Consider the following 71,922-nt stretch of genomic DNA (forward strand, 5'->3'; position numbering starts at 1 on the left):
ACTGATTGAAATATTCTGGAAGGTGTCAGTGTAGCATCTAGTTGGCTATGGGGTTCAAATATCTGAAAGTCTAGTTTTGAATTTTAACTTATTGCTTCATTTTCTTCATAGTGGATTCAGATTCTCTCTCTATGCATGCTGTGCATAAACACAGGGTACATCATTTGCGTTTGCGGTCTACCAACCTAGAATCCTTAGTTATAAACCATTTTACCATATGAACTATGAATTTTGTTTCTAGATGTGATTGATTAGGACTAATAAATTATCATAGTCAGGTCAAGAGCCCTATAGCTCAACTAGTTGGCACCTCCTAGCTTTGAAGCATAGACACTTCATTTTTGTGTTCCATATCCATGTCAAACACAGGACACACCTAGGGCAGTTCTGCATGTGTGTCCTAGGTGTGTCCCAACCATGTCCTTTAAAAAAAAAAAAAAAAAAAAAAATTTGTGGGACATGGCTAGGACACAGGAGGGACATGGGAACAAGAGGAATCAAATACCCTTTCAAAAAACAAGGATATTCATGCTCTAATAGTAACAGTGCATATGTTAATAAAAATAATAGTAACAGGGCATTTGAAGATTAATAAATATTCTTATTCTTGGTTTGTATTCTAATTTCTAAACATCCTTTAATAGTCATGAAATCACTTTATTATCCATTATTGCTCTTAAATTGATATATAATTAACATTATATGAAAATTAACAATATGTAGAAAATATAAATAAAAATATATTAAATAATTATTTAATAAGTGTGTCTTGCTGTACCCGTGTCCTAGTTTTTCAAAAAATGTTGTGTCGCCATGTTGTACCTGTACCCATATCCATATCCATGCTTGTGTCCAATGTCCGTGCTTCTTAGCCTCTTGGGTTTCTAATGGAGACATCTAGGGTTCAAATCACCCCTCTCTCATTGTAATTATTGAATTATGGGAAAAGTTATTGGATGCCCTAAGGGAATTGGTTTAGGAAATATTTTTAGAAGAATTTTATGGGAAAAGAAAAAAGTAACTGATTTTTTTTTTTTTACAACTTTTTATATTTTTCATAAAAGTGGTATTAAAATTTTCTTAAATGGTACATTAACAAATGCCCTAAAGGCATCTGTGAACCGCAGCCTTGAATTATTAATAAGTTATTATAGTTAGAGTACTCTTAGTTTTATCTATTTTTGGGTACTTTGTGAATTCTGACTCATGCTCACTTGACTTGTTTTTTGTAGCATATGTTATTTCTCTTCTTCCCTTCTAGTCATGGTTGGCGAAAACTTGAATTGTGGCCCTGATTTGTAGATTTTCTCAAACATCTGTTGCTTTTTAATTTTTTATTTATTTATTTTTATTGGTAAGTTTCACATGCATCCATTGGGATTTTGAACCCATGACCTACTCTTCATCCTGCTTAAGTATTAATCCATATATTTCTGCAACTGCTCTGCTTTATTTATTCAAACCAGCTAACTATAGGGCATGTGAATTAAAAGTCATCTTGCCTGTACTTTTTTTTATACCTGTGTTATCTATAATTGGGCAGTGGCTCATAATTTTCCTATGATATTTCCAGGAAGTTCATGACTACTTGAAGACTCTTTGTCCTGACTTGCATATTACTAGAGGTGAATACGATGAAGAGATGCGCTATCCAGAGACCAAGACACTGACTATTGGGCAGTTTAAGCTGGGACTATGTCATGGTCATCAGGTTTGGTTCCCCTTGTCCTTCAGTGTTTTAAAAATTTTATTTGTATTTCTTAATTTTCTCAAAGAATGTTTAGTTAATTGACATGAATTCATTTATTTACGGTAATCTTTCTTGACCTTAAAGCATTATTGATTTCTTTTTAATGAGCTTCTTGTTAAATTGAAACCAAATCACAAGAATGTTTACACTGAAGGGGGTATAATTGGCAGAAGTTTAGTGACTGGCACCCACTTTCTTATGAGGAGAAAAGGGGGAAAAAAAATTTGGGGGGTAGATCTTTCATCAGTGACCTCTTTGCAGCACCACAACAATTGTTTCTATATCTGGCTGATCTTGGTTGTGGTGAATGGATTAAACATGCTGATATCTACAATGAAGAAATCAAATGCCCTTCCATGATGTTTAGATTCCTAACATTTATCTACCAGATCTCCCTAAAACCATACGTGCATTCCCTGCATATGGCTCACACCATTCGAGGTGGCCCAGCCCAGTATTCAGTTGCAAATCCTATAGCGAAATTCAGACTACTCTCTCTCTCTCTATATATATATGTGTGTGTGTGTGTGTGTGTGTGTGTGTATGTATGTATGTTATAGGGATGGTTTCAACTTTCAAGTCACACCACTTGGTACTTTTCTATTTGATATGTTTTCTTAGCAAATCCACCATTGGATTATATTGTCACCCTTCTTGCTTGCAAATTATTGAGATGATCAAAGATCAAAAACTATCCCATCTATAAAATGTTTATATATTTTGTGTACTTTAAAATAATACTATTTAGAGATAATGGATTGGATTACAATACCATCTGATTAACACAAAATTTAGCATGCCTGTTAAGATCAAACAAAGCATATAGTCAAATTGGGGGATTTTTAAAATATTAATCCAATAAAAAGTAATTAAGTGGTGTAATATTGACAGAGTTACAACAAGTATAACTTGATTTTGTGTATGTATGCCTCTTTTTGTATTAAGTTGACCAGCATATGTTCCAAAGGCTGAAATTTAAAATCTGTTGTGGAGGATAAGTTGAGAATTAGTTGAATGCATTTGGAAATGTCCTCAAATTTCAGCTGGTAGTGATCACTTTATAATTTGATTTGATTTATCTGAAGGTTATTCCTTGGGGTGACCTAGACTCACTGGCCATGCTCCAGAGGCAGTTGGATGTAGACATTCTTGTAACAGGTCACACTCATCAGTTTACGGCTTATAAGCATGAAGGAGGTGTTGTCATAAACCCAGGGTCTGCAACTGGTGCCTACAGCAGCATCACCTATGATGTTAACCCTAGCTTTGTCCTCATGGACATCGATGGCCTACGAGTTGTGGTCTATGTTTATGAACTCATTGATGGAGAGGTTAAGGTTGACAAGATTGATTTTAAGAAGACAACCACTGCAAGTCATTGAAAACAATTTATGTTTTAGTTATTTAGACCTTTTCTTTCAGCTTCCTCTTCCCTTTTTTTTTTTTTTTAATTTTCTTTTTTGCCACAAAACTTTCTTGGGATTTCTGAAAATCCAATCTGTTTGTGATATATGGTGATCACATTATTTGTTTCTGTATGATAGTGGAAATATTTACCTTTTTATTAGTATTGCCCATTTTGCATAAGCTGCTATACTCTTTGATTTTTGTGATCCGTTCATGAACAAATTGTGAGGCTTCTTTTGGTTTTATATCTATAGGCCACAGAAAGTGAAGCTGAACATTTTGTGACTGGGTATTTGCTCCAACCTTATACCATTTTTCATGTTCTCCTTGAAAAAAATTGTACAGACATAATCATGAAGGCTTTATTGTGATTCCTCCTTTCAAAAGTAAAAGTTTTATATTCAACCTGTCATGTGTTTTATGTTGGTATGTTTTGAGACATGGTTACTATAAATAATCCATATTTGCAAAGTTCATGCTTTCTCTTTTTAAAAATTAGGGTAAAACTTAAGTAGGAATACCTTAGATGCAGTATATTAAGTTTTCCTATTAATTCAAAACCGAGTTATATTGACCAATAAAGAGTGGGTTAGTGCAATAATTACAATGAGATATGAGTTTAAATAAGGAGTTAAAACACAAGGAGCAAGGAGGAAATGACATTGGAAAGGGGTTTCAAGAGATAGAGGAAAATGTGACACATGACCCACCACGACTGTTAATAACCATCTAAACCTCAAAAATAAATTAGACTCAAATTTAAAGACAGAGACATTTAACACATATTTTGTAAATTTATTTTTGTAATTTCTCCTCTATATCTATATAATATCTAAAAATTGAAGTATAACATTTATTAGTGCTACGCTCCTGTTGAGTCATATTACTGTAGCATTTTGGTCTATTTTGGCCCACTTTAGTCCGGTTCGGTCCACTTTGGTCTATTCGGTCTAGTTTAGTCCATCTGGTCCACTTTAGTCCATTTCGATCCACTTTAGTCCATCTAGTCCATCACATTGAGTTCAAGTTACACTTGGTGTAATTTTAAGCAATGTTTACATCACTCGGTAATTCTTTATTGGATGCAAATTTTAATATATCCACTATTAGTTAAGATTCTCTTCTTATACTCTACATACAAAATTTCATGATAATTAGAGATCGATAACAATGTCATCTATCATGTGTTTAAATATTAAGTTTTTGTATTTAAAATTGTGCATAAAAAATGAGTTTCTAGATTAAGTAGTAAATGACATCCGATTGATACAAGTAGGGGCAGGGAGAAGGGGGTGTCGAGGGAGGGAGGGAGGGAAGGAGGGGGGTGAGGGGGGGGGGAAGTACCCCCGAACTCTTAAAATTTTCTCTAATAATACTAGTATATTGAACTGAAATGTCTTTTTTTTCCCCCCTACACAAAGGGCAAAGAACTTTTCTATTTACTGTATACTAGCTTGTCTGACTTTTTTTCAATTATCACAACAGCTTTTCTTACCCCTAATGCTAATAGAGTTACACACCTATTACAACTCTTATATAAAAATAATGGGTCCCACCTAGTAATGATTAAAAAAAAAAAAAACCCACTACTTTGCAGAATAGGAGTTAGAAGCATAATAGAATTCTAAAAAAAAAAGAAAAAGAAAAAAAAAGTATATATATAATTTAAACAAACTACTTTTAAGCTAGGTGTGAAAAAATAAATTAAACTTTACATTTTACGTTAGATTATATATGACAATTACATTAGGATATAGTTGTTTATTTATTTTGTTATTAATATTGATTAATTTTTTACTTTTAATCTTGCCCTTCGACCCAAATTCCTAGCTTCGCCACTGGACACAAGACTTGGTATGCATAATCCAACGATGTGAGTTTTTCAATTATTATTATAATAAAAAATTTTTAGGTAATGTAACATTACTTATAATTACACTAGGTATAACTTGAACTCAACTATATATATATATATATATATATATATATATATTAATTAGATGTGAATTTTGATAAATCCACCGTTGGATTATATTATCATCGTATATTCTCTATACTTACAAAATTTAAAGATAATCAAAGATCAATAGCCATGTCATCAATCAATTATTTAAATTCAAGTTTTTGTAATTTAAAATAATGCATAAAAGATGAGTTTATAGATCGAATGGTAAATTACATCTGATTGACATGAAAATTGGCATGTATGTTAAGAACATATAGAACATGTAATTCAATGGTTGGATTTTCAAAATATGAATTCAATAACAAGTTATTAGATAATGTAACATTGCTTCACACCGAGTGTAACTTGAACCCAAAGTAAATTCTAACATATACATTATACAAATTATGATAAAAATGTTTTCTTGAATATTTTAAACAATTTAGCATCTTAACATAGTCAACTAACAAAAATCAAGTAATAGGAAACAGAATCCCAAGAAAGGAACTCGTAATCCTGGTTAGAATCAAAGATCTGATTAAAAAGAAAGAGTAGCCGCAAGGACATCAAAATCTATTAGCAGTTATATAACGGTCACAAACCGACTCAAAGTCTATATCTTCAAAGCAGCTCCTACTCCAAATAGAACTGAAATTCTTTATCTTCAAAACTACTCCTACTCATACACACACACAAAAAGAAAAAAACCTCTCTCAGACTTTTAAGAGTCTCTATTAGCCTCTGGTCATCTTTAATATCTCTTGCACTCTCTTGCTCTCTGGTTTTTTCTTCTCCTTTCTTCAAGATGTCTAGCACCACAATTTTCCACCATAGATGCGAGGCATGGCAACCCGAAAACTACATTGAACCCGAAAGTTGTTCACCATACCCTGAGTTCTTAATTGAATTGTACGCCAATTTTGAATCAATTGATGTACAAGGCCAGATTGCCACAAGCCCCACCAAATACAAATCATTCACTATGCAACGTGACCTATTGATAATGAACCAAAACTCATGGTTCATCTTGTCCAATAAGCTTTCTCAGATGGACGTGCCCTTCAATATTCAGCCATCAACGATACAAAAGATTTCAACTGTTGCTCGTGAACTTGCTTGTGAGGCTGACAACATGCACCGCAAGACTATTCCAATGATGGTGGTTCTTACTGTTATACAAGGCTTTGATCAAGAACTTGAACTTTCTGAGGCTTTATGGGAATCCATGGGTACCTGGGTGAATACAAGCTCGGTTTGTGGAAGAAAATCATTGGTTGAGAAATTGGAGAAGGTTAAAGTTGAAGATTTTGAAACACAATGCGTTATATGTATGGAAGATATTTTGATGGGGTTTGAAGCTACTCGTTTGCCTTGCTCTCATGTCTACCATGAAGATTGTATTGTGAGTTGGCTTAAGCAGAGTAACCTCTGTCCATTATGTCGGTTTCACATGCCAGTTGAATGTGTCTAATTAGCAAGAAATTTGTTTCTTTTTCCATCCTTTTGAATGTAGAATCCTCATACTTTTCAAGAAAAGAAAGAGTTTGAATCTGTAAAAAGTAGAAAATTTTTCTGCCAGTTCAAGCTAAATGTAGTTGCCAAGTTTTTTTTTTTGGTTTGTTATAATTAATAAGTTTTCTATTAATTCTTTATATTTTACCTTTCTCCCATACTGTTTTGGAGGAAAATTATTATTCCATGGTTTTGGTGTTTCTGTTTGAAAAGCTAATAATGTAGGGGCTTAAATTGGTCCACAAGCAACTTTAGCTTTCGTTAGGTGCCAGGGCATTCACATCACTACTCACCACCACTTATTATATGATATAATCATATAATATACTTGAACAGAATTAGTTGTACCAGTTAATTTGGTGTCACAATTAGACTGGTGAGTGGTGATAGAATCAATTTGGGTAACGGTTGATGCAAGACAAGTTATAATTCGTTTCTATTTTAATTATTGTACCTTTTTTGTCATCAAGTTCCCTAACCTAGAAATATTGCCAATCAAGGGAACAATCATTGATTCAACTAATCTAACTGTTGAGAAATTGTTAAAGAGATAATTTATATTCATTTTTCATAAAATTAATGTATTTCCTATGGCTTTGGCTCAAATATCCCCTCAGAAGAGAGAGACAATTGAGTGTGAAACTAAGAGAAAAAGATTTTTGCTGGGGAGTTAGTGCAAAAAGAAAGATGACAAATTTTGGTTTTTTTTTTTGGTGTACAAATCAAGGATGAATTTGTTCTTTATCTTCTTATTGGCCTGAGATATTGACATTATTAATCAAAATATTTGTTGGGATTTGATTATATTTTTTGTTGAATTTTGTAATTCACATAAGACACATGATTAAATTGGTGAGTCCCGGTGGAGTTTTTTGAGAGAAAATTATGTTTGGTAAAAGTTTACCATTATTTTGATATAAGCACGCAAGAATGGCTTTAGCTATGGAAATTATGATTATCTTGTTCATGGAAAATTTTCTTTGATTAAGACTTGCAAATTCCTCTTGGTGAAGAAGGAAGGCTAGTCTTTAGTGTGGGACAGAATAGAATGAAAATCTACCTTTGTAATGAAATAATTTGTACTCCTTGTTAAAGTAGTAATGTATTTATTGTCCACCAAAGAATAGAAATTGAAGTAATAGAAGTGCATAACAAGATATTGGCATGACTGAATCATTGATTTACTTTCTGATTGGGTTGAGATATTGGCATGATAATATTAGTCAAAACTTTTTGGTATTGTATTAAATTTTTTTGTTGAAGTACTCAAATCATGTAATACTAGATTGTGACCCAACACTAACATCCACAGAACCTGTGGATCCTTGTGATCTTTAGTTGTTTTTAGCCACCAACCACTAGAGCGTTCTAAATAATTAATGATTATACAAAGTTGTTTGATAGCTCAACCTACCGGAAGAAAACAAAACAGAGCCATGTTCAGATGGCTTCTTGAGTAAGCAAGAACATCAAATCCACATGATTAATTAAAAAAAAATGGTATGAGATGAGAATTGAACAAAATTAGACTCGGTTTCAATAGTGCATGTTGCACAATTATGCAGAGTTCATTCATGAATTAAACAAGACTAATTCTTAAGGACATCCACAATAAGAATATATGTCAAAATATCTGCACAATTTTTGTTATGGAAAACATCACAAAAAATGAAGAACCTGAGCAAAACATTCAAAAAAATTTCCCTTGAATGTTTAGAAGTTCTAGTGAGCTGTGAACCGATAGACCATAATATGCTTATAGGTCTCTCCGGGGTTGACAATCTGTGAAGGGAAGTTAGGGTGATTCACAGAGTCAGGGAACCCTTGTGTCTCCAAGCAAAGTGCAGCATGCTCCTTATAAATGTAACCACCTTTACCCTTCACATCATGCACCAAGTTACCAGTGTAAAGCTGCACTCCGGGTGCACTAGTCCACAGCTGCAGTCTTCTTCCAGATACACTATCATACACCTCTGCAGCCCTCCTAAAGTGCGCAGTACTGTTACCATCTAAGGCATAGTTAATGTCATATCCTTTAGGTAGCTCATTTATCCTGTCACCAATCTTATGGAGTTCGAGGAAATCAAATGGTGTTCCTTTGACGGGGGTCAATTCACCAGTGGGGATGAGTTCTTCATCAACTGGTGTTATATGGGATCCGAAAATCTGGAGTTCGTGTGAGAGGATATCACCACTATTGTGGCCGCCGAGATTCCAGTAAGCATGCTGGGCTAAATTCACTGGTGTGGCCTTGTTGTGAGCCTTGGCTTCAAATTTCACACCTAATTTGTTTGTTTCAATGAGCATGTATGTCACTGCGACAGAAAGGGCACCAGGAAAGCCTGCAAAAATTCAACGCAAATCCCAGCAGTGGTGAGTTAAGAATGTAACAGTCAGGCCTTTTTCATGCTTCATTTTACAGTTTGGACAGAATTTTCTGATGAATTTTCCTCAAACCCATTACATGACAACTCAAAAGACTATTCATGTGTATTTTTAGTCACATCACTCACATGGCCTACTATAAAGTCATATGGCTTATCTATATGTTTTAATAAATTTTACTTTCATTTAATACAATTGACGGTCTTATAAGTGATAAGTTAGAGAGCTGTTTGAAAAAAAAGTTTATCCAATATAGTTTTGATAGTAACAATTTAATCCATAAAGCTTTAGTAAATATCAAAAATATAGAGGATAAAAAAATAATAATAATAATAAAGAATAAGAAAAAGAGAGAAGATATATAGATATATTACCCTCTTCACCATCAGAACTTTCATAGGTGAATGTAATGTGACTATCCGGTTTGTAAGTCAATACAGACCATATAACATCACCATATCCTTTAGGACCACCTGATATAAAACATAAGTATTTCAAATATCAGAAACTTATTACATCCCAGATAGGATTTATAGACTAGAGATTAAATACAAGGATATGATGAATATACCATGGAGTATGTTCTTTCCTTCATTGGCAACTAAATTATAAGTGGTGCCATTCAAAGTAAATTTAGCTCCTCCAATTCTGTTAGCAACTCGTCCAACAACGGCTCCAAAGTAGGTTGTATCGTTCTGCAGATATCATTAGAAACTTTTATCATTAGAGGCTTTTTTTTTTTTGGTGGATAGTTCAATAATTGGGGGAGGAGATGTGTCCGTTGAAAACATTTGGATAGTGTCAATTGAATTACAAGGTTTTTGACGGGCTAGCATTCTAATTTTTGATAATTCTTAGCCACAAAAAGTTTAGATTATCATTATTTTAGATTGTATGATCCTCTCTAGGGGGCCCATCTCCCAATATTAAGAATTTCAAACAGATTAAATCAAGAATCTTCCTATGATTCTAGTTTACTAGTTTCACATAAAGTATGATATTTTTCACTCTCTTTTTAACCAAATACCTATATATATTTAGATAACTTTGGTATTAAAATAATAAAATCTATCATCTTAAGCAAAAGTTTCATTCTATTGCTGTTTTCAACTAATACATTGATGGCAGAGGGAAATAAAGGAAGTTGGATAAGTCCCCACCTTGTAGCCATCAACTGAATCGAATCCAAGAACAACATCATCTAGTTTCCCTGATAAAATAAATCAAAATAACATTGATTTAGATAACAGAGTTAAAAAATAATAGTGCATAACAAAACAAAATCATAAAGGTTATAAAGCCAAAAGAGAGAGAGAGGAAAGAACAATTACACACCATTTCTATCAGGGAGAATAACAGAGTTAATAACTGCACCATAGTTGGTAAGCTTCACAGAGAAATCTCCCCTCTTCAATTCATAAAATCCGACTTCAACACCATTAACATTAGCCAATAAAAAGGCCAACACAACAAAGACACAAGAAAAAGTTACCGTACCCATTGTTGGTAAATAAATGTAAAAAAAATTGTTAAAACAATTGGTATAACAATTTTTGACAACACAAGCTGAGAAGTGAGGATTTATATAGCAAAGAGAAGAGGAAGAAGATATTGAATTCTGGTACAAAACTACAAATGGTTATAATAATAGGCCTCTAGATAAGGATTTATCCTAAGAGAGTTAATTAGTTACCAGAATTCTAGGATACTTGCAGCCTAGCACTACTCATTGACTATTTTTTTCCTTCTCTTTTTCTTTTTTCTTCATTTCCTATTTTTACAAGATAATGTTGATGGATTAGGAAAGAGTAAACTTGCAAGGCTGTAGTAGAAAAATAGAGAGAGAGATTAAAATTATTACAACCTATAAAATTTAGAGAAGTGCTACGTCTACAATATTTTTACAATAAGTCATAGGTGGTTAATTGTTATTAGTTTAAATTTGAACCTAACACTAAGATTTCTTTTTTGTCCCAATAATAACAATCATTAACAACCTGTCACTTAGGATTTGTTGTAAAAATATTGTGAAAATATTATGGACATATCATTTATCTAAAACTTATGTTTATCCGTGAGAGTTGGAAATTGTGAAGTACATGAACAAATTTTGTGGTGGCACGTGGAATTATTATTTATCAATATTTATTCATCATTAATTTAATATACATCATGATACTAATTTTTCTTTTATAGGATAGGATATTAGGATAATATTCGGTTTTTAATGTATGCATGTGTAGAAAGTCACCCACACATCTTTGTGGTGTATTTTTAGTATTTTAATCCATATCATAACATTTTTTAGATTTTGGTGTAAGCGTGATTTAAATCACAGATCTTTTTATTGATATAAATAATTAAATAACAAATTAAATAGTACTAGTATATTTTGGATAAAAAAAAAAAAGAAACAAAGAAGTATATTTTGGTTAAATTGAGGTGTCGTGTGATAGTTTGACTTTATCAATTTGGTTAAAGTAGGTAGTTCCTACTTCCAAGTTTGATTTGGTCAGACAAGGAATCCGCTAAATATAGGGACCCTATAATCTTCATAAATTACAGCCATTGTGAATAAAGGAAAACGTGGAGTTGCAGCTTTGAAGATATAACTCATTGGTTTACCAAAAAAAAAGGAAGATATAACTCATTTAATAAAATAAAATAAATAAAAAAACTCTTTTAAATTTTTTTTTTTTTTTTAAGGGCCATTCCTCTCTTAATCAATAACCTCCTCTAAGAAAAAAAATTATATATATAAAGGAAGGGAAATATTAACAGATATCCTTGGGACATTAGTTAACAATTTATTTAAAGAAAGTTTTTATGGGAAAAAAAAAAAACAATTAATGTTTTGACAGCTTTTTTCATTTTCCATAAAAGCCGTGTTAAAACTTTCCTAACATTGATTGTTAACCATTACCCTAAAGGCACTTGTTAGTATCACTCATAAAGGAAATATAGAAGATATAACTCATTTTTAGTTGGATTTGAGATTATGTTAATGCATCTCATTCATTCCCCTATTAAACTCTTCATTGTCTTCAATTAATTTAACACAACAAAAACCACATTATTTTATTTATTTTTTCTTTAAATGCCAAACTCACTGCATAACATTTGTTGAAGACCTTCCTATTAAAAAAAAAAAAAATTGTTGATGACCTTATGGCTTATACAACATTATTTTTATTTTGTTACCCTTGCTTTTTGTTTAGTATTATCATCGACATATCACACACACACATAACTTTATATTAGATAATAGACTAAAATGCAAATTGTACCATCTAAATTTAGGTGAAATTCATTCCAGTTCTCTAACTTTATTTTCATTCAATTAAGTTTTCTAAGTTTCAAATTTATTCAATTTAGGCCTTCTATCCAATTTTGTTAAAAAATTTCCATTAAAAAAATTATTTTCACATGAAAAAAAATTTATAAAATTAACAAAAATATATTATAGATTTTTATGTGAAATTTTTTTTCAAAAAACCTTTTTTCATTAGTTAAGTTCATATTTAATGGCAATTTTTCTAACGAAATTGGACAAAAGGCCTAAATTGATAACTTTGAAATTTAGAAAATTTAATTGAATGAAAGTCAAGTTTGAGAATTAAGATAAATTTCAGTCAAACTTAGAGAGTATACTTTGCATTTTAGCCTAGATAATATCATCACATATATAAGACAACTATTATATTACACTAGTTGCAGATCAACGCGATACATGAAAATAAATAATTATTTTGAGATACGGTATAATGTATAATTTATTTACTCAATTTTATTGTAGCATAATTAGTTCTCCTTAAAAATAAAACAATTTCTAAAAGTAATTTCTATCTCTTTATTTTTACAAATATATAATTTTATTGTTTTTGGTATTTTGATATATATATATATATATATATAGAGAGAGAGAGAGAGAGAGAGAGAGAGAGAGAGAGAGAGAGAGAGAGAGGTTCAAGTTACACTTGTGGAGTTACACCATTTTTAAGCTGTAGATTCCTAAAAGATTGAATGGTTAAAAATAAAAAATTGTTATCCATTAGTATATCATTACATATTTACCAAATTAATAGCATTCGCATTATTTCTCTCCTTATTAAATGCTTCTTGTGTCTCTTTTTCTCTCTCCTTATTAAGTTTTTCAATTTTCATTGTAATTCCTTTTTCTATGCAATTCCTTGTACATTTCCGCCATCTCCATCTTTCTATACTTTTCTTATTTTGGTTAGTTTTTTTCTTCCCTAAATAAAACCTATCACTTTCCTCATCCTTTTTAACAAAATGTTCAAGCAAAAATATTCATAGCAGTAGCCACAAATAGCATCAAACAACTACAACAAGACCACAAATTTCTTGAAAAGAACTTCTAATTATTTTTAGTTTAGGTACTTTGTATCTCGTGTTCCAATTTTACTTGATTTTTTTAATCTTTCTTAAATGTTCATTGATTTGCAAACAACCTCATCACCTAAGATACAACTTGATTATCTTATCACTAAGGATAAACTTCTACTGACTTGGGACTTTTATTTGGTTTGGTTGCTGGATATGTTTTTATCTCTATCTCTTGTATTTGAACTCAAACTAGTATGATGATTAGTATCAGTAGAATCCTTAATAGGGCTCAAGTAATCACAGCATAGACAATTATGTTTTTTATTTTGAAACTTTTCTTTGAAGAGTTGAGTTGTTATTCCATAAGATCAAAACAATGTAATTTGATATTTCTTAATTATCAAAACCATGGAAATGGTTGGTGGAGCTATTGGATTTGTATGTGTTAACGTGTATAGTGTTGTGGGCTTTAGGCCCAACTAGATTACTTGTATAATACACATTCTTGTACTACACTCTTACTTGTATTGCACTCATATTCCTCCTATATAAAGACACTCATATATATTCTTTTATTTGAGAAATACAATACAATTATTCAGTATTTCTAACATGGTATTAGAGCCATTGCTCTAATCCTTTGGTGTGCCGCTCTTAATCAATCTTGTCTTCTTGGGTGTCATCCACTACAGCCGTTGTTGTGAGCAGCACCACTGCCTCCACCGCAACTCCAGTACATCAAAGACCACTACCTTGCCGCCACCACCACTTCCGCTTCTCCGATCAGACCACAGATTGCACCATCAAAAAGTAATCTCTTCGATCTGCCTTTCTATGAAAATATCGTCTTCATTGGACCTTTCACGCACCTCCACGTGCCGCTACAATTCTCGGCGTTAATATCACACGCCACCACATGTCGCCAATCCTCTTCACGCGCCGCCACATGCTTCCACGCATCTACACACGCCAAAACTCAATCCGCTGACATCATCAAGCCACATCATCACTGCTTGCATCAACAAGACGTCATCTTGCTTATGTCAGCACTCAGTCAGTGATTATGTCATCACCGTTGACTGTCGCCTTTGACCGTTGACTTTTTTGTTAGGTTGACTTTTTGCAATCCAGGTGCTCTTTACCTAGTTTTTCGTTTAGATTTCATTTTTGCAGTTCGTTTTTGCAGATTTTGCTTCTAAATGAAGAATAAGGACAAGTCTTCTTCTTTTTGCAATAATCGTCGTCGACAATCTAGCAAACGTTTTTGCAATTTTTGCAAATGTTTTGGCCACAATATTGAGACTTGCTATCATCGCAATAGATCAATTGTTTCAATTTCTGCTACTGCTGTTGCTAACACTAAGAGTGTCCAACCAATGGCTCCCGTCTCTGCACAGTCTAACTCTTCAAGACGCACTTTCACCATGCCCACAGATGACCTTAAAAACATCATCGCCAATGTCATTCATATGGTTGGTAATGCATCTTATTCCTCTTCTCTCTCAGCTTTATCTGGTATGTTTCCTTCCTCTTGGCTTATGGATTCCACTTGTTGCAATCATATGACACCTCACTCGTCCTTATTTTCTAAACTTAAACTTGCACCACACCCTCTTAATATTCGCACAGCAAATGCTTCCACAATGTCTGATCATAATATAGGTTCTGTTTTGACCTCCAACCTCTTGGTTCCTAGGGTCTTTAATGTTCCTGACCTTTCTTACAATTTATTTTTTGTGGGACAATTAGCTGAGTTGGGTTATCGCATTATATTTGATTATTCTGGGTGTATTATGCAGGATCTAAGGACGGGATAAGAGCTTGGGACTAGTCCCAGAGTTGGGCGTATGTTTCCCGTGGACAACCTTTGTCTTCCAATTGTTGCTCCTGTTTCTGTTGTTGCAGCTACTACAGTTTCTTCAATTCCTTCTCTTGTACTTTGGCATGCTCGACTTGGTCATGCAACTTCCTCTCGGGTACAACAATTGGCTTCTAGAGGTTTGCTAGGTCCAATGTCTACAGAAAATTTTGATTGTGTTTCATGTCAGTTAGGAAAACAACCAGTTTTTCCTTTCAATACTTGTGAATCAATATCCACTGATATCTTTGACCTTATTCATTCTGATGTTTGGGGGCCTTCCTCTGTCTCTAGTATTGGTGGATCTTGATATTTTGTTGTCTTTGTTGATGATTACTCTCACTATAAATGGATTTTTAATATGAAACATCGTTCTGAATTATTGCAAGTATATTCTAATTTTAAAAAAATGGTAAAAACTCAGTTTTCCAAACGCATCAAAATTTTTCGATCTGATAATGCTCTTGAGTACACTTAATATGTTTTCCAAGCTGTTTTGCATTCCTATGGCACTATTCATCAACTAACTTGTCCAGGTACCTCTCAGCAAAATGGTAGAGCCAAACGAAAACTTCGTCATAGTCTTGACACTGTTCGTGCTCTCCTTCTCTCTACCAAAGTTCCTGCTCCTTTTTGGGGCGAAACTGATCTTCATGTTGTTCATGCTATTAATTGCATTCCAAGTCCTGTTATCCAAAATCAAACTCCATATGAGCACCTTTTTAGGTCACCTCTAGACTATCACCACCTTCACTCCTTCGATTTCACTTGTTTCGTTCTTCTTTAGCCATATGAGCATAACAAACTTGAGCCTCGGTCAAGAGTTTGTTGTTTTCTTTTACTATGGCAAAACTCAAAAGGGGTATCGGTGTTATGATCCTATCTAACATCGTCTTCGTATCTCCCACAATGTTGGCTTTTGGGAACATCACCTCTTTGTCGAGCTCTCTCACTTCCGTGCCTTCCTATTTTCCCCCTTTGTCTTAGATCTTTTTCTAGATGAGGTACATATTCCTTCTGTAGCTACTCCTAATCCTCCTATAGTTGCTCCTGATTCTCTTGTAAACTTCTCTATCCAACTACCAGATATCATTGATCCCTTTCCTAGTTCACCCTTTAATGAACAGGTGGAAGATGAATAGGTCGAAGACGAGCTACCTAACCCCAACCCTGAGCTTGGGTCCCCTGCTCCTGTTCTGCCTGAAGATCTTGCACAAGACATTCCAACTTCGTCACTCAACTCAAGTAAGATCCATTCTTGCACATTTACTTGACTATCATTGTTACACTGCCTTTGTTACACTACACGAGCCTCACACCTATCGTAAGGCTTCCATTGACCCTTTATGGCAAATTGTAATGAAAGAGAAACTTGATGCATTATCTAAAAACCATACTTGGGATTTGGTGACACTCCCCCCTAGGAAATCTATGGTTGGTTGTAAGTGAATCTACAAGATTAAGACTCGCTCTAATGGGTCCATTGAGTGCTACAAAACTCGTCTCGTTGCAAAAACTTTTACACAGGAGTATGAGATTAATTATGAAGAGACCTTTACTCCGGTTGCTTGTATCTCATCTATTCGTGCTCTCTTAACTGTTGTTGCTGCTGCTAGTAAATGGGACATTTTTCAGATGGATGTTAAAAATGCATTCCTTAATGGTGATTTAAGTGAAGAAGTTTATATGCAACCTCCTCCTGGTCTCTTTGTTGACTTCAACAAGGTTTGTCACCTTTAACGTGTACTTTATAGCCTTAAACAAGCTCTAGGAGTTTGGTTTGCCAAATTCAGCTCTACCATCTCTCGCTTGGGTTACATGGCCAGTCATTATGATTCTACCTTATTTCTTCATCGCACTGGCAAATGCACTATTTTACTTCTCCTGTATGTGGATGATATGATCATAACTGGTGATGATCTCAGTGGCATTCAAGAACTCAATGATTTTCTTAGTCAGCAGTTTGAGATGAAAGATCTTAAACATCTCAGCTATTTCTTGGGTTTTGAAATCACTCATTCTACAGATGGACTTTATATTACTCAAACCAAGTATGCTTCTGAACTTTTGTCTCGAGCTGGACTCACTGATAGCAAGACTGTTGACACTCCGGTTGAGCTTAATGCGCATCTGACTCCCTCAGGGGGGAACCATTGTCTAATCCCTCTCTTTACAGACGCTTGGTTGGCAACCTAGTTTATCTCACTATCACTCATCCAGACATTTCCTGTATTGTTCACCAGGTGAGCCAGTATCTATCTGCTCCATGATCGACTCACTATGCTACTGTTCTGCACATTCTTCGATACCTAAAGGGCACTCTCTTCCATGGTCTTTTCTACTCTGCTCAGTCTCCTATTATTCTCCATGTATTTTCTGATGCTAATTGGGTAGGAGATCCCACTGATCGCAGGTCTACCACTGGTTATTGCTTTCTTCTTGGTTCTTCTCTAATTTCTTGGCGAAGTAAGAAACAAATTCATGTGGCCTGCTCCAGTACTGAAGCAGAATATCATGCCTTTGCTAATACCACATCTGAGCTCCTTTGGCTATGATGGCTTCTCAAAGACTTAGGTGTGTCTACATCCTCTGCTACTCCTCTTTATTGTGACAATTAGAGTGTCATTCATATTGCTCACAATGATGTCTTTCATGAATGGACTAAACACATCGAGATCAATTGTCATTTTATCCGTTATCATCTTGTCCATGGTGCTCTCAAACTGATCTCAGTCTCCTCTAAAGATCAACTTGTAGATATCTTCACCAAATCACATCCTAAAGGACGCCTTCGTACTTTGGTTAACAACCTCAAGTTGGTCTCACATCCACCTTGAGTTTGAGGGGGGTTGTTAACGTGTATAGTGTTGTGGGCTTTAGGTCCAACTAGATTATTTGTATAGCACACATTCTTATACTACACTCTTACTTGTACTGCACTCATATGCCTCCTATATAAAGGCACTCATGTATATTCTTTCATTTGAGAAATACAATACAATACAATTATTTAGTATTTCTAACAGTATGTATCAGGGTTTTTTTTTTTTTTTTTTTTGGTGGGTTTAAAGGGTGGTTCATTAATTCTTTAAACTTTATTTTTACCCTATAGAATTATCCTGAAGATCACATGTTTTGTTTTTAACTTTTAAGTTATTCTTAGATTTCATTGCAATGGCACTTGGTCAATTAGATACGACTAATCTCCACACAAAGAGAGAGAGCCAGACTAATTTCCAATTTCTTGATTCTCAAAAAAAAAAAAAAAAAAAACCTTTTCATTCTATCATGCCTGAAAATTTTGTAAAAAATGGTTGAGGTTCTATTTAGGGGAGAAAAAAATTAACTGAAGTAAGGAAATAGTAGAAAGTTGAGAGAGTAGACTTGTGATAAGGAACTCAAAAAACACAACACTAAAATGTATCAATCCAAAGTAGAGATATTAAAAGAAATAAAAATTAATTAATCGAAACTAAAAGTAGAGTTGCAATAAATAATGAGAGAGAGAGAGAGAGCATAATGACATTTAAGAGAAATTGAGAGAGAATAACAAATTTATAGAATAAAAGATGATGATAAGAAAATTTAAAATAAAACGTATAGTTGTAATCACCAAATTATCCAAACCATGTTATGTAAACATTATATCATTATATACTATATATTAATAATAAAATAGGATTACATCTAACTATCAAAGAAAAAAAGATAATTTTTTCCTCAAAAAAGAAAAAGAAAAAAAAGATAACAACTTAAAAACACAACCAAATTATTTCAACTTAATATATAGTTCAACACAAAAATTTCATTAACTTAAAGTAGAGATGCAAGATTTAAAAAAAAAAAAAAAAAAATACACACGCACAGAGTAATCACCTTTTTGTGTGAGTAAAGATTTCAAAACAAAAATTCATTAAACTAAAGTAGAGATGCAATAAAGAATTATAAATCCACCAAAAATGGAGAGAGAGAGAGAGAGAGTAATCACCTTCTTGTGTGGGAAAAATATGGAGTGAATTAAGAATTTATATAAACTAGGCATTCCACCTTTGATAGACTCACCAATCAACTTGTACAAATTGTTGAAAGTTTTCCATCCCTTCTATGAGAGACCAGGATTTTTGGGTGCTCTCAACCAAAAGAGATAGGTATTGGCGCCCCTCTTTTGGGATTATGTGGAGTTGCCACTTATTTTAAAAGAAAAATAGGAAAACTATACAAAAGAGTACAAAATATCTGAATAATAAAAATTCTCATTAATTAGAATCAATACAATTTGATAAAAAGAACTATACATAGCTTTGTTTCCTAGTGTACATTCTAATAAAAAAAATTATAAAGCTTTGTTTCCTAGTTACAATCTATCAAAAGAAAAGATAAAGCACTATTCTGCGAACCAAAATCTATGGTTTGGGGGCTAGGTTATAAAATGGGAAAGTGTTAGGCATCTATTCTGCTTGGACAGAGTCCAGTCTTCTAAACTTTAAATAATCATCAAGTACCCATATGCAAAATGTTAATGAGATGAGACAAATACCATGTCAAATTCTTGATCTATGGTTAAAATACCATTTAAGAATCCTAGATCTGCATTCCTATTTTGTATGAAAAAGGTTTGATGAGATTGCTTGATTAAAATTTTAGATTTGAGTTTCCATGGTGAGAAAGAATGAGTTTTTAATAAAAATTTAGATATGGTTTTATTTTTATAAATATAAGAGAAAACATATTTTTTATGAAAATGCAAATTTTTGTTGAAAAATACAAATTTGGTTTTGTTTTGAAAATATAGATAAGATTTTTATAAAAAATACAAATTTGGTAAGATTTTTATGAAAGATACGGATCTGGTTTTGTTTTGAAAATACAGATCAGATTTTATGAAAAATACAGATCTGGTTTTTATGAAGTAGAAAAGAATGAAATTTTTGTGATAGATTTTTTTGCAAATCTAAGATCTTGAGAGAAATTTAACCCTAGATCTATGCATGTTAATCAATCAACAAATTAAAATCTAAATTGATCATGTGGATTTTTTTGAAAGGAAAAGCATGCAATAAACATACTAAGAAAACAATTATGTAAACAATGAAAAAAAAAACACATGTTAATGAAAGGTAGAGCAAAAACAAAAGCATGTTTGTGAGAAACGAGATAAAAACATCCCTGCTTGAATGTATTCTACAAGAGGGGATTATTTTAGAAATCAAAGAGAATGAATCTCTTTGAGATCTAAAATAGGGTCACTTAACAGAAAAGAAATTCCTAAAGCAAAGTTTCCAGAATTTTTTTAGCGTACGAGGAGAGAGGGGTGCTGAATTTTGGGGTTTCTCCTCTATTTATAGAGGTTTATTTGCTTAAAAAATAAGCTAGGGTTGCTTAAAAAATCAGCTGACACAAATTAGGTCAGGTTTTATCCCTAAAAAATCGAATCTGATTGGTCTTGACTTGAACCAAACATATCTGGGCCCGATTTTTATTTTGTGCCAATCGGCACCGTGGAAGTGCCGATTGGCACTCTGTGTGCTTCATTCAATTTCGCCTTTTTGTATGTTTTGGACTCTTTTTTATGCATTTTTTTGAGTCGGGAATTGTACATGGACGTATGTTGAACTTGTATTCCTAATAAAATCCATTTTAACTTGATAATTAAATCCTTAACAATAATTATCTTAGAGATAATTACCTTTAAAACTTAATTATCAATCCAATTTCAACATTATAAGACTATCCATTTTATTCCCCTGCAACCAAAATTATTTAATCAAAATCAACAACCAATCATAGAAATATATTTAATTAATTTTAATTGTCAATCAATCAAAATTAATGTCAATTAATCATGTGTGATCAGTTCCACCCAAATGAATGCATGTAGACCGTGATGATTTGATTTCATGATATCTTTCAATTCGATGGTCCGATTTACAAACCGGACATATTGTTATGATCGTTAGAATTTCAAGATCATTTTTATAATATGTGATGAATGATTTAATGCATGAAATGCAATTATGATTTTTGGGTACTTAGAATGATTATCTTAGTCATCTTCCAAGATTAAATCATGGGTGCAAAATTGAGTGTCTACACCTTCAACACCACCAAAGCACCTTTAGTACCTTTCATAATTCCTCCCCTATAAGAACATCCATAATGGAAGCTATGATACCAATTGTTGTGCAACAACAAAAGTTCTAACATCAATTTTTATTGTGATTTGAAGCCAGTAGAGGCGCATTCACATGATTAATAAAACAAAATATTTCACACAAGACAACAATATTTAATATGGTTCGACCAACTCCATGTTTACGTCCCCCCCCCCCCCCCCCAACCAAAATATCCACTATCAATAATATGGATTATAATGATATTAATCAACACTCAACAAACCTCACCAACATAAACTCACAAAATCAAAGTCCAATACACCCAATAACTCTCTCATACTCACAAAACAAACAAACTTTTAACACACAACCATTGGTAATATTTCAACCCCAAATAATCTACCAACTCTTCTTCAAAGAAACTCACCATGTTCATCTAGGAGTTTTTCACCTCTCTCCACATGCGAGGAACTTTAGGCAAAAGCTACCAAATTAATCCTTTGCAACAATGCCTATTTATAAGGCTTCAAACATATTTCTTAATGAACAAGGAATACCCATTACTTCTTCAATAAGGAATAGTTTCTCTTTTATGACAAGGAGAATCCTTGTCTTCCACACCAAGGAAAAACAATTCCTTCTAAGCCAAGGAAACCCAAATCAAAACTAATTAAGAATTTGAGGTAATATTCAACATAAGGAAAGAAGCCAATTGGAGAAAAAGAATAAAAAAAGGTCAAAAATTCGGAATCAGGATTTTTTTGCATACGTCTCAGTATTTTGGGCATAACTCTCAACTATGATAGTGGATTGAAACGATTCAAGTTGGACTAGAAAGCTAACTCAAAGAGCTAAATATTTGTAGCAAGCCCAAATTCTCGCTTATACTAGGACAAAATCACCCCGCAACATGGGCCTGAAAATCTGACGAATTTCTCAATCCGAATTTCATTATTCTTTGAGGGTTTACTCCATGTCCAACTTGTATTAGGAGTGTGTATGCTTATATAAGGGCTTAGATCAGTTTGAGAAAGGGGGCATTGCTAGGGCTATAACATGAAATACATAGGGGCGTAAAGAGAAGCTGCTGATGGCAGCTACCTCTGTGGCTTTCCTCCATGACAGTTTTATTTTTTTAGTTTAATGCTTAGTATTTTATTTTTATTTTTCTTTCAATTACCATGAGTAGCTAAATTTTCGATTAAGTTTGAGGATAAAATCTTGTTAAGGATTACCGGTATTATTTATGAGATTTAATTTTTCGCACCGTAGTTGTTCTTTAATGATTTAAATTATTCTTGCTTCATCTCAATTGACTAAGATAAGCTTCTTAATATAAGTTCAATCATGTTTTTCTCATGATTTTGGATTTATCTTAATTGATTGAATGTTTGGTTTATTATTTCTTTATTTTAAAGTTGGATACCTCTTTTGATTTATTTGTCAACATATACAATTGATAATTTGATTTTTAAATTTGATATCTCTTGTGATTTGTTTGTCAATAGATAATTTGATTTTATATTTTGGAAGCGAATAAGAGAATGCTTTAGATTTTTAAAACAGGGATTTTGATGAGCATATTTTCCATTATCATGCAGTAGTTGAGAAAATTAATGATCATAAATATTTGCTAATATGATTTATAAGGAGGATTTCAAAACCTTAATTCCTCTTTCTTGATTGTTTAATATCTTTATTGCTTTATATTATATTTTTTCTTAGATTAATTTCTTGTCTAGTTTATTTAATTTCAAGTAATCAAATTTTATTGAACTAGATTAAGATTAATTTAGTTGAGGTTTCATTAATTTTCCTTCATTCATACAAGTCTCCGTAGGTTCGACCTTGTGCTTACCCAACTATACTTGGGTACGGTTTGTGCACTTGTGAGCATTTATAAATTTCACAACACATCTATTCCTCCATTCCAGCCTCTTTCTAAGGCAAAGCCACCCTCTTAGCGTTTATAATATTAATATATGCCCCTCACCCTCACCTTTGTTGCATGGTCACACACCTCATGAACGCGCTTCTTTGTCACACCTCTTGACTACATTCACTTCAAGATTTTTTGGATGTGCTTGCTTTGTTCACCTTCCAACCTATAAAAGCACTAAACTTCAGCCACACTGTGTTGTTTTCTAGACCACATTTATTTTTTTTGAGAATCAATACGAGACAATTATATTAAGCTGAAACAAAATCAGAAACAACAAACTCAAAAACATCCGGAGGAACATGCTCCATCTAGACTAACAAAGGTAATGACCCTCTTGCTCTCTTAGCTAAGGCATGAGCTACACTGTTGCCCTACCGCCTTGTATGAGAAAAAGAGAAAGTTCTAAGCGAACTCACAATAGACAAAAAGTCTTTAACAAACTGACCAATAGACGGGTGGCCACCATCAGCTGCCTTCAACGCGTTGCACACCATCTCCGAGTCACCTTCAAACACAGATTGAAATATACCCACCTCCACTGCAAATAAAGCTGCCCTTCTTGCAGCCAAGGCCTCCAAGACCTCCACAGAATCCGGGTAGGGAATTTTTTCAGACAGCGCTGCTACCACCTCGCCATTTGAATTCCGAATCACAACTCCAATTCCCGCCTCTCTAGACTCAGCAAAGACAGCCCCATCAAAGTTTGTCTTGTACATCTCCCCCATCGGAGGTCTCCATATGGTTCTTCCAGGTATGGTTTTCAGCTTGATCATCGGAAATTTCCTCTGATACTCAGTGAGATAGTTGCTGGCTGTGTCGAAGACCTTCACAGTAGGCAAACACTCTTCCTTTAATCTAATCTTGTTCCTACGGTGCCATATAAACCAAGCCACAGTAGCAAATACTTCCAAATTGAACACATAATTGAACAAAAGAAATACAAAATGTTACCTTCAACCTACTTTGCTTGTTTGACCCCCTTTAACCTACTCTCATTGAGGTTTGCTAATGATCTGTCAGTCCAGCCCAAGCTCAAAAGAAGAATATGGTGAAAACTAATAATCAACCAATTAGACTTGAACTTGAAGCACAATTGTTATTGCAAAACAAAACACACACGGCGATTGTGAACAAATTAAACAATAGGAGGTCCAGATAGGTCTTAAATCTTTAAAATGAGATAGAGGCACTTACTAAAATCCAACTCAGACTCCATGCTTTCACAAAAACCAATAATAGTTTCTTGTGTTTGATCATGTCACAATTTAGTCCACAAAATTTCATGTTGCATTTATACTACTAAGGTTTGGACTAAAATGAAACTTTTAGGGTTTCATCCAATTCTAAATGAACAGATTTTATATTTTGTGGACAAATTTACCCTAAATGAAACAAGTTTAGCGGTCTGATTTGCTCAATGACTCATGAATGCAATTATAAAAAGCACGTCAAGTCAGTACACTGATATTAGCTTTCTATTTGTTGGAGCCATGGTGCAATCGAAAGAAATAGGACCAAAATGGAAAACCTCACCCCAAAACTAAAAAAAAAAAAAAAAAAAAAAACCTGGTCCACAAATTTTGATCTCCTTACATCTTATATATATATATATATATATATATATATATATATATATATATTTTTTTTTTTTTTTTTTTCTGGCTCTCAACCAGGTACAACACACTAGTGTATTAGGAGAAGGTGTTGAAGAGAAACTCCAAGGAAACTGCCTAGTCATTGGTATGAAATTTCTTAGTTTCTGACCTTTCTTAAGTTGACTAAGAAGTTTTTTCCTTTACTCTTTGAATATAATTTTGTATAAATGTTGTGAGCAAGACTTCTACATTCACAAGCTTGCAAAATCTGATGCAAGTTTGTTATGCTTCACATTTTAAAGCTGCAACTCGCTCTCTCTCTGGGTTCTTCACAGGTACATTCTCTTTACCACCCTCAATTTTGAGTTACTATATGTGTCTGCGCATGTACAAACTCTTGGCCAGTCCAAAATATCCTTAACGATAAATGGTATTAGAGGATCAATTTCCTTTATGGATTATTTGTAATATAACTATGAATGCGTCTAAAGCAGGATTAAGATCATTCTATTTTAAGATTTCTGTTCTTATTGATTTGCTTCTGCTTAATTAAAAATTTTCTTAATTGGATCTATGTTCATATTTATAACCTCTTTTAATCTTGAGGGATTTTTTTTTTTTTTTAATTATTTTCAGTAAAATAACCACTCTAGGATGTTTGGCTCTTGATATGGTTTCATTTTTTTAATTTATCGGAACCAAGCCCTCAGATTTATATGGGTTCAATAGACTAAGAAATTTGATGGACAAGCATTCTCTGTATCCATCGAAAATTTGTCATGGTTTTATAGAATATTTCTTGCCAGAACAATTACCCATGATGAGCTAAATTGATCTAAGCTCTCGTATGCGATGTTCATTTTTTTCAATAAAAAAATGGCATAGCCTACTCTTCCTTTATTAGGAGAATCAGGATACAAATCTCCTCTACCCATCTTACTATCAAATTATAAGAAATTAAAAAAAAAAAAAAAAAAAAAAAATCGTAATAATAACTCTTTTGGCCAAGAACCTAGCAACATAGTGGCATAGCCTGCTCTCCCTTTATTAGGAGAATTAGGGTACAAATCTCGTCTACTATCGAATTATCAAAAAAAAAAAAAAAAACATAACAATAATAACTTTTTGATTTCTTGGCGTGTGCTTAGGTAGGTGATATGTTTCAAAATCGTGCAATTCATGACTTACATGGTAGCAGTGTAGTGAGTACTACTGGTTTAATACTCTATATTGTGCATGAGCATGACCATTTTGATCTCTAAGCAAATATTGATCAATGGCCTCCAAGTATATTCATTTAATGATATATTATAGCCTCTTCATGTCTAAACTTATTATATATGCGTATTAATATTCTATCTATAATCTAAGGGTTTGGTGGACAAGATGATTTCATGTTTGAAAAAGAAAAGGAAAGCAAAAGAGGAGACACCATTTATGAAGAATGGAAGGCTATTATTAGAGGAGCTAATTGCCTTTTGCAATGGAAAAAGCAATCCTATCCGTGTCTTCTCTGCTAAAGAGCTCAGAAAAGCAACAAACAACTATGACCAACGTCAATGTATTATGTGGGATAGTGATTTCAAATTATACAAGGGTTCTCTGGAAGACCGCTTACTTTCAGTTAAAAAATACCACACAGAAGAAGAAAGATTTTCTGTTCTGGAAGACGTTACGCTTGGCATTATTAAGGACATTGTGGTGGGATCGCAAATGAGTGTCTGCCAAAATGTTCTAAAACTCTTAGGATGCTGCTTAGAGACCAAATATCCAACTCCAGTGTATGAATTTGTGGGGGATAAGGTTCTCTCCAATTTTATCATTCCAACTGGGATAGTCCACTTTGAGCCCTTAACATGGAAATGCAGGTTAAGGATCGCAATGGGCATAGCTAATGCGGTTGCATATCTCCATACTGCATTCTCCAGGCCTGTTGTCCATAGAGATGTTAGGTCAGCCATCATTATATTAGATGAGAATAATGTTGCCAAACTGATTGATTTCTCTCTCTCAATATCTATTCCTGAAGGTGAACAATATGTAGAAGATGCAGTACGTGGCAGACTGGGGAATCTTGCACCTGAATATGTACTTACAGGCTATATAACTGAGAAGGTAGATGTGTATACTTATGGTGTGCTTCTACTTGGGCTTTTGGCTGGATGGATGTTGAAAACTCCAGAATGCATAAGTACGGAGGCCAGTTTACCAATGTTTGTGAAGTCATATCATGACCAAAATCGGTTGATTGAAATCGTAGATCCGATGTTACTAAAAGAAGGAATTAATCATGAACAATTTCTAGCTTTTGCACAGATTGCCTTGAGTTGCATCTCTGATACAGCAGAAGATAGGCCAACAATGATTGATGCGGCAAAACAACTCAGGAAAATTTATGAGTCTGTCTCGCCTCCTTAGCTTATCTTAGCTCTATGCCGAATGATTGACATTCAAGAAATTCTATGCTCTATATAGCATTTGAAAGCACAAACTTGCCATCAAAGGTGGAGTCATTGATTCAAATTCCATATCATAATTTTTAATCAACGTTATCGACCCAGTGAATTTCTAACATTCCGATTGAGTTTTTTATTTTTATTTTTATTTATTTATTTATTTTTAAATTCAAGCAGCTTTTTGTGATCTAACTACCAACAAATAGCAGAATGTTTACTTATCCTTTTTGTTGATTTTATATTGAAATTATCATGTTTTTATGTCTCTAAATTACATTAACTAGACGTAGAACCATACGATACGTGAGAATATATAATTGTTTTGTAATGTGATATAATGTATGATTTATTCTTTAAATTTTACTGAAGATAATTTGTTCCTCCGAAAAATTAAACTATTTCTAAAAGTATTTTTCATCTCTCTATCTCTATTCTCTACAAATATATCATTCTATTATTTCTGATTTTTTTTGGAAAAATTTGGGTGTGTTTGATTGATATTATTCTTTTTTTTTTCTTTAAGTGATCTATATTCTTCAAACTTTTGTTATGTGTGTTATGTTTTTTCCCCCTACAGCTGAACTAACCTTTTTTTAAGTTTCAAATTAATTATTTAAATTTCTCATTATCTTAAGGAGAATATCTTGATAATCAAACCCCCATCATAAATTTACAATTGATAGGCACATTCAAATACATAGTCATGTTGATTTTATTTTTATATAAACTCAAATTTCCACTTCCAAAATATTTAAGAATTAACTCAAGTCAAAACTATAAGAGGGAGAGAAGGTACACGTAATGGGGAACTCAAAAAACACACCATCAAAATGTATCAACCCAAAGTAGGGACACAAAAAAATACAAAAATTCATTAATTTAAAGTAGAGTTGTAAGAAAGAATAAATATAGAGAGAGAGAATAATCACTTTTTTTTTTTTTGGAGAGAATGTGAGAGAAAAATAACAAATTATCTAAGTCATGCTATGTAATAGAATACTATTATATCAGAATATAATGTCACAGGATAACATCTAACAATAAAAGAAAATAAAATAAAAATACAACCAAATTGCATCAACCAAAGTAGAGTTCAACACAAAAATTCATCAACCTAAATTAGATGTGCAATAAAGAATTAAAAATCCACCAAAAGAAAGAATATATATATATATATATAGAGAGAGAGAGAGAGAGAGAGAGAGAGAGAGAGTATTCACCTTTTTGGGTGGTCAAAATATGGATTGAATGGAATAGAGAATATCAAATTTTTATAGTAAATGAAATAAGGAGAAGAAGAGCCAAAATCAAAGGAAGATAGGAAAATGAAGGGATGAGGGAATTGTAAGGTTAAGGTATAGAGAAGTGGGGAGATAAAAAGATAAAAGTGGGGGGAAATGTTGGAGGAATTGTAATTGTAAGGTGAGAAATTAATAAGAGAAAAAATAATTAAAAAGGGAAGAAAAAATATTAAAAATAGGTGAATAATGTGACTGCATAACAACAATGACTTTTTTTTTTTTTTTTTTTTTGTTTGAGAAGACATAACAACAATGACTTAAATTGTCAAAAGTTGATAACTTGACGTTAGCCAAGAAGCCATCAAATGTTCGCATGCCCAAGTCAGAAAGTGTGGCTTGATATTCAACCAAACCAAAGATGGGCAATCCAACAAATAGTATGCGCTTGCATTAAATGTTGTAGATTTGTTGCCTGGATTCTTGGCCGAAGTTGTTGACTTCCTTGTCAATAGAAGTCTTGCCATTATTGTGATGCAAGGGAATATAAATATGATGTAATGAGATATAATATAATATATATATATATATATATATATATATATATAGACACACACATATAAAAGTAATAATTACTACAAGTATTAACTATTTAAAAAAGAAGAAGATTTCTACAAGTAAATTTTTTTTTTATCTTTTTATCTTTACAAATATATATATATATATATATATTTTATGTTTGATTTTTTTTAAGGTGAATCACATTCTTCTAACTTTTATTGTAGTGTATTATATTTGCTTAATATACAACTAACTTTATAAGTTTCAAATTTATCTATATATATATATATATATATAACCGAAGCCTCTGCTGGCACCACAATTTTCCACGTCAGCACAATATTTAAAAATTAAAAAATAAAAATAAAAACATTATAACACCTCAAAACTCTAACAACCTTACCCATCTCTCAAGTTAAGATCTATATATATATATATATATATATATAAAACCGAAACCTCTACTGGCACCACAATTTTTCACGTTAGCACAATATTTAAAAAATAAAAACATTATAACACCTCAAAACCCTAACAACCTTACCCATCTCTCAAGTTAAGATCTATATATATATAAATATATATATAAAACCGAAGCCTCTGCTGGCACCACAATTTTTCACATTAGCACAATATTTAAAAAATAAAAACATTATAACACCTCAAAACCCTAACAACCTTACCCCTCTCTCAAGTTAAGAAATATAAAGCCACAGTTTCTGCAAACTCTCTCTCTCCAAACGTAAATATCAAATTCAACCCCTTTAATTTATCTTTATATTTTTTAGGCTTCTATAGAGTTATAGTGAGTTATGCTGATTTTGTTTTGTGTGTGTGTGTGTGTATAAATGGTCCTAATACTCCAGTATTCCAAGAGAAGTTTGTATTTTCGTTAATTGAAGGCCTTAGAGAGATAAGTGTTGCAGTTTGGAACAACAATACAAAAGACGATTTCATTGGCAGCGGAAAGTAATTACTTTGTCTCATATTTTTGTTTTTTGAATTGACTTTGTGTGCTTTTTAGACCCTTTTGGATCAATTTTGTTAATTGGGTGTTTTTTTTTTTTCTTTTTGATAGGGTCCAATTGGGGAAGGTTCTTTCAAAAGGTTACGACGACCGCACTTGGTGTCTGTATACTAATAGTGGGGGGTAAGTGCTATAAATTACTAACCCTTTTAAGTGTATAATCTGTTTCTAAAATTATCTATAATATTTTGTCCTCTGAAAATTTTATCTCTTTAATTTTAGTATATTGTGTTTCTTAAGTTATAGACAGATTTTCTTTGTTTCTTATTTTCAATAATAAATCATTTTATTGCAATACCGATAATTGTTTAAGAAATTCAATATGTTCATATCTCTATAGAATAGAGAATAGTAGAAGCCAATTTTATTACAACTACTTAAATTGAGTTGACCTAATTCCGTACAATTACAAAGTATAGCATGAAAGATAATAGAATTAATTGTTGTAATTTTTATTTTCTTTCCATGTTTTGAATTTCCATGTTTTGTTAAGGCTTAGTTGCACAATATGTGTAAATTCTTCAAAAGGCTACTTTAAATAGTAAGTCAATGTGTCTCTTACATTTGGGTATTAGTTAGAATTATTTTCAAATGATTGTACCAATAAAAGTGAATATGTATAAATTTTGTTTAACTATCCCGTGCATCGCACGGGTTAGCGACTAGTTATTCAAATTTCTCATCTCTTAAGGAATAAGGAAATTATCATAATAATTAAAACTCATTACAAAATTACAATATTATCTTAGCCAAATTTAAAATGAAACTAAAGGAATAAATAATAGGCTTTATAAGAATTTATTACTCAAACAATTAGTAGGCATATTCAAATTCCTATTTCCAAAAAAACTAAGTATTAACCCAAACTAAAATTCGGCCAAAGCTATAAAAGGGAAAGAGAAGACTTTCTGATGGGATAAAAAAAACATCAACCTTAATTAGAGTTATAAGAAAGAACAAAAATTCACCAAAAGAAAGTAAAGAGAGAGAGAGAGTGAGTACTCACAGTTTTGTGTGGGAAATATATAAATTGAATGGAAAAACGAGATCAAATTTATACAAAATAAAATGGTTAGAAGAAGAGTCAAAATATAAAAAAGAGGAAGGAAGTATAATAGTAAAGTAGTGGAGAGATAAAGAGGCAAAAAGGAAAGGGAAAGGTTGGAAGAAGGTGTAACAGTAGGTATATGAACTAATAGGGAAAAAGGAGTTTTTTTTTTTTTTTTTCTTTTTGAAAATAAGGAGTAGAAAGTTTAAATAGATAAAATAAAATATAAAAAATAAATGAATGATGTGGCTGTTGATGTGGCTCAACAGGAGTATAGCAACAATAAATGTTATGCTTCATCTTTTAGTAATATATAGATTCGCTAGAAGTGATAAATAGAGGTGGAGCAGACAAGAGCTCCTATGTGAGATAGCAAAGAGAATTAGCTTCTTCTCTGTGTGTGCACCATAGATAGGAAGCTAGAGTGTCCTACAACTTTTGTCTAAATACAATAGGGTTTTCTCTATATATTTGTGAGAGAACCAAGGATGTATTTGAGGTTTGGGTTTGTGTGAGAGTATCTTCAAGCTATTGTTGTAATCTCCCAAACTATAGTGAAACTTTATTCTATCGCCTCCCATGGACGTAGGTTTATTGCGAAACTACGTAAATTTCCTTGTGTCCTATTTTCTCTTCTTTATTCTTTAGTCTTGCGTAAATAGATTATTTCACAATGTTCACAACTTACCCTTATTGATGAAAAGATGAAGGAGAGTCACTTTATATGGTCAGCTAATGTTTAGAGGAAAGCGATTAATGCAAAAGTGAGAAAGAGTGAGTTGGTTCAAGTTCATGGAACAAGAGAAAAAAAAATGTAAAGGAAGAGCAAAACAGTTAGTAGAAATAGTAAAAAATTACATATTGAAATAATAGGTCAAGAGCTTTATAGCTCAATTGTTGGTACCTCTTAATATCTTCCAACCATCAAGGGTTCAAATATCCCTTCCAATGTTGAATATACAAGTGTGAGTAGAAGTTTCATATGGAGGAATTTGAGAAATTAATTAAGATAAAATAATTGAATCCAAATTTATAAACGTAAACTTTTGAGTTAAGTGAGACCTCCCCAATAAGTGGATGCAATGATTCACACGTGAAGTGGCGTCCCAATTTAACAAATTGAGACCTCACTTAATTTAATATCTTCCCTTGCTTTGAACTCAAACAAATTTTCATGCATGCTATTTTACTCAATTCACACCTTTCCCTCTTGTTTTCTTTCTATCCTCTATCTTTGTTGGCATGTTCTAACTCTTCTTCCGCGGATCACTTTTCTTTGTTTTCTTTGTCCAATAGATCTTGAAGAATTCAGTGAAGAACTTCTACTGCATTGACAATGTTAAAATCATTGATTACTTGAGAGACTGATGGATGAGAAAAGAAATTATGTTAAATTTTTTTTTTTTCTGTACACTGTTGCATTATATCCTGGTGTACTGAAACTCATACTGGCCATATTTGATGTCCCACAGACCACAGAACCAAAGCTTTTGTTTTACAGGGCATTTTGAACTGCTGAAAGCTGATCTTGATTTTTCTATTCATGGCTTTGAAGTGCCACCTTGATTGCATGAAGAACCCTTAGCAAAGAAGTGACAACAAATATAATTATATCAAAAAGAAAAAAGAGAAAAAAAGAAGGGTGAACTGCGGAGAAAATGCTTAATTACCATACAATGACTACATTTAAACCACAAGGGATAGTAATTGTTTGAAAATAAGATTGGTATTGCAGGAATCATTGAACATATTGAACAATCATGTCAAAGAGTTGGATTGATGGGCCTCACGTGAAACCTTGATAAAAACATTCTCCATATTTGTGTCAGCCAAACCCCAAGCAAAAACAGTGAACTTGCTCTTTGCAGTCTCAACTGCTTGGAATACATCTGCAATTCTGACCTCACTTTTTGGTATCTCAAACTTCTGGGTTCCGGATAATTGGTATACCTTGTTGGCACTTGGTGAAAGATGTTGCACCATGTTCTCCACTTCTTCTTCATGATCCGAAGATGTTGTAATTGTAAACACATAAGACCCTCCATATCTAGACTTCAGCTGTCAAAAACAGTATAAATCCCAATTATAAAGTGTTATGAAGAATCTACTTATTTATTTGCAATTTTATTAGGGATAAAATAAAAAGAAAAACTGTTAAACAGTTGTAGGCTTGTGGGATTTCAGAACCCTTGAACTGGGACAAAGATGGTTCAAACCATAGCAAGATACTCAAAGTCAAGATGACACAGGGAAGAGCATTGCATTGGTGGTCCAAAAAGTCTCAAGAATGAATTTGAATGGGGAAAATGATGGCTGTCAACTAGCCTAACTAGTTAAGTCCTTTGACATTTAAGAATAGATTAGGAGCCCAGAAAAGAGGGGTTTAAGAGATAAGAGATGGCTACCTCCCATGGATATGGCTGACTGCTGAGCGCCCATTGGGAGGTAAATACAGCATGTTTGGTGTTATAAAAAACCATCAATCTTTGAAACAGGAATTTTGTAGCTTATACTAATTTGAGTGTTGGTGCTGATTGTGACAATTGTTATTGAGTACTTCAATACAAATCAGATTAATTCAGGATTTTTAGTCAGCAGTGCACATCCAGTTAGCTTGCTTGCTTTTCAATGCTTCTCAGATACTAAAACTATCATGCATTATTAAGTTTTTATCATATGCATCTTTCCATCTAGAGAGAAGTTAGATAAGTAAAGATCAACAACAGGAAAATCCATTAAGCACCACTAGCTCTGTTTGTGCATAACTTCACCCAAAAATAAAACTCTATGAATACAAGTTATGTTATTATGGTACCTCTTTTGGGTTTCCTATGCACCGCAAGCTGCCATCAACAAAAAATCCTAATCGGTCACATAGGAACTCTGCCTCTTCCATTGAATGAGCTGAAACCATGTATACAAGTTTCATTAGTGACAGTACCAAGGAAAAAAATAAAGCCTTTATGCTGTTGTCTAGCAAGACAAGTTTAGATGTGATGGAACCATATAGTAGGGCAAGGAGGCCAACAGTTTTTTTTTTTTAATTAATCATTTACAAGCCTATAAAACTGCAGTTCCAAGTGTCTAAATAATACAACATCAGCAATAATTGGTTTCTTTTATTTTATTTTTGGGTTGAGAGAGAGAGAAAGAGAGAGAGAGAGAGAACTTGTTAGAATAATAGCTCGATCTTGCTTTGCTTTCTTCACAACACTCCATAAGTTGTTCCTTGAAGCTGGGTCTAATCCAGTACTTGGTTCATCCATGTAGACAACCTTGCAGAGTTCCCAAGGATTACATCATAAACAACATAAGATAAATACCAAAATGGAATAAGCAGCAAAGGAAAGCGAAATAAAAATTAAGACATACTTTGGGATCCCCAATTAATGAAATGGCTACACTTAGCCTCCTTTTCATACCACCACTATATTTTCCAGCTTGTTTGTCAGAAACTCCTCCATGAAATAGGTTGAGACTCTTAAGAGATTCTTCTACTGCCTGAAGACAGAGCAAAGGAATGGACAACAGAATTCAAAACATGTCATGTTGAAGATGACCAGCAAAATAATGCATTGTAGTAGCTTTACCACAATACGCTATTCTTGCTTTCTCTCCCTCTTTCACACACACACACACACAGAGAAACTAAGCTATCCATATACAGGACAGCCAGAGTCCACAAAATTACCTTCATTTTATGTCATAGTTAGCAAGACACCAACAAATTGATACTTAGCATAGCACCCATGAGATACCCCCGTCCCCCCCCCCCCCCCCTCTCTTTCCTTTCCACTTTTCAGAAAATTGTAAAATTCACATTTCAAATTATAGCTTAACTAGTGCAATTTTCATATTTCAAGTCACTTTTCCTACCTTGAGCATTTGTAAGTAATAACAGGAAGTCAAAACATATGGGGCCTCACTCAAATTCCAATCACAATGCCAGAATGCCCTCCCTCACAGATCTATGGCTCTCAAATACAAATGAACCTTCATTTAACAAACTAAGAGTGAAAGTAACATTGACTTACTTGTGTTAATGCAGAACCTCTAAGGTTCTTAAGTCTTCCATAAAATAGTAAATGCTCCCTCCCTGTTAGTGTTTCCCAAAGAAGGCTGTTATCCAAGGAGCAAAAAAATACATATGTATAAGAAAATTTACGTACTTACAAATTCAAAGCAAAGGAACCAAACTAGAAGTTTAAACTAAAAAAGAAAACAAAAAATTTCCTTGACACAACAGGAGAATGATCTAGCTTACTCATCCTGCGGGCATACACCCATGCTGGTGTATATTTGATCCATATGAGTCCGTATATCAAGGCCTTGAACAAATGCAGTGCCAAAGGTTGGCTTTATAAGTCCAATCATCTATCAACAGATATGTGTTAACTCCTAAATATTGCTACAAAAGATGATATAACTTCCCAAACAAAAGTGATTAAAACCCATAATATTATCCCATGAAGCAAGACATCTTGGAATCAAATCCAACAGAATATCAAGTAGAAGCAAGTATAAAGTAAATGCCAAAGAGTGTCCAATTACAGTTATATAAATTTATTGCTACTTCCTGGTTTTTCAAGGTAAACTTTGTATCTTTAATCTATCCTTGACATTAAATAGTTCCTGGTTAGGATTCAAGAAGGTAAATGATTCAAAAGAAGCCCCTTTGAAAGTATTTTCTGTTTTCTTCCACCAACAGGAAAACATGTATGCAAATTCCAAAATATTTATGTGACAGAATTTTGTATACTGACCATACTGATAAAAGAGGTTTTGCCTGCACCATTGGGACCAAGAATACCAAAGCATTCCCCTTGAGGCACAGCAAGATATAGTCCTTGCACTGCAAGTTTTTCAGGGTTTCCATCTCTTCCTGGGTATATCTTTTGGAGGTTGTCACAAACAATGGCATGGCTTGTGCTTGATTCATGGAGCAATTGGTCAACCTTCTCCCTCTAGAAATGGATAAATTTGAATTTATCATTAATATGTATAACTGAGTTATGTCACTTCATTGATTAAGACGGATTTCACAACAATTTCAGTGACTGTATAAGATACTCTTCCCATAATTTCTATTCAATTAGCAAAATTTATTGCAACAATCATCTCTATCACATGGTATGAACCTAGGGAAGGGGTGAGGATGGAAAAAAAATGAAGAGAACAAATTTCTGACAGGCATATAAAAAAAAAAAAAATAATATATATATATATATATATATATAAAATGTCATCATGAGATTGAATTGACAAACAATCTGGAACTTTTTAATTTTTCAACCTTGTAAGATTCATCACCAACATTGGGTAGTAGTTTACCTTAAAACAATTTGCATATGTTCTTTGCATTTGGTGGGTTGTCTTTCACATTCAAATTGTGAAAGAAAACTAGCACACGGAGATGGAGTTCCAAAGGAAGAAAAGTTGACTCTTCTTGCTTTGAATTCAAAATTTGCAACTTTAGCATAGCTTTATTTTCCTTCCTAGGTGATAGGATATAAATTCCTTGTCTCCTTTGTTGTCTATGAAGTGAAGTATAGGTAGTCTTGAATGTATTCTATACATAGTCATTCCCACATAATATATCAAGCAATCCCACAAGTGTGGCAAGAAAGCAAATGAAAGTGTAGGGAATAGAAAGCAATGAGTGAAATAGTGAATCGTGGTATATGTGTAATATTATAAGTATAAATAAAACTTCTTTTAATTGATAACTCTTCTATGTATTCTACTTTGAGTGTGGTGAGATTTATGCAAAGTATTTGATACTTTCTTCTTGAGTGTTAAATTTATTATTCTAACAAAACTTATATAGCAACAAATCTCAAGAAACCTATCTCCATGAGATCTAAGGCAATGCCTACCACACCTTGCAGATAAAACACAGGATCAAAAAATGATTATATTTTATATATACAGGTTTTATGACTATTTACTAAGTGCTAACAAAGCTTCTTCAAAACTCTATACTGTCGGTGGTGAGAAATTTAGTATATAAATTAGAAAAAAAAGAGAAAGTTACCTCTTGGATAACATCAGCATTATCCATCTGAACATGAAGTCTAGAGTCCTTATGTTGTAAATTAGGCTTCCAAAAAAATGAGAGAGGATTCATTCGAGAATTTTGAGATTGCCTTCTTCCAACCCCACTTCCTAGTGACACAACTACATCCATACCATATGCAGCAAAAAGCACCACCAACCACTCCAGGGACATGATAATCAAGACCTCTTTCATCCCATTTTCACTATCATTTAAATCTTCCCACCGCATCCCACCTTCCAAGATAATATATTGTGCAAACTCATATATCCCACGATATAGAGAAAAGCCTGGATATATCTCCATTACCATAACCCACATTTCTGCAACCAAAAATTAGCCTCAGAATGATTAGAGTTGGTGGAAAAGATTCTTGCAAAGGGTTGAAACAATGTAGACAACACTAAAAGAAAAATATCTAAGCTACCAAATAATTCAGCATGATTCAAAACCAACACACGATTCTACATGTTTTCTAAAGAAACTAAACCTAGTATATTACTCGAGTCAAACGAACAAATTCAACCTGAGCAGATGTCCACATTCCTCCACTCTCCTGAACATGGATGTTCAAACATTTACAGCTAATGCTAGTATTATGCAAAGGTTCCACCTTGCCTCCACTATTGGCAGGAAATCCACATAGATGAGACTAAACTAGAGGGTCAAATATTTACATTTTTGCTATAGGTTTCAATTCTTAAAAGTAAAATAACTTTACTGAACTAGTTTAATGTGTAAGCCACTCCACTTCAATTCTATTTTCAAGAAAAAGAAAGTAGCATTGTTCTTGCCCCGATTAAGTATTGCCTAGCATAGGGATTTGATCATCCATTGGAACTCTGCCCCAACCATACAATTCATTTACAAAAGTTTTCAATACTTCTATGTTTTAATGGGTCTTCAAAAGGTACTAATGCATGATTTTTTAAAGAACCCACGCAAATCAGAAAATTTTCAGTTTAAAAGTTTTCATCAGTTCAATCTAACAGAAAGAGAAGCCTAGGGTTCTCATTGTCCATGCACTTTTATAACCTATATAAATATCTATTCACAAGCAACCCAAACGAAAAACAATTCTTTTAGACATTTTTATTGTCTCTGACAACAAAGGCTGCCTCTAATGTACAAAAGAGTGACAATCTGCAAGAAAATTCCTAGATATCAAGCTTTTGCTGTATAAGATTAATTATCTCCTCTAAAGGGCCATCAATTGAAAGATGAGCTTTCGCTAAAGAAAACATCGTGTTGAAGCCATAAAAATCAAAGGTATATTTATGAAGCCCTATGAATGAGATAATAGGTCTTCTTTCTCACAATTTCTGCCACTTACTCGGAAATGAGTTACTTTCAACAAAAGACTGGAAAAGAAATCTTGCTAAGAACCCTGTTCCAAAGACACATATGTATGCTACCACTGCAAGCATCAAATTTCAAACATGACCCTGTGTTAGTTAGTTAATCTTTTAATTGGATATAGAGATTTTACCCACCAATATAGTAAATCTCAAACCTGTAGCAGTCTTAACATTTGAAAACAATGTAGCTCCTAGAAAGGCGAACGAAATTTGTAAGTTTATATATATGAAATAAAAGACAAACTGAATGCCGAAGTCGTTCAATTGAAAAAATTGTAACCCTGCAATAGATATAACCTACATTTTAGCAACATTATAACAAATTAAAGGGGGAAAAAAGCAAGTTTGTAATTGGCTTGCACTCTTACCTAGAAGTGCACCAGATGCTACAAAAATCAACATGTAAATTGAAGATACAAAAAGAAAGTAAAGGTAGGAAATCATCCAATAAGGCCAATCACCAAGCCCATGCATTTTCATCATGATTCTTAGTTTCCGTTGTTTCTCATAAACCAATGATTTCAAAGCAACCTACATTATTAAGAAAAATGTTAAAAATATCTGTAATCATGGAGGGCGAAATCTATAGCCAAAAAGTTTAAAAAAAAAAAAATGAAAAAGAAAACAGATGTTAGATTCAATCATTAACCACACCTCTCAAGAAAGAAACATAAGATATTGTAACAAGGACCTCCAACAAAAGGTTAATACATACCACTCAATGCCTGATCCTAGGATTGCAAGGAAATGTCACTGTAACACAGATAAACATAGATCTAGAGTTTGAATGATTTAGAATAGAAGAATTATTCTGGAAATTATGCTTCTCTTCTCCTCTCACATATCATTATTGTTTTCACTACTTGACTTCACCATGTACAGTAGCTTTGTATAAAGGCCTTCCTCCTCATATGCAAAATTATGTGCACTGAAAATGATCAATTTGTCAACATGACCTCAGATATATCCAACTTGTAAAACAATTCTGAATCCATTTTTTTGCACTTTGAACCTTCCACACATACATCTTTCTTTTTATCGGTGCACATTCAGCTTTCCAGACTTGGAGTGGCATCAACATCAATATCATGTATTGTTGGTCATTTCCAAAACTAGAATATTACAGTATAAGTAGTCTACTAAAGTCTAAAAAGTGCATCACCAAGTCCATCTTTAGAATTCCTAAGCATGAAACTTATCAAGTGAATTACGACTAATTAAGAAAAAAAAAAAAAAGATCTAGCTGTTTATAGCATCTGCACATACAGGGGGGGAAAATCAAATTATGATCAACTAATGATCGGGCAGACAGGGCCTTTTTCCCGACTATAATTGGTAATGGGGTTTAATAGGTGCAAACTCTAACAACATTTGTAAGAAAAAGAAAACCTTATGGACAAGTCAAACAGTTATAATGCAAGCAACAAAAGGTCACAAACTTACAGGGAATAACTGTAGAACAACCCATGTGAAGAAGAGAGGACCTAAATAAGAAGCAAAATCCACGTGGGCAACCTGGTTTGTTTCTGGGTGCATGCCTTTGACAAACTCAAATAGCATTTGTGTTCCAGGCCCTCGCTGAGAACGAAGGTAGGCATTGGATGCCTGTCAACAAGCATTACGACATTTCAGCAACTAGGATAGTTTGTCATTTGATGCAAACATTAGAATATATATTGACACAAAAAAATGTTCATGTACCTTCGTTAGGACTCTTAGTTGTTGGCTAATTCCATGACAAATTGCAATGTAAATTTTTATTCGTAACTCTATGTGTATTCATGTAACCCTGTGGGGTTTTATTTGTATTGGGTTTATGAGGTGAAGTGCTGCAAAATTTCACTTGTATGAAGTTGGTAGTGTCAGGCAAAAAGAGATACAAAAACAGAATTTGAAAATCAGTTGAACCTGAGAGTTTGGCTCTCTCTTGTACGTGCAGAGTTTTACAAACCAAAGACAATTTTGTTATTTTTTTCTCTGCTATTCTAATCCTTACCCTCACTATTTAAGATAACATTTCCTATGAATTTCTACACCCAATTCCCATCTGAAGAGCTAGAGAGAACCCATAAACCCTAGAGCTTAAACCCTTATCAATCTCTCTACCTTCTCCCTCTCTAATTGTCCAATTTCATGAGAGGAGATTAAAACCATCACACCCATTACAACCTTTAGAGTTTTGGTGTTGATTAGAGCTTGGGAATCATTGGAGCAAGCCCAGATTTGCCAAGAAGACTTGGAGATTGCAATTGGAGGCTCAACTGTGAATCCAAAGTCTAGTGAGAAGAAAGGATTCAAGGAATGGGTTGCTAGCAGGAGTCGGAGGCTTGAGTACATAGTTACAACTCAGCTTGGAGGGTTTTGTAAGTAATATGTACTGCAACTGTTCTCATTAATGGACTGTTTGGTGTTGTGACGGCCTAGAGAGGTTTTTCTACCCAATTCTCTGGTTTTCATCTTCGTAAACACTTCAATGTTCTTGTGGGTGATTGATTTTCTGTGTTTGGGTTTGTTTTTGTGTTTTTCCATGCATGCTTACGTTAGTTGGTTAATCGATTAAACATTTGGGCTTAATTCCAATAGTTAGCTTAAATTTGACTAAGCTGTAAAATTCGGATCTAAATTGTTGGAACTGGATTAGTGCAATAAACGATCTTAATTCTTAAGGAAACCTTGTTTCTAATAGGAGTGCCATATTAGTCATGAAAAGTATAATTCCAAAACTAAGAAATAGTACAATCATGTTATAAAAAGATAATAGCATTTTATATCATTTTGTAGCCAAATCAGGGGGTATGATGTCCCTAATATGACATGACCAAGTAAACCACTAAAAGAAGCTCATTAAGTCAATTAAATGGTGCAGTGAAAATTGTAATTGTGCATTTTTCACAAATATGTATAGGACATGCTTCTCCTTGATGTAAACAAGAAGATAGTAGATACTATTTAGTGATGTAATTTTTTTGGTAGCCACCCCCACTGGAATGTGCTAAATACATGAGGTGGTAACAGTTAGATTTGGAGCAAGGTAGGGTTTATAAACCAATTCTATCAAATATTAGTCACATCTTAGTTGAACTGTACATGAAGGAATTTTAGAATTATGAAACCAACAAGGGGATTGTAATTTTTTTGCCTTTGGAATCAATGCCACTACAACACTGAAAGAAGCTCATAAGTCAATTAAATGGTTCAGTGAAAATTGTAATTGTGCATTTTTCACAAATATGTATAGGACATGCCTCTCCTTTAGATAGTAGATACTATTTAGTGATGTAATTTTTTTGGTAGCCACCCCCACTGGAATGTGCTAAATGCACGAGGTGGTAACAGTTAGATTTGGAGCAAGGTGGGTTTATAAACCAATTCTATCAAATATTAGTCACATGTTAGTTGAACTGTACATGAAGGAATTTTGGAATTATGAAACCAACAAGGGGATTGTTATTTTTTTTGCCTTTGGAATCGATGCCACTACATGGTTCAACTTGGCAGTATTGGTCCTGCTTTTTCCCCCCCTATCATTCTTCAGATGTAGAAGATTCTCACACCATAAATTCTGTGGGTGGCAGTGTGATGTTTGCTTGATAAACTAGATTGGGACAATGTCTAAAAAGTAGTAGAGGTCATTTTTGTAGCAAGAAAGAGTTCATTTTTGGAATTCAAAAAGGGAAAAGCAATGTGCATTGCTTTTCCTTATATAGAATTTTAGGATTTGAAACCAAATGAATTACAACAATGGCTATACACTAATACTAGGCCAAGCCTTACATGTTTTGAAATCTAGTATGTATGATACTAAATGGTAGTATGATTATTAAGCTTTGTTTATAGGAGAGGAAAGGGAGAGGATTGAGAAGGGAAGAAGGAGATAATAGAGGGTGGATGATTCCAAAATTTGCTTGGTATGGAGAAAGAGAGAGAGGAGGAGGAGGTTTTCACCATGTTTCATATTTCTTCATAATCTAATAACAATCTTAATCACATGCAAACATTCAATACAAAATGGAACTAGGCAGAGCCCAAAACACAAAAGGATTTGGATCCTCTCCATTTCCAAGTGAAATGGAATGAGTTAGCACAATCTAGACCCTACATTTACTCCACTTTAAATCATAGCCATTAAATGGACACTAACAAATACTAGCATGACAAAAGAAATTAACAAATAATCAAGTTACATATACTTACCAGATTCACTGAGCGTGGAATACGAAGCAATACATCACCATCATTGAGCGTTGAATTGTACCAGATGCTCACTTCAAAATTTTCCTCGTTCGAGTTTAGAAAATCATAGGCTGTGAAAATATCAAACCTTAAGTATTTCCTACTTATTTTCATTTGATTTTTGATAATTGAACTGTAAGCCCACCCAAGGGAGTTATAAAAGTCAAGAGAAACGATTAATCCAAGAAAGATCAACAAGACTAACCTGCACTTATCTCATTAATCTTTCCATCTGGATTCCCTTCATAATAACCCTTATATAATTCATCATTCACCACAGTATAATCATTGCGCCATAAAACCAAACCTTTAACACATTGCCCTGGATTCAAGACAAGGAAAATTAACAAAGAATTAGTATGTTTTGTGCAAACAACTCTGTCTCCGTGATTTGCGGGTGTGTGTGAGTTAGAGAGAGAGAGAGAGAGAATCTGACAACATTGTACTAAGTTGTTAACTTAGGCCTAGCATAGTTCACCCAGATTTAGATAAGTCCCACTTCTAACAAAACAAACAAGCCATTCTCACACACCATTAGACAATTTCAGTTAAAAACAAGCGTGTGTATACGGTGTGTGTAATAACTATTACATGAGCATATCATATAACATAATCGTGGCCTACGGGTTTTAGTACTCCTATTTTTGCTTGCATTAGGAGACTAAAAGTCAAGAGTCATGTCTTAAGAAAAAGAAGGTAGTGCAAAGTTTGCAAACCGTGATTCTTCTTTTATTCAAGACACACACAGATTAACTGGGGTTTTCTCTAGCTAGGCAGGTTCTTTGAGTAATCATAGAGAATTGAAGTCTTCAGAGTGCAAATCTTACTGTGTTCTTGGTTTCAATAGGTTCTAATTTTTTGTATTTGTGTGTGTGGTGAGTTTGTATTTTTTCTTAGAGAGGTTCTGTATTGTATTTTTCCAACTCAAGTTTTGGGATTTTGAATCCTAGATGTCATGGACATAGCAGAAGGTATGAAGTGTCAACTAGTTGAGTTGCAAGACTTTTAAATATAAAGTTAAGTATTATAATATCTATTTGATTATAGTGGATTGGTCGGATATTTTTTCCTGTGATTGTTTTCCTCTATACTACAAGTTTTTCCACATAAATTTGGGGTGCTCTCATGCAATTGATTTTCTCGGTGCTTACATGCATTTTTTTTCTCTGTTACTTAGGGTTCATAATTCACACACACATGATAATTTGGCCAAACAAAATAGTGTGAAAGCTTCCGTTGTCCCAATTAGCACGACTGTCGTTAAAAGAAAGCCAATAAATTTTACCAAAATAAACCAATGATCAACAAATCAAGGGGAGAAAAAAAAATTAAAAAAATAAAAATTTGAGAGCACTTTTGAAAAATCAATGAAATTTGAATTGCCTCATTTTTTTTATTACAATTTTATCATTTTTACATGGATAGCAGCCTGGTAATAAAAACCTCAATTGTTGACTTTTCATGATATATTTAAATACATGTTACCAAGAAATATATTTGATAAGTTAAACTTTTTCAAAGGTTTCATTTGACATAATGGATCATAGTCATAGCTTCTAAATTCTTTACTACCAATTCATGCATACTATTATCATATATATTAAAAAAATAAAAAATAAAAAAAATAAAAAAATAAAAACCAATGCATGCATACTTAATGTTCAAATGAATATGGGAGCACAAATTCAACCTTAATCAATCCCTACCCAAATAAGAAGATGTGTGTATCTGTATATTGAGAGAGAGAGAGAGAGAGAGAGAGGACCTGGAACGTTAAGTTCTTTCTGAGCAAAGCATTGGCCTGAGTCCAGAAGTTTGCAGGACCATGTGATGGACCAGCCATTTCAAAGCACCCAAAAGTCAATATGAGCGTCAAATCCTTTTGAAGCTTTTCTCTATTCTTCTATCAATCCAAAACAAAAAAGCTCAGCTTCTTCCTTCCATGAGTTATGGTTTATACTTATATGGGTTGTGTCTGTTTGCTCTTCCTATTTGGCTATATGGGTTATCTCTCGTTTCTCAAAAAAAAAATATGGGTTATCTCCCTCGCTTGATATATGGGTTGACGTTTTAGTGTTTAATATTGTTTTGTCTTACGTATCTAATGCACCTATGTTTGCGTTGAGTGATACCACAACTTTTAGTAAATAGAGCTTAAAAACTAATGTGAGGACAAATATTTTAGGACAAAACTTGGGTACAGTGTCTTAAGTACTATTCTTTAGATTTCCTTCTTAAAATTTTAGTCATGTGGTTACTTGACTAAAAAATACATTTTCATCCTATAAGAAAAAAAAAATCACATTACAGAATCTTAAAATGGGAATCTAAGGAACAACACCTAAGTACTGTACCAAAGTCTTACTCAATATTTTATAGGATACTACAAATTTTTCTTTCTCTTATCATTTTAGGTGGTAACTGGTGAGAAATTTAAACGGAAAATGCTAAAAGTAATATAATTTTAGGTGGTAACTAGTGAGAAATTTAAACAAAAAATGCTAAAGTAATATAAATTTTACTATGGTATATAAATTTATGATGATTGGTGGCTCGTTAGTTTACAAGTTCTATATAATAAAATTTGTGATATCATTTAGTATCATTTTTATATTTTATTTTACTTTTTATAAATAAATAAAAACCTTTATTAAAGGGAATGGGCAATTACCATATATAATGTCCCTATGCAAGGCCGATTGGATTCTTCAAAGCACCCAAAAGTGATATATAATTACTCACTCCATATATAATTGATGCCTCTATGCAACATCCAAAACCTAGTTTGGATTGGAAGAAAGCGAATTGTTGAAACTTGAATAAAGCACCCAAAAGCCATCCATGGCTTTGCAGAGTGGCTTACCTCTTCTTCAAAGACATTAATAATTATACCTAACCATCTTTAAGTACTTTGTAAAGGCACGTGTAAAAAAAAAAAAAAAAATCTGCGATGCATATTTTCCAATAAGAATTTATAATATATTTATTTACACGCATAAATTCATTATAATTAATTATGTGTTTTACATGTCAAGAGTTTTGTATTTTTTTTTTTTTTTTTGTTGAGAGAGTTTCAACTTATGACGTCCACTCCTAATGATAGCTCTTTATCATCAGACTAAGACACCAATCAATTTTTGGTGTAGGCGGGGATTGAACCCCAGATCTCTTATACAATCGTTAAATACTTTACCAGTTGAGCTAACTGGAACCCACAAGAGTTTTATATTTCAACTAGTACTTTTGAATGTGAAAAAAAAATGATATTCTTCGTTTGTTTTGAATTGGAGAGAGTCTAATTTATAGTAAAGATTTAGTAGTTTACAAATTTTAGAGTAAATATAATAACATGTCATTCAAAAATAATTATTATCCTTTTTTTTTTACGTAATAAAATTTTGAATAACATGACATTATTTACCTCTTTGAATTCATGAAAGTTAAATTTCAATAAGCTTTCTTCATTTTGAAAGAAACTGATAGGATCTTGATCCATTTTTACTATCTAGCAAGTGGTAGGAGATTAGAAGAAGATAATGCTGTCCAAGGAACTCAAGTATGCTGCCTCAAATGAGATCAATTAAACTTTATAGTTATACCATATAAGATTAAGTTTATTCGTTTCTTTCTTTCAATTAAAATAACCAAAATACAAAAACCCTTTATTGCTCCCTTGTGGTAGGAAGTTACCTAGGATTAGGATATTCTCTCTTTGGTAGGCTCAATATTGTCTTTCAAAGCAAATGATTGATTTTTAAATTATGTAGTGTTAGAATTTTCTCAATTTTGACATAAATTTTAATAAAGTGATATCAATACACTTTTTTATATTCACAAAAAATGAAATTTAATTAGGAAATGGTCCATTTCTATTAACCACCAAAAAAAAAAGTGCCTTGTACTCATTATCTCATTGTTTTAATCAATCGTAGTATTTTTTTTTTTTTTTTTACTCGTACGAAGAGAAGAATATGTAAATTGAAAATACTTCTTAGAAAAGCTTTTCAGAAAAGTTTCAAATAAGCTTTTCAATTTACTTGTATGTAGAGGAAAAATATATAAATTAAAAATACTTATAATTCTCTAGTTAAATTCGAAGAGAAGAGAAGAATACGTAAATTATAATTCTCTAGTTAAATTCAAAGAGAAGAGAAGAATACGTAAATTGAAACCATCTGTTTTATTTTCAATTTACATGTACTTTTCTTCGTACAAATAAAACTTCTCATAAAAGCTTTCTTATAAATAAATAAATAAAAAATCATAGTATTTCATTTAAGCTTTCTTTGTTTACTATTTTTTTGAAGGGTCTAAGACCATCCAGCATGCCCAATATTTTAAATTAATGAGACTCCATTTGGTACGCAAGTTTAATCACTTGTTTTCAACTTTTAAATAATATTACACATATTTTTATATACTTTTTTACTCACATATATTTTCAAAAAAATTGAAAACTGTTGGCCAAGCATACGTACCAAACGGCCCTGACTCTCTCATCAAAGAATAAAGAATGAAAATTTTCTTTCATGTTAATTGGGTGAATTAACAAAATGAAATGAAGCTTCTACGAAGTCTCTAGTCAACACTCTGGGGTTTACCGCAAGTCAAGTCAACGAACACTATTAGAAGTCTTTAGGCCTTTGTGGGCCGTTGGATCATATAATAATTTACGTCTTGATAGCGACATAAAGTGAGAGACTACACCAGCCAATCACTAGGTTGCTAATTTTCTACAATTTCGGACGACTTCTATATGGGATATGTTTTTTAACACTAATGAATATATTAGTTTCATTTTTACACACTAATGCATGTTATTTCCGAATCCACAATATGTGGCATGAATCAAGAGTTTTTTTTGTTCAATAATATTGTTTGATTCTCTAAATAAGGAGAATATGAATTTGAATCCCTTTTATCGATTAGAATGGATATCAGTTGTTTCTCAAAAAAAGAATGGATATTAGTTATTATAAATTATCAGTTTAATTTCGTCTTGAACATGTCAATTATTCTAAATTAAATAATAATGATTCTCCCTTGTGTGTGTGTTTGTTTTTCAAAAAAAAAAAAAAAGTAATTGTCACACATTGTTTAAGAAAGTGTATTGTGTGTAGTATAACTTGTTTCACCCTCCCTTAAAAATTACCATGGATTTTGAGTGGAGTTGTGGTGTGTCTTTGTATTAGAACCCCTTTCCCTCTCCCTTGTGTGTATGTGTTTGTTTCTTAATAATAATAATAATAATAATTCAATATTACTAATACCTTTCTCTTTTAATTATCAAAAGTGGTGGTCTGGTGGTTATTGGGCTTATTTTCAAGTGGTTTGAGGGGTGGAGGTTGCAAATTCGAATTCTGCAATAGGAAGTGCTTGGGAAAAACCCCACATCTCGGCTCAATGGCCACTAGTGCCTTGTGGGGCTACGATAACAGTTATAGTTTACTAGTTCCCTTGCTTGCAAGCTCTAACCTAATAGGTACGATGTTACTATGATAATGCTTAGATAAGAAAACTACTTTGGTCGCCTCCTCCTATCCATTTTTTTCTCAGCAAAAAATAGATACCACACTCTTTTAAGAAGTTAAATAATTTCTGTAAAATGAAGTGATTCAATTTTGTAGTTAGATCAAAAAGTTTGAAGGAGTTATTACTCTATTTGTATGATTATGACAGTTAATTTTGATGATAAGTAAAGACACGGGTGACATTAAAGTATTAAGCCATTTTCAAAAGTTCAGATATGAAATTGAATTTTCAGAAATGAAATAATAGTTTGGCCTAATAATGAAAGTGGAAATTCATTCATGTTTACTAGCTCGGCGTTGCTGATCCTGAAAATGGAAATGTTATCTACAATTATTAGGGGGAGATAGAAATCGGATTTGGAATAAGACTTATTTAACTTTTAAGTAGAGAATGTTTTCTAAAGTCTCTATCATGTTTAATAAATAAATAAAAAATTAGGTTTGATTTTTCCACAAAAATAATTCATATGGATGCGAATGCGACATGTATATTTGGAACAATTAACAATTACATTGATGCCATCTTATTTTTGAATTATGTAATTGATATTTTTGTTATAATTCTAAATTTACTTTTCCAATATAGATAAAGATAAAGAATTCATGTAAGATGAAATATCAATTTACATAAATTGATATTTCACCAAAAATAAATTTAGTTGTCCAATATTAAAAGTTCAAAGGGAAAAAAAAAAGGATAAAGAATTTATTTATAGCGAAATTTCTTGGTGGAAAATTATTTAGGATTTTGTTTTACTAATAAGAGGATATTCAAACTTTTTGGGAATCTTTTTACTAGATTTTGATTTTCCGACCCAAACCTTACGCTAACCGCGTTGCGTTTGTATTTCATTAAGTCTTTTGCATGATTTGGATTGTTGGAAAGTGTTTTCCTCTTTGTGGGGCCAACTTGCAATTGCTATATTGACTCTTGAATCAAATAATAAACAACCAAACATTGATTGATGTTCTCAACTCTCAAGAGGGAAATGGATAAGAATCATCCTCACAAACTCCAGCCAAGTACTTGATTTTTTTTTTTTTAATATATATATATATATATAAAAAAAAAAACAAAGACTCTCTAGCTGAGTAATCTGGACCCCAAAAAGAAAAAGAAAAGAAAAAAAAAAAAAAAGCTCTAAAAGTTTGTAGAAAAGTGAGTCTACACGTTTTTACTATATAAATTTATGACGATTGGTGACTCGTTAGTTTACAAGTTCCATATAATAAAATTTGTGATATCATTAGCATCATTTTTATATTTTATTTTACTTTTTATAAATAAATAAAAACCTTTATTAAAGGGGAATGGGCAATTACCGTATATAATGTCCCTATGCAAGGCCGATCGGATTCTTCAAAGCACCCAAAAGCGATATATAATTACTCACTCCATATATAATTGATGCCTCTATGCAACATCCAAAACCTAGTTTGGATTGGAAGAAAGCGAATTGTTGAAACTTGAATAAAGCACCCAAAAGCCATCCATGGCTTTGCAGAGTGGCTTACCTCTTCTTCAAAGACATTAATAATTATACCTAACCATCTTTAAGTACTTTGTAAAGGCACGGGTAAAAAAAAATAAAAAAAATCTGTGATGCATATTTTCCAATAAGAATTTATAATATATTTATTTACACGCATAAATTCATTATAATTAATTATGTGTTTTACATGTCGAGAGTTTTGTATTTTTTTTTTTTTTTAAGAGTTTCAACCTATAACGTCCGCTCCTAATGATAGCTCTTTATCATCAGATTAAGTTTATAGTTATACCATATAAGATTAAGTTTATTCGTTTCTTTCTTTCAATTAAAATAACCAAAATACAAAAACCCTTTATTGCTCCCTTGTGGTAGGAAGTTACCTAGGATTAGGATATTCTCTCTTTGGTAGGCTCAATATTGTCTTTCAAAGCAAATGATTGATTTTTAAATTATGTAGTATTAGATTTTTCTCAATTTTGACATAAATTTTAATAAAGTGATATCAATACACTTTTTTATATTCACAAAAAATGAAATTTAATTAGGAAATGGTCCATTTCTATTAACCACCAAAAAAAAAAAAAAAAAAGTGCCTTGTACTCATTATCTCATTGTTTTAATCAATCATAGTATTTTTTTTTTTTTTTACTCGTACGAAGGGAAGAATATGTAAATTGAAAATACTTCTCAGAAAAGATTTTAGAAAAGTTTCAAATAAGCTTTTCAATTTACTTGTACGTAGAGGAAAAATATATGTGGGGCCCAAGAATTTGTAGTCCTGGCCCATTTTTACATTGGGGCCCAAGGCCCGAGCCAAGGAGGGGTATAGCTGAGGACGTGTAATAAAAGTCCAAGTAGTCTTGAGACATAGCCGAGGATAATTCTGTCCTCGGCATATCCGACAAAAAATCTAAAATATCTACGTCAATAGAGAATGGGACGCTGAATAGTATAACGACCAAGGATAAAGGGAAAGCTACCATTACTGCCATTGAATACTCTGCACCCGACAGAGCCATGCTCTTCAGCTTTTACAACCACCCCTAACCACTTTGGGTATGGACTGATGGGACAAGTATCAGTCCTGGAAAGTCGATCCTACACGTGGACGTAGGATAAGGGATACAGGCTAATATAAAAGGAGAAGCAAGCAATCCGGAGAAGAGGCTGGGAAAAAAGGCCAAGAACCAGAGCCTCCCAGACCGCCTCAAGGAGAAAGACTCCTCGAGTGAACACGGTTTAATTCTGTATGAACACCACGACTAACCACCGTCCGGTGACCAAGGCCTAGCCTTTCAAACCCACACTCTACAAATGATATTGTTTGGGCCTTTTTACGTATGAACCCAATATCATTTTGGGTCGTTACAAATTGAGTCCTTATAATTGGCGCCGTCTGTGGGAAAGGCTTGTGTGTTGGCACAGGCGATGGGTTGAGACAGTCCCCCCGTCATTTCCAACAGCCGGTTGTAGTGTTCTAGCGTAAAGTTCCACTAGGGGCTACGCTTCGAAGCGTCAGTAGCGCGGATGGTTCTAAGGGCTTGGCCGAGGAGCTAGTCCCCCTAAACCAATGTCCCACGCCATAGCCGAGGGGTTAATTCCCCTAACTACTTAAAAAAGCTAAGTTTTGGACAGAATCAAGGTATTGCATGGTCCTCGGACTCAAACCTATGGGGAAACCAACTACTTAAGAATCAAGTTTTGGACAGAACCAAGGTATTGCATGGTCCTCGGACTCAAACCTATGGACTCAAACCTATGGGGGGTACTTAAAAATCAAGTTTTGGACAGAACCAAGGTATTGCATGGTCCTCGGACTCAAACCTATGGGGAAATCGACTACTTAAAAATCAAGTTTTGAATAGAACCAAGGTATTGCATGGTCCTCGGACTCAAACCTATGGGGAAACCAACTACTTAAAAAATCAAGTTTTGGACAGAACCAAGGTATTGCATGGTCCTCGGACTCAAACCTATGGGGAAACCAACTACTTAAAAAAATCAAGTTTTGGACAGAACCAAGGTATTGCATGGTCCTCGGACTCAAACCTATGGGGAAACCAACTACTTAAAAAAATCAAGTTTTGGACAGAACCAAGGTATTGCATGGTCCTCCGACTCAAACCTACGGAAAAATCAGCTACTTAAGGAGAATTCTAAGTCGCTCAGTCCTCGGACCAAATACCAGAAAAGACTAAGGCTATGAAGGTCATTAGGAAGATGGTGAAACGCCTTATTACCCAGCGACCCGCAGGGGCTGTTCATTTTGGGTTACATATCCTCGGATGATTACTTCCTACACAGCACCGAGCATTCAGCCATCATCTCGTTCAATTTGGGGTATACACTCCTTTTTCAGGTCGGTCTTATTATGCAAGATAGCTTCAATAAGTTCATAATAACATCTTTTTTCTTAGTAAGGGTTTCGGCCCTAAGTATCGTTTTCTCAAGTCGGCATTATTATGCTAGACAGCTCTAATAAGCTCATAATAACATCTTTTTCTTTTTTTTTAGTAAGGGTTTCTGCCCTAAGTATCATTTGTTCAAATCTGCATTATTATGCTGGATAGTTTCAATAAGCGCAGAGTAAGGTCTTTTTATTAACAGGGATTTCGGCCCTAAGCATCGTTTAGAGTATAAAAATGAAAAGAAGTCATATGGTTGTACGTCCATTCACGGCATAACCATTGCAGGAAAGAAAGAATACATAGAGTAAAACAATGGCAACTTTTATTAATATAAAGAAGTAGTACAACGTACAATGAAGGGCTTAAACAAGCCTATATAGGAAACAAATTACAAGAACTAGAATAAAAAAAAAGGAGAGCAACAAAAATAAGAAGTCTTGCTAAATTCTACTCTAGTAGCTACCATATTGAGAGGAGGACCTTTTTTGATGGATGAGGAGAAGAAGATGAAGAAGGAAAAGCACCAGGATGGATCTGGTGATGGGAAAGAAGTAGAAGGAGAGGCAAAAGGAGGCATCAATGAAGGAACAGAGGAAGAAGCAGGGATACTTAGTCCCTGCGTCAGCCCTGGCTCCTAACACGCTGGTGTCATATTAGCTATGCTCGTAAGAGAGCGGCTGGTACTGATAATGGATAACCCCAGCTCAATCACACCAAAAGCTTAATGCGACTAGCACCTGCTTCGGATTTTGGTTGAAGGAGGATGGGAAGCATCTTGAGTCTCTGCCAACCCTGCCCTGACCGAGTCATCTTAAGTTTCGGAGGGATATAACGTTTCTGAGAAGGATGTGATCTTTTCATCCCCGCTTTTACTTCAAACGTGTCACACTATAAGCTTTGGCTATGCTGATAAGGAAGACTTTGAGCACAGCTTGAGGTTTGAGGCTTTAGGAAGGTTAAAGAGTCTTTACACGAAGGGAATACCCTCTCGTCTGGCTTATTATATGGAAGGTAAATTCAGTGGCATTTAATCCGTACAGATTTCCAAGAAGATCTGCAAATGAGGTAGCGTCTGTTCAACTCCCCAATGTCATCTATAACCGTCAGATTTGATCGGTCTCGTAGTGTAAATCTATTAAAGATGCGCCTCGTACACTGAAACGGCAGGAGCGTCCAGTGTGAAAATCTATACGAATGTCTCGTAATCCAGCTCATTTACTAAATAGATGAAGGGACACCAACACTAATGAAGGTTAAAGTTGAACGAACTGTAATAAAGGCTAGGCATCGCCAAAACCCTTCTCTCCGACTAAGAGGTCGGACAGCAGGATTTTGAGGGGCTATTGTGGGGCCCAAGAATTTGTGGTCTTGACCCATTTTTACATTGGGGCCCAAGGCCCGAGCCGAGGAGGGGTATAGCCGAGGACGTGTAATAAAAGTCCAAGTAGTCTTAAGACATAGCCGAGGATAATTCTGTCCTCAGCATATCCGACAAAAAATCTAAAATATCTACGTTAATAGAGAAGGGGACGCTGGATAGTATAACGACCAAGGACAAAGGGAAAGTTGCCATTACTGCCATTGAATACTCTGCACCTGACAGAGCCATGCTCTTCAGCTTTTACAACCACCCCCAACCACTTTGGGTACGGGCTGATGGGACAAGTATCAGTCCTGGAAAGTCGATCCTACACGTGGACGTAGGATAAGGGATACAAGCTAATATAAAAGGAGAAGCAAGCAATCCGAAGAAGAGGCTGGGAAAAAAGGCCAAGAACCAGAGCCTCCTAGACCGTCTCAAGGAGAAAGACTCCTCGAGCGAACACGGTTTAATTCTGTATGAACACCACGACTAACCACCGTCCGGTGACCAAGGTCTAGCCTTTCAAACCCACACTTTACAAATGATATTGTTTGGGCCTTTTTACGTGCGAACCTAATATCATTTTGGGTCGTTACAAATTGAGTCCTTACAATATATAAATTAAAAATACTTATAATTCTCTAGTTAAATTCGAAGAGAAGAGAAGGATACGTAAATTGAAACCATGTGTTTTATTTTCAATTTAAATGTACTTTTCTTCGTACAAATAAAACTTCTCATAAAAGCTTTCTTATAAATAAATAAATAAATAAATAATCATAGTATTTCATTTAAGCTTTCTTTGTTTACTATTTTTTTGAAGGGTCTAAGACCATCCAGCACGCTCAATATTTTAAATTAATGAGATCCCATTTGGTACGCAAGTTTAAACACTTGTTTTCAGTTTTTAAACAACATTACACGTATTTTCATATATTTTTTCACTCACATATATTTTCAAAAAAATTGAAGACTGTTGGCTAAGCATACGTACCAAACGGGCCTGACTTTCTCATCAAAGAATAAAGAATGAAAATTTTCTTTCATGTTAATTGGGTGAATTAACAAAATGAAATGAAGCTTCTAAGAAGTCTCTAGTCAACACTCGGGGGTTTACCTCAAGTCAAGTCAACGAACACTATTAGAAGTCTTTAGGCCATTGTGGGCCGTTTGATCATAAAATAATTTACGTCTTGATAGCGACATAAAGTGAGAGACTACACCAGCCAATCACTAGGTTGCTAATTTTCTACAATTTCGGACGACTTCTATATGGGATATGTTTTTTAACACTAATGAATATATTAGTTTCATTTTTATACACTAATGCATGTTAGTTCCGAATCCACAATATGTGGCATGAATCAAGAGTTTTTTTGTTCAATAATATTGTTTGATTCTCTAAATAAGGAGAATATGAATTTGAATCCCTTTTATCAATTAGAATGGATATCAGTTGTTTCTCAAAAAAGAATGGATATTAGTTATTATAAATTATTAGTTTAATTTCGTCTTGAACATGTCAATTATTCTAAATTAAATAATAATGATTCTCCCTTGTGTGTGTGTTTGTTTCTCAAAAAAAAAAAAAAGTAATTGTCACACATGACTTAAGAAAGTGTATTGTGTGTAGTATAATTTGTTTCACCCTCACTTAAAAGTTACCATGGATTTTGAGTGGAGTTATGGTGTACTTTTGTATTAGATACGATGTTACTATGATAACTCTTAGATAAGAAAACTACTTTGGTCGCCTCCTTCTATCCATTTTTTTCTCAGCAAAAAATAGATACCTCACTCTTTTAAGAAGTTAAATAATTTCTGTAAAATGAAGTGATTCAATTTTGTAGTTAGATCAAAAAGTTTGAAGGAGTTATTACTCTATTTGTATGATTATGACAGTTAATTTTGATGATAAGTAAAGACACAGGTGACATTAAAGTATTAAGCCATTTTCAAAAGTTCAGATATGAAATTGAATTTTCAAAAATGAAATAATAGTTTGGCCTAATAATGAAAGTGGAAATTCATTCATGTTTACTAGCTCGGCGTTGCTGATCCTGAAAATGGAAATGTTATCTACAATTATTAGGGGGAGACAGAAATCGGATTTGGAATAAGACTTATTTAACTTTTAAGTAGAGAATGTTTTCTAAAGTCTCTATCAGGTTTAATAAATAAATAAAAAATTAGGTTTGATTTTTCCACAAAAATAATTCATATGGATGCGAATGCGACATGTATATTTGGAACAATTAACAATTACATTGATGCCATCTTATATTTGAATTATGTAATTGATATTTTTGTTATTGTAAGGACGCGATTCGTGACGGACCGTAACAGTGTCGGGTTCGCACGTGAAAAGGCCCCTAACAATATCATTTGTAGAGCGTGGGTTTGGAAGGTTAGGCCTTGTTCGATAGGCGGTGGGTTTTTCGCGGTGTTCGTATGAACTTAAGCTTTCCTACACCCCTGGAGTCTTTCTCCTGGAGGTGGGCTGGGAGGCCCTGGTTTCTGGCCATTTTTCCCAACCCCCTCTATAGATTACTTACTCTTCCTTTTATACTAGCTCGCGTCCACTGTCCTTCGTCCACGCGTAAGGTTAAACTTTCCAAGATTGATACTTGTCCCATCAGTCCATACTCAAAGTCGTTGGGGATGGTTGTAAAAGCCAAAGAATGCGGCTCTGTCGGGTTCAGAACATTAAATGGCAATAATAGCAGCTTTCCCTGGATATTTTAGATCTTTCTTCCATGTTCCAGTCCTATACCGTTTTTACCCTTCCCTTCGGAGGTACTGTGGGTCTGCCGAGGACTGAACTACCCTCGGCGGTACCCAAAGGCTATTTCGTTGAACTTGGGCCATAATCCTCCTCGGCCTGGGCCTTTGGACTCTCCCTGGGTAGAGGGGCCTGGCCCATAAATCATTTGCGCCCCACAGTTATAATTCTAAATTTACTTTTCCAATATAGATAAAGATAAAGAATTCATGTAAGATGAAATATCAATTTATGTAAATTGATATTTCACCAAAAATAAATTTAGTTGTCCAATATTAAAACTTCAAAGGAAAAAAAAAAAGGATAAAGAATTTATTTATAGCGAAATTTCTTGGTGGAAAATTATTTAGGATTTTGTTTTACTAATAAGAGGATATTCAAACTTTTTGGGAATCTTTTTACTAGATTTTGATTTTCCGACCCAAACCTTACGCTAACCGCGTTGCGTTTGTATTTCATAAAGTCTTTAGCATGATTTGGATTGTTGGAAAGTGTTTTCCTCTTTGTGGGGCCAACTTGCAATTGCTATATTGACTCTTGAATCAAATAATAAACAACCAAACATTGATTGATGTTCTCAACTCTCAAGAGGGAAATGGATAAGAATCATCCTCACAAACTCCAGCCAAGTACTTGATTTTTTTTTTTTAATATATATATATATATATATATATATAAAACAAAGACTTTCTAGCTGAGTAATCTGGACCCCAAAAAGAAAAAGAAAGAGAAAAAAAAAAAGCTCTAAAAGTTTGTAGAAAAGTGAGTCTACACGTTTTTACTACAAAGAGTGTTGATTCATTCAGCCGTAACCAAAGGTTTGTCTAGTCTAGATCAACATGTGAATTGATCTAGACTAGACTAAAGATTCGTAGACTAGGATCGTCTGTTGATCATCGAGACAATATCCAAAGACTCTCTAGCTGAGTAATTTGGACCCCAAAAAGAAAAAGAAAGAGAAACAAAAAAACTCTTTTGTAGAAAAGTGAGTCTACACGTTTTTACTACAGAGTGTTGATTTATCCAGCCGTAACCAAAGGTCTGTCTAGCCTAGATCAACATGTGAATTGATCTAGACTAGACTAAAGATTCGTAGACTAGGATCATCTGTTGATCATCGAGACAATATCCAATGAGAGGGACGTGGTTAGGGTGATGTAGCTAGCAAGCCAACGGCAACTCGTTATTTAGGTGAGAATTATGTAAAATTTGTGTGTGAGAGATTGTAAAGAACTTTAAGTGTGTATGCATTAAAGGATTATCTTAATATGAAACAGAGGTCAAACAATTTGAGATAAAGAAAGTAAGTCATTAACTACAAATTAATATTTTATAATATTTTTACAAATAGTTGTCGTGACCAATTTTTATTAATTCTTATTTGGATTGGTCACTCACGCCATTTTTTTTACTTAGGCACCGCTTTCCACGTAAAGAGTCTATATACCTGTCATTTTTGGTTAACAAATGTCCTAGCAAACCTATTCGGATTCTTGAAACTTGAAAGCACCGCCAAAAGCCATAAATAATTACTCTTTTTTTTTTTTTCAATAATTACTCACCCACATATATAATGCTCCTATGCAAAGTCCAAAACTTAAAAAAAGCTAAAAGTCATTCATGGATTTGCAGAGGGGCTTACCTCTACTTTTCCAACAATACAAGGCACTGTTCCAGAAAAACTTTCTCCTCGCAAAGCGAAACAAAAAGTCCACGTTGGTCCAACTCTTTGCGCCCTTCATATTCGTGTTCCTCCTGTTCTGCATTCAAAAAGGCAGCAAGCGTAACCATGCCGAAGTCACTGATCCAAAGGCGGCTGTGTCGTTCCCAATCCCACCATGTGAACGCAAGGCTCACATCAGGAAACCCTGTTTCGACTTTGTGTGGAGTGGAAATGGAAGCGCCACCATTAACACCATTGTCACTGCCATTATGAACAATAATCCTGGCCGTCAGATTCCCTTAAACAAGGTATGTATACAATATCAATAATTCAGTTTTCTTGTGTACCAATCCTACTTGTCTTTGGATTATGTGGGTGTTACTTTACATGTCAATATTTTATACTGCATTTTTTTTTTTTTTTTTTGGAGTGATGTTAGGGTTATTACAATATTAATAGATTGAGCTTACAATTGATGTTACAAAATACAAAAATAAAAAATAATTATAGTAATAAAATAAATGACAAAGTTTATCTACAAAATTGATTGTAAGTTAAGTATATAACTTTACTTAATAAAATAAACATTGCTACATATTTTGAAAATTTAATCGCTGAATTATATGTTCTTTAATATACATGTCAAATTTTGTGTCAACCGGATATTATTTACTATATGATCTATATAAGCTTATATTTTATGCATAATATTAAATTATAAAAAATTGCAATTTATACAATTTATTAATGACATAACTATTGATCTTTAATTTTCAAAAAATTTTGCAAGCGTAGAAAATATTAAAAAAAAAAAATGTAATCTAATGGTGGATTTGTCAAAATTCACCTCTAATAAAAAAATATTGAGTAAGATTGTAACCCTAGGTTACAACCAATTTTGTAGCTAAACTTTATCCTAAAATAAAATTCAAACATTCATGAGATAGTTGAAGCCTACCGATTACATTCATTGCCACGTTTGTTTTTGGAAATAGTTTGGTTTCAAACATGCTTGGAGCCTTAGCTTCAACCTTTAATGAGAAGATGACATGTATTATGTTGTGTGCAATGCACATAACTTACTTGGTTGATTGGTTAGTTAGATTAAGTTTGATTATGTGACTCATGTGCATTGCATATGACAATGACACATTTCATCTTCCTATTAGGGGTTGAAGCTTAAGGCGACAAATACGTTCGGGGTCAAACTTTGTCCTTAGGTTTTAGGCTATGTAGTAAAACTTGTAGTGCATTTAGCATTTCCTTTTTCTTTTGGTGGAAAATATGGTAATGGATGCTACCTTAGTCTCATATTGTTGGTTATGTTTAGAAAATCAAATTTTGTAAGGGAGCATTATTTAAGATCTTATTGTTTAGTTAAAAATGATGAGTTTCCAAAACCATCTTCATTAATTTAAACTTTAGTAAAAGAATGGTGTTAACTTTTTAAATAAAATAAAGGGTAAGTTAGGAAATTTATTTAGTAGCTTTTCAAAGAGGACTACATTTTAGGATATCCCAAAATGGAATAAAGGACCAATAATTTGGGACAAAGGGAGTATTTGTTTACTAACACTTGGTTTGGCAGTACCAATTGCAAATACAATTAGTATATTTTTTTTGATAAACAATACAATTAGTATTTTTATTTAAAATTATTATGGTGCGGAAATATTATTGTTCATATAAAAAATGAGGTTGTCATTGGTGAGAATTTGGTCTTTTTTGAAATTTTGCACTTTGTTTAGTTGATGAGAAAATGAAAGGGGAAAAAAGTTAAGAAAGAAGATAAATACAATAAGCCAGCCTCCTCAATAATAAATATTTCAAATATTAATCATTCATAACATTGCATGTTATGTTGGGAACTAACTTCGTTCCCGAGGTGTTATGAGTTTTGTAGCTTAGTGAGTTTTATTGAGAACTCCTTTTTCGTATAATGCTTGAGCATGGTGAGATTTCTTATAAAGTATTTCATAAGATACTTTCTTCCTAAGTGTTAATTTATTCTGACAAAACTTCTGCAATGAGAAACATCAATAATAGATACATCCTTTGCAAACTAATGGCCAGCCTTTGAAGGAATGCATGTGGATCATTAGCACGCATATGTAACTCTACGCTCAAAATAGATCTATGGCTAATATTTTTAGAGTGGGACATGGGAAATTTGTGTGTTTTCTTAGTTAGTTAGAAAAAAAAATCAGCAATTTAGATAATAAAAGTGTTCAAAATTTAGGCCAAAAAGTAAGCTAATAAGCTCTTACGGGCTTGGACCAAACAAGGCCTCTAAACAATGCAATGTCTTTTTCTACTATAACTTATAACTGGGTCATTATACCATAATATCACATTAAACTAAGATGTCTCTCAAAAAATATCTTCCCAAGATGTTTTCATTAAAAAAGAACCAAGGTTGATTGTTCAATTTCAGTGTTAAAAATCTTTTGCTTTTCTATTTCCAACCAAAATATTTGGGCAGGACTATAAAGAAACATACTGCATGTGCATATTTAGAACATCATGTACCATGAAACCACTGGTTCTGTAACTTGTTTGTGCAGGTTAAAGCATTTAGAACACAGGATGACGTAGATGCATGGCTTTTAAGCAATCCTAGGCGGTGTCCAGGAGCTTTGCATTTTGTAGTGAGGAACAAGACTGTGATAAGCTATGGCGTTCAAACTAATTTAACTTCAATTACTAATCGAGAAGATCGCACATTTAAATTTCAAATTCCACTGCAGTTGGCTGCAGAGCGTGAAATTGCTAGGTCTCTCATTGGAGGTCATAAACATTGCCTTCATATGTTTCTGGTCAATAGTTAATAGGTCCTTTATTTTATATGATTATCTTTTTCTCTCTACTTCTTGAATTTCAGATCCGAACTTTAGCTGGATAGTTGGGCTTAAAGAATTTGCACACCCAAGAATGGAATTCTCCTCTTCTTTGGATGCAATGATACCTCCATTTTTCCTCGCAGCTGTGATGTTTGGTTTTGTGTTTCAAATGGGTTCATTGGTCACAGAGAAAGAGCTCAAACTTCGGCAGGTACTCGCTATCTAATGTCTGAACTTATAAAGATGGAACTAGGGCATGCATGCTAGCCCTTGCCGGATTAGTACTGTTATGTGTTTCATTCCACTTTCTTCTCTTATTTTTTGGTTTCTCTGTTCTCAATTATTTCCAACAGGCAATGACTATGATGGGTCTCTATGACTCTGCTTATTGGTTGTCATGGCTCACATGGGAGGGAATTCTTACAACTCTTTCATCACTTTTAACGGTTCTCTTTGGAATGCTGTTTCGATTTGATATTTTCTTGAAGAACAGCTTTGCAGTTGTCTTCCTTTTGTTCTTTCTTTTCCAAATCAATATGGTAAATTTCTTTCTTGCAACACTAGCTATACTATGATGAAATTTCAGAAAAATTGTGTTCAATTTTTCATTAAGGGGATTTGACTTCGAAATTTATTTCAAAGAAATAAGCAACAGAGACATATGTTGTTCCAAATAGAGCTACAATAAAGGAGAAAATCTATATGTAAGCTACAGTAGTTAAAATGCACATGTTCAATATATATAAGCTTTCATATGCCCTTAAATCTTATTCTAAGACTTCTACTGAAAAAGAAAAATTGAAAAAGTTCACTCCTCTGTAAAAGAAACTTAAGCAATTGAATCAATAAGAAGTTAAGCAGTCTTGAAAGTAATTATATTTTTCCTGATTATTATTCCTTTATTTGGTAATTGGTATGCGTTCAATTTGTAATTGAAAATGTATTTTTTTAATATATTATGCCTAATTTTTTGATTTTTTTTCTAACTTATGATGATAGCTTAGTTTTGCATTCATGTTGTCAACTTTCATTCGCAAGTCATCTTCAACAACAACAATGGGATTCTCTATATTTGTCATTGGCTTCATAACTCAGGCAAGATTCTAATAATAAATCCTAAGAAAATGGGTTTTCCATTTGATTGTAATAATTTATTTATTTATTTATTTTATTTTTATTTTTTTGTCTCAGATAACAGTAGCATTTGGATTCCCCTATGATCAATCCGTTGCTATAAAGTATAGAATTATGTGGTCATTTTTTCCACCAAATCTGCTTGCCCAGGCCCTTAACATGTTTAAAGATGCGAGTTCACAGCCTGAAGGTGTTGGCATTAGCTGGGATAGGCGGGCTGACTGTCCACCAGACAGTAGTGATTGCGTAATGACAATTGTAAGTACACACTTCAAATCTCAATATCTTAATATCAATCTACATCAACATAGCTTTCCTTTTATGTTCTATCCTTTTTCCACTAATTACATTTTTGTTCTCTTTCTCTAAGTAAAGTTGGTCATAAAAGTTCAAATGTCTTTTCTCATGTTCTTTCAGGATGGTATATATAAGTGGCTTGCATCTACATTTTTCCTGTGGTTTGTTTTGGCTATCTACTTTGATAACATAATCCCAAATTCATCTGGTCTGAGGAAACCATTGTTCTACTTTTTAAATCCTTCGTATTGGACAGGCAAAGGTGAAAACAAGGTGAAAGGTAAATTCTTGATATATATGTGGCCACTGCTTCTCCTTGTTAGCTGATATCAAAGATAGACACTTATTTTGTAGTTTCTTTTTGCAGAGGGCAACATTTGCAGGTGCATTGGTTTAGAGCCATTGCCTGAGCTTATTACTCCAGATGATGAAGATGTCCTTGAAGAGGAAAACCTTGTAAAACAACAAGCCAGGGAGGGGATAGATGATCCAAATGCTGCAGTTCAGATACATGGCCTTATAAAAACATATCCTAAGACCATAAAAATTGGTTGTTGTCGATGCAAACAGACTCCACCTTACCATGCTATTAATGTAAGAATTGTAGGAAAGTATAATTTTCCATGTTAATATAAGAATATCTTGACATCTAACTTTTGTTGCATGCTTTGGAGGAGAAGAAAGTTGTTTTCATCCCTCCATTATATTTTAGTTTACACATAGTTATGAGGACTTAACATTTCATAGTTTCTATATTTAGAGATGTTTGGGAAATTGACATAAACAATGTATATCATGAGTTTAGTGCACATTTTATGACTTTCCTGTTTCTCCATTATTTAAAATTTTATATTGCATTACTACCTTAGTGGACATAGCTTGTCCAACATGAATAAATACAATTTATCAAATTGGTTGATAGTTGTCAAAAAATGGTCATTTGGAAGAATCAAGTTAAGGGCAAATTCTGCTATAATTACTTGAGCAGGTGTATAATTGGAGCTTAGGGATCTCAATATGAATGTTGTAGGAAAAATTGAACACATGACACAAACCATGATTATTCATTTGTTATGATAACCACTGCCTTTGTGCAAATTTACTCTAGGGCTTATGGGTGAATTTTAGAAAAGATCAGCTATTTTGTCTTCTTGGACCAAATGGAGCTGGAAAAACTACAACAATCAATTGTTTAACAGGAATTTCCCCAGTGACTGGAGGAGATGGTAGGTTCTCTTCCATTTTTTTTCTTCCCTTTTTTGGGTTCATGATTTACAATTTCCTTGGAATGTAATTGCATTGTACAATACCTTGTTAATAGCAACCATTTATGGACACTCTGTTCGAAATTCTGTTGGCATGTCAAACATCCGAAAACTTATAGGAGTTTGTCCACAGGTAATAGCCCCTCTGTTTCTCAAGTTTTTGTGTCAATAGCATGCATAGTTTAAGTCTATATAATCAAAAATCTTTCCACTAAATAGCGATAATATATTTATTAGGAAATTAGATACTAACACTTGCTTGGATCTTGTATCACCATATAGTTTGATATTCTTTGGGATGCGTTGTCTGGTCAAGAGCACCTCTACCTCTTTGCAAGTATCAAAGGCTTACCACCAAATTATATTGAATGGGTAGATTCCTTCTTACCATTGATTAAGGACTCTGAACATGTTTTTAATTGGCGAAAATGGGTAACTAACCCTAATTTTCTAACTATATAGTTAGTAGTTCTGGTTACCAAACTATATTATTTACTAGTATCTCGAGTCTAAAAGACTCGATTTTGGCCTATAAATCGAGTCTCAAAGACTCGATTTCCATGGTCTGATGTGGCATTTTTTTCCTACTTGGAAATCGAGTCTTTAAGGCTCGATTTATAAACCAAAAAAATTTAAAAAAATTTTAACTCTCAAGTACAAGCCAGCTCGATTTATAAACCAAAAAAATTTTAACTCTCAAATCTCTCGTACAAGCCAAAATACACAAATTTTTTTTTTTTATAAGAAATCCAGAAACACAACAATCAGATCAAAGGGAGAAAGAATCAGATCAAATAGGAGAGGCGACCTGCCCAGAACATATTAGAGAAGAACCCAGAGAAAAAAAAAAAAAAAAAAAGAGAGAAGAACCCAGAAAAAAAAAAAAAAAAAAAAGAGAGAGAGAGAAGAACCCAAAACATCAGAGAAGAACCTGGATCGGTCGGCCTGGGTCGCCGCGCACCGCGCTACCTGGCCTGGGTTCTTCTTTCTCTGTTTTTGTTTTTGTTTTTGTTTTTTTTTCTCTGGGTTCTTCTGGGTTTGGGTTCTTCTGAGTTCTTCTTTGACCTTTATAAGGTTTATAAATCGAGTTTTAAAGACTCGATTTTTATGTGGTCACTACATGGAAAAATATGCCACATCGGAAATGATTAGACCATGAAAATCGAGTCCCTAAGACTCGATTTATAGGCCAAAATCGAGTCTCATAGACTCGAGATGCTAGTAAATAATATAGTTTGGGAACTAGAACTACTAACTATATAGTTAGAAAATTAGGGTTAGTTACCCATTTTCGCCTTTTTAATCCCAAACTAAGCATCTACTTGTAATTTTCTTTGAATATGTTGTTCTAAATAGATGCTTATTTCCATTCTTGATGAGCTCATTTGATACAAAATGACTCTTCAAACTCTCCACTTCTTAAAGACAAAAGCTTTGACTCAAATGCAGATTGCTCATAAATTATTGGATGAGGTGAGACTCGCTGAATCAGCCAATGGAAGAGCTGGCAGTTACAGTGGTGGAATGAAACGTCGCCTTAGCTTTGCAATAGCCCTTATTGGTGATCCGAAATTAGTCATTTTAGATGAACCGGTAAACAGATAAGAAATCTTCCTTTTATACATTGGTTTACTTGATATGTTTATGTGATGTAATTTGTGATTTGCAGACAACTGGCATGGATCCAATATCAAGAAGGCATGTTTGGGATATAATAAAGGATGCAAAGAGAGGGCGTGCAATTGTACTAACAACACACTCAATGGAAGAAGCTGACGTCCTAAGTGATCGGATAGGAATCATGGCAAAGGGTAGGCTTCGTTGCATTGGAACATCAATCAGGTTAAAGTCAAAGTTTGGGACAGGTTTTATTGCCAATGTGAGCTTCTCTAGAAGTGATGTTGGACAAGCTTTTCCTCTTGAAGATATAATCACTGAAACTCATGAGGCTGTAAAGCAGTTTTTTAAATATGTAAGTTGAATAAGTACAATGATCCAAAATTTGTTTGGGCTCACAAATGGTTGGTTTTTCTTATATTGGGAAAATTTGGACAGAATTTGAACATAGAGCCAAAAGTGGAGAATGAGGCCTTCCTAACTTTTGTCATTCCTCATGATAGAGAGAGCCTTTTAAGGGTAAGCGTGCTATGCTTTCTACTTTGTTATCTTCACATGGAAACTATCTTTTGTTCTTGGTTTTCAATTTGAACTTGGATGAAACACAAATCACTGTATATGTTAATTAATACATGTGTTGGGTACACATGTATGAGTTAAAGTCTCACGCGAAGAAAAAAATATAAATATAAATTGAGGTATTAATATAACATACTTGGGCCCAAAGGCTTAAGCTTTTGATTTAAGTAGTGTCCTAATATCTTATATTAAGTCCTTAACAGTCTTCCCGAGGTTTTATCTTCCCAACATGTTATATCGTAGCCAATGTTGGTGTGCACAAGGTGGTAAGGTTGTACCTTTTGTAGATAGGGTAGGTACAAGTCCTTGTCATAGTTGGAGCAAGGACAGGTTGCATGTACTTGGAGCCAGCACAAGTTGACGTTGACGTATGGGGTTCCCATAGTAGGATTTGTTCATGACCCATAAAGAGGTCTTGGAGCCCACAAAGGGGCAATGCACTCACTCTTGAGGAGAAGATTGTTGGATATATATATATATATATATGTGTGTGTGTGTGTGTGTGTGTGTGTGTGTGTGTGTGAGTAGAAGTCCCATAGGAAGAAAAAATGAAAAAGTTGAAAAGAATTAATATAACATACTTGGGTCCATTTCAATAGGCTTAAGTTTTTGGCTTGAGTGATGTTGTCCCTACTACCATATAGGATAGGGATTTATGATCCTTTCCCTATTGAATTAGCTCAGACGCAGTTGCACACTTCCACAATTCACATAAAGCATTCTTTGGGTTATCTTGAAAAGGAAAGGGAATGAATGTTTTACAAGAAAAAGTATATAAGCCAAAATGCGATTCATGACATGCTTCTAGAAAGATTAGATGCTATATTTACAATGCCAAAAAAAAGGACCTTGATTACAACAAAATTTATTCTATAATTCTATATATAGCTTTCCTTGATGTTAGACTATTAGTTTTGGGGAATGATATTGTCACAATTTCAGCATTTATGTTTTTTTTTTTTTTTTTTTTTTCCATTGATGTTCGAACAGAAATTTTTCAAGGATCTCGAAGAAAGAAAGAGAGAATTTGGAATAACTGACATCCAAATTGGCCTTACAACTCTTAATGAAGTTTTCTTAAACATTGCAAAGAAGGCAGAGCTAGAGAGCGCCATTGCTGAGGGGAGGTTAACAACTTTGACTTTAACATCGGGAACCTCATTTCAGGTACATAATTTATTTTATGTTACTATATTGTTTTAGAAAGCTACTGTTTAGTGCTTGCATATAGATTTGATTCATTTTATCTTTTAATTATAATTATTATTATGCAGATACTTATAGGAGCTCAACTAGTGAGGATTCCAGAAAGTGAGTCTGCAGAAAATCCTACTGGTCTTATGGTAGAAGTATACTGGGACCAAGATGATGCTGGTAACCTCCGCATTTCTGGCCACTCAGATGAGATGCCAATACCTCCTGGTGCTCAAGCAATGGCCTCTTCATCAAATTCTAACACAGACTCAGGCCAAACAGGACCAATTCAAGCAATTGTGATTGATCCATCATTCCTAAATAGACATGATTAAACCCATCAAACTAGTAATATAAATTATAAATAATAAATTTACTTAGAATGTTATTGTATATTGTACTTTCAATCATCACAACCATGTGGTAACATGTGATTTGGTTAATACATGTCTCTAGCTAGGTTACCAAACCTAGGAAAAAGTATCTTATATATCAGTTATATGTAGCATCTCTCTCACATTATGAGGGCCCCCTCCACCTATAGGATCCACACGAAGTGAGAGATGTCAATGTGGCTAATACATAAGATACCACCTCCAAACCTAGAGTGTAGCTAGCCAGCAGCCATAAAATATGTAGTAGCAAATTTCTAGTTTGACCAAGTGACACAGAGCTATGACTGATGGGAGGGCTTCCAGGTGATAAACGATTTATTATTTTGTGTAACAATTGCGTGCAACCTCCCTCTTACTTATCCCACCCCAATATGAGAGAGATGTTGCATGCAGCGATTACATATAATGCCATCCCGTGATAAATGATGGCCAATAAAAAAATGGGAGTTACTTGGTACTCAATCCACCACTTTAGAAAATAAGAAGGTAGTTGTCTAGTGAAAAATGCTGCTCCTTTTGAATCAATGGAGAAACTCATGTGCCTTGACTTAGCTCTAAGTTTTTTAGTTCTCTTCCCTGTGCAAGAAGTTAGTGGAAGATGTTGGTACATGGCATATATGATAAAGATGTTGGCTAAGGAGTGTTTAGGTAGATATTTGGAAAGGCCATCAATTGGTTCTATCAACCTGAGTTCAAAGTAAAAGGGAGTCAAGCCCAACTCACGATAGTTGTATTTTTTTTTTTTTTCGAGGAAAAGATATATAGAAACAATACACTCTGGTATAAGATAGAGGCTAGTGGTGCAAGACAAAGAAGAACATGCAAGGACTCACTAATGATAGAGACAAAGGGAATATCCATTAAAGTATTGCACAAATTATAGAAATAATTGCCTTTAATGCTATATAACATAGTGGGGAGAATGATGCAAATGATGAAGGAAAGAGAAAGTAGACACTACTTGTCTCACCACACACACAAACACTATTTCCTTAGGTGACTTAACTCTTTTTTTATGACCCATCTAACTTGTGACCTAACCTTTTTTAAAATAAATTAAAATAAAATTTCTCTGGGTGCACAACTCAAGTCAATCAATAATTTTAGCAACTGCTATTTTATGATCCTAATGTTCCATATGGATTAAATGTAAGCTTAACCATATGTATATAAGCTCTTAGACACCCTTCCCTTGCAAACTAGTTTTTAAGGGTGAGTTCTACCCATAAGTTTGTATCATTCACCCTTGAAAACCATTTTAATCTAGTAAGCCATTTTAGTTTAGCCTCTAGGTCACCCCCTCCAAAATCCGACCATAAAAACCTCAACTCATTTGATCCCATACTCAATGAGTTACATCCGATTACTTGAAACTAAATGTTAGAAACTCATGAGTAGAACCCACCCTTGAAAAGGGACTTATAAATATATGTTTAAGTTTAATCATGTGTATATAAGCTCTTGGGCACTTTCCCCATGCAAGCCGGTTTTCAAGGGTGGGTTCTATCCATGAGTTTGTATCATTTACCCTTGAAAACCATTTTAATCTAGTAAGCCATTTTAATTTAGCCTCTAGATCGCTCCCTTCGAGACTTGACCACAAATCCGCAACTCATTTGGTCTCATACTCAATGAGGTGCGTTCGATTACTCGACGTGGTGGTGGTTGGCTTTGATACCAAATGTTAGGAATCCATGAGTAAAACTCACCCTTGTTTAGGGGCTTATAAATATATGGTTAAACTTACGCTTACTCCATGTGGAACGGTAGGATCACTCTTGAAAACTGGTTTGCAAAAAGAGGATGCCCAAGAGGTTATATACACATGGTTAAGCTTACACTTAATCTATGAAGATTTTCGATGTTGAATCTACTATTGATGTGTATTAGATTGTGGTGTAAGTCTTATTAAATATTTACTTGTTCTTCTCTACTTAATATGTTGTGTTTACTTTTAAAGTTTTATTTTTAATTTATTTATTTAGTGATTTTTCTAGGTAATCTAACTTTATTACCTCCAATTAGACCCAAAATTGGCTATAAATTGGATAGTATTTGAGGATAAAAAGTTTCCTCTAAATTTACTAACTTGGTTATGAATTGCAAGTCCCTGTTGGACTGGGAATGTGAAGTGCACTCTTAGAAACTTCTGGAGAGAAGCTAATGGTTGTGCTAATCTTTTGCCGAAGATTAGCACACCTAGAATGTTAGTGCTAATCCTTGTTGGCCTGGGAATGTTAGTTGTTGTAAATTGTAATTGAACTGGTCTTGGGCCTGTTAGTGCTAGTTTAGTGTTTTTGTTGGTCTATTACTATTTTTATTTCTTTTTTGTATAGTGTCTACGTAAAGTTTGAGTGGCTCCACCTTTATGTTGGTGTCTTTATAGACTCTATTTTTCAGTAATGAATCTTCTTTTTATTAAAAAAAAAAATGAAAACAAAAAAGAAGAAGAAAAAAAAAAAAACTTTATTGTAAACTAATGATGCACAAAAATCGTCATTAAGTTGATCGTCCACACACGTGCCAATGGGTGCACCTGAAGAATAAAAGAGAATAACCAATCAAAGGGCACCGGTGGGGTACCGGTCAAAGACTCTCCGAAGGTTAAGTCAGTGATTGAAGAATCTCCAAGATCTCAATTGTGCAAGAGTTAAAGAGAATTCACGTACCTTGATTTGTGAGGGCTTTGGGGGTTTTATAGTAGCATAGAGCTGACCTCAGTTTCTTGATGGAGAAGGTATTTCCTTACGGAGAAGATCTTTTCCAACGTCCATATATCGTAGGATTCTTTCCTTGTAGGGCTCCCTCAGATTACGGTGGAATGTAGAATGCAAGACATTCCCATATTAGGTTCCTTGGAGGCTACTCAAGTCACGTGGGTGCCACGTGGCTTTGCCACCCATCTCCGTCGGGTCCGTCCACCTTAAAGAGTTTGTCCCCATTAAAGGGTCCATCCACCTTAAAGAGTTTGTCCCCATTAAAGGGTCTGTCCACTTTAAAGGGTCTGTCCGTGTCTCTGCTATCCGTTCAAGACGAGACTTCGTCTACCAGGTCTTTGACTGTCAGGCTATCTGGATCGTCTCTAGTTGTCACCATCGCTTTATTATTAGCTTAGCAAATTGGATCCGTCTGCTATGGGATTTATCTCTATCAATTGTCAAGGCAGAGCACGTCGAGCGGTGTCAAGGAAGGTACTTGATGACCGCTGGGTCCCTGACAACCCCTTAGTACTTGAAGACTCATTGATACGTGACTACTGTCAGGGCGAAGCGTGCTGCGCGGTGTTAGGAAAGGTACCTGACGACCCCTTGGTACCTGACGACCTATTGATACGTGACGATCATTAGGGTGGAATGTGTCGCATAGTGTCAAGGAGGGTACCTAACAACCATTGGGTACCTGACGACCCCTTGGTACCTGATGACCCATTAATACGTGACAACCGTCAAGGCAAAACGTGTTGTGCGGTGTCAGGGAAGGTTTCTGGCGATCATTGGGTACCTGACGACCCCTTGGTACATGACGACCTATTGATACGTGACGACCGTTAGGGCAGAACGTGTCGCGTAGTGTCAGGGAAGGTGCCTGACAATTGCTAGGTACTTGATGACCCCTTGGTACATGACGACCAATTGATACATGATGACCATCATTGGTTAATACAAATCTCTGACTAGGTTATCAAACTAAGAGCCTAGCTAGCCACAAAATATGTAGTCGCAACTTGCTAGTATGACCAAGTGACACAGAGCTATGATGATAGGGCCCCGTGTGATAAATGATTTATTATTTTGTGTAACGGTTGCATGTAGTATCCCTCTTACATGAGGGTGAACTCTACAAGTGTGAAACTCCCCCCATGTGGGAGAGATGTTGCATGAAACAGTTATACACAATACCATCTTGTGTTAATGGCAACCAATAAAAAAAATGGGGCTTATTAACCCCTTTTGAGTCAATGGAGAAACTCATGTCCCTCGACTTAGCTCTTATCCTTTTCTTTTGTTAGTTCTCTTCCCATGCAAGAGGAACATGTTCTGCTTACCATAACTTTGCACAAATGTATGGAGTCACTGCTACTCTACTAAGAGAAAATAAGAAACTAACACCAATTCAAAACATGTAACTTAATTGAATGATTATATGTGTTATGTAAACACAAGTTCTTGTTTCTGTGTAAAATATATGAATCCTAAACTATGGCATTATTTGCAATGTCCACCCTAAATTATAAATTTTTTAGTCAACACCCTATTTTGATGTTCTGCCGTTTATTCTCAAAAAAAAAAAAAAAAAAAAAACCCTATTTTTATGTCAATCATGATGTTAATCCCACTGTCCCAAAACTAGTGTTGGAATTTAACAAATTAGTGGATTGTTTAGGTGGTAGGATTAACTAATAGGTCACAACTAACAAATAGTTCCCATTAATTTGTAATTTCACCCTTATCAAACCATTAATTTATTCAATTTTGTACTGATTTTGGATGATAAATTAGAAATTAGAAATTAATCTCAAATTACAAAGTCA

The 71,922-nt window shown here is 33.8% G+C and overlaps 6 protein-coding genes across 12 annotated transcripts; 4 read left to right on the top strand and 2 right to left on the bottom strand.

Annotated features, from left to right (window-relative positions):
* Positions 1–1,573: 1,573 nt before the first annotated feature.
* LOC115973262 (vacuolar protein sorting-associated protein 29-like) lies at positions 1,574–3,337 on the top strand (the record flags this gene model as incomplete). Its single annotated transcript, XM_031093515.1, has 2 exons — positions 1,574–1,711; positions 2,836–3,337. Coding segments are annotated over 2 exons (435 nt in total), but the record flags the coding sequence as incomplete, so codon positions are not given.
* Positions 3,338–5,907: 2,570 nt separating this feature from the next.
* LOC115973266 (probable E3 ubiquitin-protein ligase RHC2A) lies at positions 5,908–6,573 on the top strand. The gene has a single exon (XM_031093526.1). It carries the CDS (start codon positions 5,908–5,910, stop codon positions 6,571–6,573), a length of 666 nt encoding a protein of 221 aa, XP_030949386.1.
* Positions 6,574–8,148: 1,575 nt separating this feature from the next.
* On the bottom strand, positions 8,149–10,529 carry LOC115973268 (aldose 1-epimerase-like). Its single transcript, XM_031093528.1, has 5 exons — positions 10,335–10,529; positions 10,160–10,209; positions 9,571–9,694; positions 9,374–9,472; positions 8,149–8,956 (listed from the first exon to the last, which is right to left on the bottom strand). The coding sequence occupies exons 1-5, from the start codon at positions 10,498–10,500 to the stop codon at positions 8,337–8,339; spliced, it is 1,059 nt and encodes a 352-aa protein (XP_030949388.1). The 5' UTR covers positions 10,501–10,529; the 3' UTR covers positions 8,149–8,336.
* Positions 10,530–25,102: 14,573 nt separating this feature from the next.
* Positions 25,103–27,272, top strand: LOC115973263 (non-functional pseudokinase ZED1-like). Its single transcript, XM_031093517.1, has 2 exons — positions 25,103–25,189; positions 26,226–27,272. Exons 1-2 carry the CDS (start codon positions 25,139–25,141, stop codon positions 27,270–27,272), a joined length of 1,098 nt encoding a protein of 365 aa, XP_030949377.1. The 5' UTR covers positions 25,103–25,138.
* A 5,576-nt stretch (positions 27,273–32,848) lies between these two features.
* On the bottom strand, positions 32,849–42,870 carry LOC115973267 (ABC transporter A family member 12-like). Its single transcript, XM_031093527.1, has 13 exons — positions 42,792–42,870; positions 40,041–40,202; positions 38,966–39,128; positions 38,753–38,788; positions 38,573–38,656; positions 37,219–37,562; positions 35,948–36,148; positions 35,449–35,558; positions 35,219–35,303; positions 34,557–34,685; positions 34,354–34,459; positions 34,000–34,088; positions 32,849–33,242 (listed from the first exon to the last, which is right to left on the bottom strand). The coding sequence occupies exons 2-13, from the start codon at positions 40,155–40,157 to the stop codon at positions 32,943–32,945; spliced, it is 1,764 nt and encodes a 587-aa protein (XP_030949387.1). The 5' UTR covers positions 40,158–40,202; positions 42,792–42,870; the 3' UTR covers positions 32,849–32,942.
* A 15,106-nt stretch (positions 42,871–57,976) lies between these two features.
* LOC115973265 (ABC transporter A family member 2-like) lies at positions 57,977–67,407 on the top strand. 7 transcript variants are annotated; one of them, XM_031093522.1, is made up of 16 exons: positions 57,978–58,378; positions 60,635–60,857; positions 60,952–61,121; positions 61,264–61,449; positions 61,910–62,005; positions 62,195–62,302; positions 62,462–62,621; positions 62,709–62,935; positions 63,450–63,567; positions 63,663–63,739; positions 63,889–63,978; positions 65,056–65,199; positions 65,276–65,578; positions 65,662–65,742; positions 66,793–66,969; positions 67,077–67,407. In XM_031093522.1, the coding sequence occupies exons 1-16, from the start codon at positions 58,028–58,030 to the stop codon at positions 67,329–67,331; spliced, it is 2,766 nt and encodes a 921-aa protein (XP_030949382.1). In that variant the 5' UTR covers positions 57,978–58,027; the 3' UTR covers positions 67,332–67,407. The 7 variants fall into 7 exon arrangements, with proteins under 7 accessions (XP_030949381.1, XP_030949385.1, XP_030949382.1 ...); XM_031093520.1 differs by having other exon boundaries at positions 61,949–62,005; positions 62,102–62,302; XM_031093523.1 differs by having other exon boundaries at positions 61,949–62,005.
* The last annotated feature ends 4,515 nt before the right edge of the window (positions 67,408–71,922 follow it).

The sequence above is a fragment of the Quercus lobata genome, unplaced genomic scaffold (genome assembly GCF_001633185.2).
Source record: "Quercus lobata isolate SW786 unplaced genomic scaffold, ValleyOak3.0 Primary Assembly Scq3eQI_43, whole genome shotgun sequence".
NCBI classification, from domain to species: domain Eukaryota; kingdom Viridiplantae; phylum Streptophyta; class Magnoliopsida; order Fagales; family Fagaceae; genus Quercus; species Quercus lobata.

What these genes read in the sequence shown, in the direction of transcription:
- LOC115973266 (XM_031093526.1), top strand. Translation starts at nt 5,908, where the DNA reads ATGTCTAGCACCACAATTTTCCACCATAGATGCGAGGCATGGCAACCC.
- LOC115973268 (XM_031093528.1), bottom strand. Translation starts at nt 10,500, where the DNA reads ATGGGTACGGTAACTTTTTCTTGTGTCTTTGTTGTGTTGGCCTTTTTA. An exon ending in ATTCAGTTGATGGCTACAAG is followed by an intron (nt 9,695 to 10,159) that starts GTGGGGACTTAT and finishes TGATATCTGCAG; the next exon opens with AACGATACAACCTACTTTGG. An exon ending in AGGAAAGAACATACTCCATG is followed by an intron (nt 9,473 to 9,570) that starts GTATATTCATCA and finishes GTTTTATATCAG; the next exon opens with GTGGTCCTAAAGGATATGGT.
- LOC115973263 (XM_031093517.1), top strand. Translation starts at nt 25,139, where the DNA reads ATGCTTCACATTTTAAAGCTGCAACTCGCTCTCTCTCTGGGTTCTTCA. An exon ending in TCTCTCTGGGTTCTTCACAG is followed by an intron (nt 25,190 to 26,225) that starts GTACATTCTCTT and finishes CTATAATCTAAG; the next exon opens with GGTTTGGTGGACAAGATGAT.
- LOC115973267 (XM_031093527.1), bottom strand. Translation starts at nt 40,157, where the DNA reads ATGCTATTTGAGTTTGTCAAAGGCATGCACCCAGAAACAAACCAGGTT. An exon ending in ATGCTGATGTTATCCAAGAG is followed by an intron (nt 36,149 to 37,218) that starts GTAACTTTCTCT and finishes ATCCATTTCTAG; the next exon opens with AGGGAGAAGGTTGACCAATT. An exon ending in GCATAGGAAACCCAAAAGAG is followed by an intron (nt 33,243 to 33,999) that starts GTACCATAATAA and finishes TGTTTTTGACAG; the next exon opens with CTGAAGTCTAGATATGGAGG.
- LOC115973265 (XM_031093519.1), top strand. Translation starts at nt 58,028, where the DNA reads ATGGATTTGCAGAGGGGCTTACCTCTACTTTTCCAACAATACAAGGCA. An exon ending in GTCAGATTCCCTTAAACAAG is followed by an intron (nt 58,379 to 60,634) that starts GTATGTATACAA and finishes TTGTTTGTGCAG; the next exon opens with GTTAAAGCATTTAGAACACA. An exon ending in AAGAGCTCAAACTTCGGCAG is followed by an intron (nt 61,122 to 61,263) that starts GTACTCGCTATC and finishes TATTTCCAACAG; the next exon opens with GCAATGACTATGATGGGTCT.